Below are 72,089 nucleotides of genomic sequence, written 5' to 3' on the forward strand. Positions count from 1 at the left end.
TTTGAATGTTCCATTGAACACAACTTATCGAATATATTGATTCACAGGCTTCTGCTACGTTAATTTTATAATAAGTTATATTAAACTAATGAATGCTTGTGTATATGACATGGGAACTTCATGCATGTGTCTTCCTCAACCATTAGAAAGTTTTTTTTATGAGGGATGGAAAACACATTCCCACACCTCTAATAAATCTCTAATAATTTTTAAAAAATTTATGGAACCCTTCAAGTATCTTGTCAACACATCATCTTCCACCTCTTGGAAAACCCCATTCTCACACTCTCATTATTTTGAATAGCTTTCTGTTTAAGTAACTGAACAAGTATAAAAATGATATATTTAAAAAAAAAATCATTTAAAGGTGTTGTCTTAATACAAAAATTGATTATATTTACATGATACACTTGCAAATCATGACATTTCTCACCTAAAAGTAAACATAAATATAATGTGTACATATATTTGTTAAGGAAAATACAACAAAAAGAAGCACATACTTGTCATGCAAGATCATTTTCCTATCTAAGCACAAGATTTGAAAATTCCAAAATCATAAAAAGGGAGAGTGTCTACAACAACACTTTAGGACATTGTGAGAAACACTCAATCATACAATTCCTTAGAAATAAACTATGAAAATCACTCGATCCCCTATTTAGTTTCATGTTGTGTCTCCTCTTCTTGATGGTTATTTCATCAACCATCGAATTTTCATTTTAATTGAAAAGCTCAAACACTATTCTATTGGCCTTTGGTGAATTGTAAAAAAAAAAATCAATAAAAGATTATCCAATTACAAATCCATGGTTTTATCAAAAATCACCTCTACAATTAGCATCATTTGTGGGAACCAACAAAAATCATGACTTACACATGGAAAACACAAAGAATAATAGTCGAAGGAGTGCAGTAGAAACTGAAGTAAAGGGGGCAACAAAAGTTGCTACAGGAATTGCAGCAACAGGAGGTGCAGTAACAAGGAAATTTCAAGGTACATCTAGAAAAACGCTTCTACAAAACTGATCTATAATATGCTAAAAATGATCAAATTTAAACATTAAAAATTATCAATCAAATTGATTTTCCATGCCAGATCCACCATGAGTCGAGGGAAAAACAAGCATCTATGGGTCAAAGAGGGTAGTGTGGTGGTAGAATTTCAAAATGAGTGTAAGGCCATCAATATGATTTAATTATGATAGTAGGTGGCACATGCTAAAGCACATGAATTACAAAATGGGCATTTCTAGCCTCCATCAATGCGACTATTAATTAACACACTTTTTCCCGAGATATTTTTTTCTTGGGAACCTTTAACATCCCAATAGTCTTATTAATGGAGAGTCTCAACCCTTGGTCAAGAGCCTAGCAGTTTTCTTACAAAAATTAAGATTTATGTAAAATTAAAATCTTATAATTATTTTAGAAATTTCAAATAGATAATCTTGTTTTATATGATATTTTATTAGTTAACGCTAGAAGGTGGCATATGCAAACACATATGTATCTAAAGGGCTTATTCGTAATTTAAAAATCAATTAACAGGTGATTATTTTTAGATTATATGGATATTTTTATAATTTTGAAAACTAACCAATGTGATTTCAGGGATGTAAAATTGTAATTTTCTAGGTTTTTTTTTATATTATTAAAATGACCTTAATTATACTAAGCTTAAATGTTAAGATGGGGGCATGTTTTAAATCCAAATTTTGGTGTTGAAACACTTCTACTCCACTTTCTTTCATTATAATAGTAAAGATATTACAAATTTATTTTTGTAATTTAAAATATTAACTAAGGCTATTTTGATTATAATGAATAAAGTATATTTTTTGGGATTAAAAAAAAAACTAACATGATTATGGGAGTTGCTTTTATAATTTTATTTATTTGGTGAAAAGACCCTGACTATTGTAAGTTTAATTGTAATATGACAACATTTTTGGGATGTGGTGATCAATTTTGAAAAAAATGGTGCCAATAACTTGTAAATGATTAACACAACTCCTTGCTGACTAGTACCATCAAGCTTCACAAACTATAATATTGGGTTCAAAACACTTAGAGCACACCTTCACATTGACTACTAAGGATAAAAGAATCTGATCTGAATTTAATGGGTTGAAAATGTTAAACTTGGTCTTATTTTGCCAGGCTCAATGTCAAAGCCATAAACCTTGTTATTATTTTTTGAATAATGCTGAAGTGATCTCAAGATTGACCTCACTTCAGACTTTTATGACATAAAAGTGTGTTGGAATCATAGATGTTTTTTATTGATATATGAGGAAAAAATATCTATGGTTCTATGCACACCTCCACTTAAGAAAAGTGTGAAATGAGGTCAATCCAGCATGACTCTTATTTATTTTTGTTAAATTGAACGAGATTAACGGGCCAGCATGCCAAAATAAGAATCCTAATGATTTGTTAGAGAATATGCCAAAGCTAATACATAATCTATTATCCTAAAAAAAAATTCTCCATAAAGTTGGTCCCATTAGCTTTTATTTGGCATCATAATTGTAGACACCAAAATTTGATCGGGCCCTTTACGCAAAATGCCCCCAAAATCGCAAAAATTGGAATGGTCTCCGAGGTCCAAACCTACAAAAATCCAATGAATTTTGTCATTCATTTTTCAATAAATGGCCCAAGGCCTTTCACGTGGCCCACGGACCAAATCCCTTACCACCCATCTATACTCCTCAACTCAATCCAATATAAGCCTCAACCCATTCTTATTCTACCCATTACCCAAGCCCATTCAACCCAACCCAATGCAAGCCTAAACCCATTCTTATTCTACCCATTACCTAAGCCCATTCAACTCAACCCAACACATTACCCAAACCCAATTCTCTACCCAAGCCCAACATCACAACCAATCACCCGATATGACACATGTCATCACCCCATCTCACCTCCCTCATCCAACCACCAACTCCCATCACCTTAACTATCCCATTACTTTTCTCTAAATATCATCTACCCATACTTACAACCTACACCCCCTAACTTATCCTATCCATTCATTCATATCAAACACTTACAACCTACACCCTCTCTAACCTATCCTATCCATTCTCTCAAATCAAACACTTATAACCTATACCTCCCCCTAATCTACCCCCATCATTTCCTACAAAACCCATCTCTACAACCTAAACCTACACCTATCCTCTCAAATCAAACACTTATCCTTTCCTATCAACTCATTTCAACCCTTCATTTCCACCCACTTTGACACATGGCATCATCTCCCTCACCCTCCCAAAATATCATTAACCACCCCCTTAATTCTCCAATTCTCTTAAAACTAAATACCATTTAATCACAACCACCATCTTAAACTCACATCACCAAACACTTCACCCAAATGGGTTGGGTAAGATCCAAACCATTTGGGTCAAAATTCACCCATTTAACCCCCCTTCCCTAAATACCTTCCAATCTCCTCTAAATTACATCCACTTCTTTCTCAAACTTATAATCATTCTATCATTTTTCTTCATTTCACCCAACTTTACCCCTAAAATAACTCCCCAACTTCTATAAAACCCCCTCCATTCTCCCCTTATAACACGTAATGAAAAATCAAATATCCAACAACTAATGAAAAATTAAAAAAAACATATCCTAAAAACTCTCTCAACTCTCAACTCATCTTACAACTCTCAACTCTCAACCTTCTCTCAAACAAGTCAAGCAAAGAAAAAGAAGACTTATCAAAGAAAGTCAAAGGAAGTCAAGGAAGGAATAAGGTGGGTTTGGACAAAAAAACACCCCCCAATTCCCCTCTTCTATTCTCCCTTTCTCCACACATTTGCACATACCACCATGATTTAAATCACCAAAGGGCCCATTCTTCAATAAGGGTGCCCTCAATGATTTGAACCAATATCGAAAGTCCCTCGCACTTGAGGGCACACATCGAATTATTTTTTGATTTCATTTTTTTATTTATTTTAAAAGATCGTATCCGAGGTTACCGCATTACGTGGATGGAGTAGGGTGCCTAACACCTTCCCTACTCCATAAATGGACCCCCTTACCTTTGAATCAAAGGTTGGACCAAACGTGCTCTATCCATACGAGAGTCATCAAAACGTCAAAATGACATATTTTTCAAAAAATACAACTTCGGGTGACCATTCACTCCCATTTTTGAAAATGAATGGTGGCGACTCCAAAACACCCTAAAGTGGAGGAATGTTTCAAAAATGATGAAAATCCTATGTCCACAATAATCCTAACAAGTGTAATACAATTAGTGACTAGTGAGCGATGAGGCTTTGGCCTCAAGAGTGGAAAACCTTAGTTCATTAGTTATTGTTAGGAAAATGTAGTATAGGAAAATAAGAAAACTAGAATTTTGGGACTTTGAGATGTGAAAAGATCATTATCTCTAAGACTTTATTGGTTTCCGCTCGTAAAATAATTTATTGATGAGTCGTAGATAAACTAGCTTCCAAGATACAACAAAGTCAGTGAGAATTTGCAAGCAATAGTCTTGAGAATTCTCCGTACAAATTCTCTCATGAAACAATTGTAATTTCTAGCGTAATGGTTTGAGAAAAATAAAATACTCGATTGAGTTCTTGAAAACTCGAGTGGGTTTGGTCTACTTGCCAATCCTATTTATAAAGATTGAATCTTTTCTTAACTGTCTCTTCATAAAGACATTTGAACAAATAGATGTGTCTATTCATGAATGGTCAATAGATAAGTCCATTCATGAATAACTAAAGGGTGCATTCATTTGTGGAAACTCAAAAGATGTATTCATTAATGAAAGAAAAAGATGTATCCATTCATGGGTATAAAATAGATGCGACTCCATAAACAACAAACTATTTGCACCATTTGAAAATTTTATTTACATATTTTATAAATATAGAATGCCAACAAATACTATTTCAATCTATTCGATAACCTATTGGACTAAAATACCTCAAATAAATGAACTTCCACATCACAACTGCCCAACATTAGTTCTTATTTTTACTACTAGGACTAATGCAAGTTCAAATTCTAACAAGAGAAGTTTTGTTTCCATTGTGTCATGGCAATTCCAACATATAAGAGTTCAAAACAGCAGGGCAAACTTGTTAATCAATTGATCCTTTTAGTATTTTTTTTCTTTGTTATTTAGTCAGAGAATCTCTTTATTTAGAACATAGATTTTGGGGTTTAAAGATTGTTTTAATATAGAGAAAAGATGTTAAGATCCAATTAAAAGGAAATATAAAAATGTTTATTAAACTCTATCCCTTATTAAGAATTTGTTTTGATAGAAAGTAGAAAGTAGCATCGGAAGAAAGTAGAAAGTAATTTCCCTTTACTTTTAAAAATTAAGGATTTTTTACTTTTTAAAAGTACTTTTCTAAGATGAACCCAAACAGATTTTATAACTTTTTTAACTTTTAGAAGTCAAAAAATTACTTTTTTTGCGTGTACCCAAATGGGCTCTAAACAAGATTCAAAAAGTATGAATTTACTATCATTACTAAATTTGCGTAGGTGTGAGAGGTTTTGGATGATAGAGGAAGGAATTTTGTAAAAGTCCTTGGCTTGGTTTCAAATAATTTGATATCTCTCAACTATTAGATTTTATGTTTATATGGTCAAGATCTTGTGTTACTTCTTGAATCACATTTCTTGAGTCAACAGAACCTGATCCATAGTAGAATCGGTGTGGACCTGTGGACTTACATCAAACTTGAGGGGACCATATAAATCTCAGTGTTTGTGTGCGATTGTATCTTTGTTTATTCCTTCTTTATTGTTTTTGAATTAGTCCAGCTACACTTCCTACTCGGTCGTGGCTCAATTCCATTATGGAAACTAGTTTACTTATGTATTGAATAATAGATTGATAATGACAACATTAAGAATAACCAATCTCATAAAAGAAATGAAATTACATCAATAGAACACGATTTTCTTTTGCATGACGCACATGTAAACATGATAACCTTCGAAAAGAGTCAAGGAGAGCCTCATATCTATATGACTCTTCTAGCATCTTGAGATCCCAGTGTTCGTCAAGTAGATAATCAAAATAATAGGTTATGTTCATCTTCATGAGATTTTTAACAAAGCCAAGGCTCTTAGATATCGACTCACTCTTATTGCGCCTAATATCAATCTATTCACATTCGATAGGTTCCCATTGTGGTAGAAAATTATTTGATTCTATTAATATACCTATAAACAAAAACTCCAGTAAGTTGGGGTTTCTTATTGTTTTGGAAGGGTTTTAAGCCGGTATGACATTGCATAGAACACAAGAAGGAAAGTGCATTGGTCAATTGTATGCAGGGGCGGAGCCAGTAAGGGGTCAGGGGGCAATGTCCCCTCCCTCCCTCGACTTTTTAAATTCTTTACACATCCTTGTACATTTAGACAATTATTTTAGATGCCCCTATACTTTTAAACTGATTAGATGTTCCTTGAATTGTTTTGCTCCCCTTCCCTATGCCCCTGTTTTGACCTTATATTTTTAAACTAACGAGATGCTCCTTACTCATCTTCTTCAGTCGTTATAGTTCTCTTCACAGCTTTCAAGTTTATTTAATCATCTTCTTCTTCAACCTATTTTGCCTTTTCTTTTCTTCTTTTTTTCTATTCTTTTTCCCAACAACTATAAAGATTAGAGAACCCCTGAAATTGTAACCTAAAAAACCTTGATTTTTCTACTAAAACCAACCATTTCAAACTTTTCAACCTTTATTTCCATCCCATCATTTTCAACCTTAAACCCATTATTTTTTTCCCCTAAAAACCAGTTATTTACAAGCTCGTGATCCATTCCATTGATTTCAACTTAAATCCCTTATTTTTCTTATCAAAAGTAAGCATCTAAAAGCTTTTCAATTTGTGTCAGCCTAAAACCCTTTCTTTTTTTCCTTCCAACAACTAGTCATTTACAAATTGTCCAACATTTATTTATATAGAGTCCAATTAATCAACCAGAGCCCCATGTTTAACTATGAAACTCAATCAATCTAAAATGGGTATATGTGTTTTCTTAAATTAATTAAGCTAAACCTCAAAAAATTTGAAATAAGGATAATTGAGTTCTCCTTATGCCATAGAATTTGATATAGGTATTTGCATGAATGACACCATTTGAGATGAAGAGCTTCATGGATTTGGAGGAAAATCCTCAAAGCCAGGGAGAAAGTTACCCCTCTTATCTCTCATCTCATTGGTAATGGCAAGTTGACTAAGCTTTGGGAGGAACCTTGGTACCTTTTGGGCATTTTGAAATTTGAGTTTCTAGTTGACCTTGAATATGATTATAGAGCTAACCTAAAGCAAAGGTGTTTGCTATCATTAGAAAGGGATGTTGGAAAATTCCAATTGGCAGGGAAGCCTCATTCCATGAGATCTCTCAACATCTCGAATTTGTCCCCATACACCATTGCATCGAAAACAAAGTTATTTCTTGAATTTGTCCCCATACACCATGGAAACTATGGCATCGAAGACAGTTATTTGGAAAGGGAATTCTAATGGAAACTACTTGGTCAGCTCACTTGTTAGAGTCTTCATAAACTATTCATCGTCGCTTATCTGGGCTCATCTTGTGTGAAACAAATTCAGGATCTCAAGGCACAACTTCATAGCTTGCTTGGCTCTCAAAGGAAGACTAAAGACCATGAGAAAACTCAAAGATTGGGATTTGAGAGTGGAGACCTCTTGCAGACTATGTGAACACAAGAAGAAGATACCAACCATTTATTCAATGGCTACTCCTTTCCTAGATACCTTTGGTCGTAAATTCTTAGGAGCTGCTTGATCAACCGAACCATTAGTGATTGGGAAGAAGAGATTTTGTGGGTTAGCTCTAACTTCAAAGGCGACTCAACTGTCTAAGGTATCAAACAAACTTTGTTCTACATCTTCATTTATCACCTGTGGAGAGAGATGCAACATGATTTTTCAAAATAAGTTCAACAACCCTTCTTCTATGATCTCCATTATTCTAGATGAAATCTGAATCAAGTTTGAAGACTCTTTGAGAGGAATCAATGATTCAGACTGTAATCAAAGCTTCATTCATGCTTGGGACTTTAATGAAATCTTCTCTCATCCTTGGAGAGCGCTCTGCTCTTGGTCCAAGCCTGAGTTTGGTACTTGGGCCCTTAACACTAACGACTTTTTTTTAGAAACTTGTGCTGGATTTGGAGCCTTAATTCAAGATCATGATGGAAAGGTGCTACTTGTTATTGTAGGTCGAGCCAACCCTGTTTCAGTCATTCACCATGAGTTATAGGCTATCCTTGAAGGGCTTAAGCTGAGCATTGGCAAAGGTTGCCACTACATTCGGGTCTAATCGGACTCCCTCATGGCAGTCAATATCTTCAATGATCATTGGATTACTCCTTGGAGCATACTCCACTTAATTCCTACCATTAGAAGGCTCTTGCCTAGGTTCCATGGGTTCTCTTTTTCCCATGTTTATAGGGAAGCTAACATAGCTACTAACATTCTTGCTTCCACCTAAGATTCGATGGGGTGTTTCAAGTTAGATAGTGGGTCCTTCCCCTGTAACCTTGTTTCTGTTATTGCTCAAGATTGCAGAGGCTTTCTCTAGTTGGTGTGGTCTACTCTAACCCTGTTGACATTTCAAAAAAAAAAAAAAGTTTAATACGAAAGGTTAACAAAATTGTTAGATAAATTCTCCTTCAAATTTTAGCAAAAAGTTGTAGCCTATGGATCATTTTTATCAAAGTAGAAGGCAAAGATTAAGAATGCATTTCAATATTTTTTATACATTTTTATCCTTTTATTTTAGAAAAATATAATTTGGTAGATTTTTATATGAAATCAATTTCCAGAAACAATGTTAGCCAAACGAGATTATGATTTTCGATTGCAAAATCAGGTTGCAAAAACAATTTAGCCAAACGAGAATTTGGATATTTGAAAAACAGTTTATACAATCTGATTTTGACAATCTATAATTGAAATCAAGAATCAAGTTCTATAATCTGAACCAAACACCCCCTAGTCTTAATTTGGGTGATTTTGTTCCCAATTTATTGGATGATTGAGAGCCCTCAAGTGAATATTTGAATTGGACCTTCTTCTTCTCTCTAGACTAAAAAGAATTACCCAAGTACCTTCTATTTCAACCTATAACCAATAACCCTTATTATTTTTCTACTAAAAAATCAAACATTTTCAAGCTTTGCAAATTCTATGGTAAGTTAATTTTAATCTTTGACCTCATCTTCAACCCATAGTTTTGAACAACACTTTGATCATTTGTAGAAAATCCAAGAATTTTCTATAAAAAAGCCTCATCATCCTCTACTTCAAAAATCCTTTCTTGCTCTTTAGACTTAATTCTAAGGTTGAAGATTAGAGTAAAAATATTTTCAAGGGGTTGAAGATGATTGGTTTTGAAAAGAGAAATCAAGGATTTTGACCTACTGACATAACCTGTTTGACCCTGTCGCCCCCACTCCCTCATCTCCCTCCAATTTTTGCCCCCCTTGCCCTCCAATGAACTATAAGTTTGCCCCCACTAAATAAAAATCCTAGCTCCGCCCCCTAACAGTCATTCTACATTTGATCTATTAAAGAAGACTAAGGTTAGGTAGGCTTTGGTGAATAGTTGAGATACCTATGTTTTTAAATTGAAGGCATTGCCTTTTTCAATTTTCTGTTAGATACTAGTGAGAAATGATCTAAATACCATTTTCTTATCTCTAAACATAAACACTTGAATTTTCTCCTCCCAACCGGTCACGTTCAAGCTCCTCAACCTCTTCATTAATTATAATTTCCCCCCTAGAAGAAAATACTAGCTCCACCTTAATTGTATCTAAGATTTCTTGTATACCATTCGTATTTATGCTCTTGGGAGCTGAAGATAGTTTCAATGTCCTCCATTATCTCAACTTTTTGTTGTAACTCCTTAACAAAATATTTAAAGTAAAGTAATGATTGTTTTAGAATGATACAATTAAAAATCAATAAGAAAATCCAATTCTTTAGACGTATTCCTTTTATCCTTTGCTATTTATAAAAGGAAAAAACAATACAAATAAAATTTGTGGGTGTTTTGCTCATACCTAATGGATTCTAAATATTATAAGCGTGTGTCCTCATGTAAACATAATTTGTCACACATAATTGGTGCAATTTCTCACGTCATCCGAAGGCTTATCATCAATCTAATAAACAAACTATTGGAGAAGATTTTATCCATCCATGATAAATCAAAATCTAACATAAAGAATACCCTCTTGAAAAATTGATTAAATTGAATGAGTAAAAAAGGCAATTTGTGTGAGCGTGCAACTATGCGCATGAAAATCAATAAGATTTGGGCCCACAACTTGTAGACACCCCAAAATTGCCTGGTCAATCCTAGGAGCAACCTAGAACCTTGTAGTACGAGAGTTCAACCCAAATTCTTCAAAAACACTCGAGAACAAAGCCCATTCTAGAACCCAAAGCCAAAAACGCCCAAATTTAGTGCAGGTCCGTGCTTAGGGCATGGGTCAAGTTAGAAAAAGCCTTAACCATTCTTAGGACTAGGATCATGCATAATTTTGTTTGGTATGTCCCCTAAGCAAGGACCAATGCAATTTTGCAGAGGTCCTTTCCCAATGGAGGGTCTAGTTTGATTTTCTATTATTTCTTTGGATTCTTCCACATTTGTTATAGGTTTCTTAAGGTATTTTAATACCTTAACCTTCTCTAGTAAAAATTGCCTCCCTTGACCTACAACTAAGCTTAATAAAGTAACAAAACTAACTTTACATGTGTAACTTATAAGTGGTAGAAATGGTGAGGGTATAACGTAAAAATTAAGGAAAATATTGAAGTAACATTGAAATTGACATTGTTAACACGGATGTGTCTATAGAATCATATATGCTTTTCATCGAGATACGAGTGAAAAGCATCTATGATTTTATGCACACCAATGTCCCAAATAATGTCAATTTCAATGTTACTCCAGCACAACTCAAAAATGAATTATTAAGTAAAAAAAAAAAAAAGAGTTGCTCATAGTCATTGGTCAAGGGAGCTATCCCAAATTGCATAGGGAAAGAGGTAAGTAAATAGCAAAATCATTGAGTCAGCTCAATGTTAGTGAGTTTTTGAGTTATTCTTTCAGGTTTGAGTTAGAAAATCAGTCCTTTTTTTTTTTTTTTCTCAGAATAAATATGTATACATATACACAATATTTATTTTAAAATATTAAAAATACTTTTTAAAATATTTATACTTTCATTTGACTTGTTGAAGTCAATTTGCGAGTTCTCAACTTTATTTGAATCGAAAGACATCCGAGTCAAGTCGAGTTATAAAGTTAGAAAATGGGAAAATCTTTTGATAGAGGAAAACATTTTACCTCCAAAGATGGAAATCAATTTGGAATGTCAAAAAATTTCGAATTTGCTCATATTTGAGTTAGCAAATCTTTTCTCCACATGGATTCACCTTAGCTAAAACCCTGACGAGATAAAACCCAGAAAAACCAAGCTAAGCATATCAGCAGAGAATCAAATTCTTGAAAGAGAGATTTTTCCCTCAAACTTCTCTCTCAAATTCTCCATTTTTACACTCAAATGGACCTCACAATCCATTACAGAGCAAACCAACTTCCATTCTCTTCGAAATTCTTGAACCCAAGCCCAGCAAATCTCTTCCTTCTCAAAACATTATCACCACATTTGAAGCATAGAACAACCAAGCATTCCCGCCAAAACCTGAATTTAAGGGTTTCTGCTTCTTTGAATGAAAATGGGTCAGATAATAATTTCTCGTGGTCAAGAATTTCTCGTTCAATTCGTCATGGTTCCGCGCAGGTTTTGTCAAATTTTGGGGAATTGGTGAAGAAGGAAACTGGGTTTGATTTAGGAGGAGCTAATGTGAAGGTGGCTGGGTTTGTTGGTTCTGTTAGGGATGTGGCAAAGAAGGGCGAGGTTTCGTTTGATCGGCTCAGGTTTGAATTGATTCCTGAGTTTGTCAATTGGAACAATTGGGAGCGTTGGAAGGTATTTATTATCAAATCCTTTTCAAGCATTTTGCATTTTTTTTTTGTGTGTCGATATTTGACTTTGCCCTCAATGATTATTAGGTTGGTAAAAGTTTTAATTTTGAATTTTCTTGATTGATTACTTGTTGCTTGGTAATTTGGCAGAGGACTAACTCTGTAAATAATTGTTTTGTTAATCACGACAATTTTGATATCAATTTGAATAATTGGTTGTATTGAACAGGAAGACTACTTGTTGGCAACTATCCATTTTACATAACCCAAAGATTCCCTGAATTTAGTCCTCACCACGGATTTTTAGAAAATGTTTTAGAGCTAGGACGGGAAACTATTATTTCATGCTTCTCTTTCTCATGAGAGAAGGGAGTCATCATATAACGATGATAAAAACTTAGAGTAGTTTGGAATCCGGATTATGGTTAGCAATTTGCACTCAATAGTGTTAGCCAACCAACTACTCTAAAACACCAATCAGTTGGAGAGGGGGAGAACCATGGATATAAGAGGGTCACAGGACTTACTTGGGGTATGACACACATGAGAGTGGAGGAAAATATACACTCAACGCTCCCCTCACCCATAAGGGTGGAAAGAATTGAACCTGTGATCTATACAAACCTAGCACTTTGATACCATGTTAACCAACTAACTACTCCAAAACACCAATCTGTTGGAGAGGGGGAGAACTATGAATATAAGAGGATCACAAGGCTTAATTGAGGTATGACACACCCAGGAGTGGAGGAAAATATACACTCAAGAAATAGAAAATATTAACAGGAAAAGTTTGGTTAAAATCAATTTCAATATTTAAAAATTCAATCGAACATACTGTGGAGCGTAGAATGTCTTGCCTTGAACTCCATGGCGCTACTTCACAATTTCCAACATTTCAAAATCTTTACAGGTCAAATAAGAAGCTTTAAATAAATGATTTGACCATAACTAGGTTTGTTTTCAGCATACAAATGTAACCAATAGTAACTATGAGAATGAAATTATTAGAGTACTTTTTACAAAAATGCTTGTCTAGAAAATTGAGAGTGTTAGTTTAATGCTCATGGATAACTTGGGAAATTAAATTAAATTAAAAAAAGAGAGTTATTTTAAGCGCAATTTCTAATAGGAGGATTTGTTACCTACTCTAGAGCTGGTCGCTTTCCCACTCATCACTATTTATTAAATAGTAAGGAATTCACTCTAATACACCTCAGAACAACAAAACATTCAAAAGGGATCCCCAAGGATGACAAGTGCACTTTGGTATGTGATGGACCCACTTGGGTTCTCTGCAGAAATTACAAAACTTTAAACTGTTTGAGAGCTTCTTATACATCAAAATCACCACTCACAGTATGCCATATGTTTGACAATGCCAACAACGAGTACATACCAACAGTTTTCGATGAAATGTGTGCTTGAGAGAGAGAGATGGTTGGGACTGGCGGGGGAATTGGATTGGATAGAATAAATAGCGGAAGAGATTGAATCAAAAAAGGAATTAGTGGTATCCAACAGCCATTTTAGAAAACATGTTTTGTACCTACAATTCAAAAAGACATGAAATCTTTCTTGGCCTTTTGAAAAGTTCGGGGGTAAAATACTGTTCACTGCAAAAAAGAAAGTATACACAGATAATAAGTGTACAATTTGCAAACTTACTAATTGGGCTTAAGTTACAAAAGGGCTCAGAACAAAGCATAAGATACCTGATAGGAAGTCAATATGCAGTCATAGAAACAAATTTCCCATGAACCTTACTCTGGGATTTTGAAATAACTCCCCATTAGTGAGTGAGCTTAAACATTCCAGTGGTGTATCAATGGTTTTGTTATCAATTGATTGTGCTCTTCATATCAGCTCAAAATTGTACCCCTACAGGGACGAGGTGTCTGCAAGGAAAGGCAAGTGAACTCTAGTCCAAGAAAGTAACAGAGATGAATTAGGTTCATCTCAAAATGAAGCTGCCCGTTGCTTTTGATTCTTTTTGTTCCACATATATCATTACCCATAAGAATAATGCTATCTACATAAAATAATTAAAGAGGGAGAATGTAGCCGAATCATGTTATATTAAACAAAACCATTAGAGTACTGAACTTCTCAAACAAGCTCGTGGAGCCTATTTGGGATCATATAGGCCAATCTTAATTTTCAATTATTTAACCATTTCATTTTACCAAGCTCAATTTTGGTCATTTGAGTCAACATTTATATGTTTCAGCACAAAAACATTTCTTTATACCAATTTTTTTTTTTGCCCAAATATTTAAAAGTGCCAGTACCGTGGTACACATGCTAGCCGCAAAATCTCGTTCCATAGAAATCCTGATGTGAGGCATGTTATAGAATGGAAAGATGTTTTATTATACTCTTCTTTAGTTAGATATCTATTAAGATGGATATTCTTGTGGAAAACCTCATATTGGAGAACGATGGCAACACCAAGTGTCAAACAAAGACTCCTTACCAGGAAGGACTGAGAGCATGTTGGTTGAATTATGTGACTCCTTGCCAGGAAAGACTGATATATCAAACATATGAATTGCAACATTTTCAGCAAACAAGTGGAATCTAGAACTTGATGGTCTTTCCACAATCCTGTTCTATTGGGTGTGTGGTGGAAAGATTGATGGAGAAATATTTCACTCAGTGTCGAGTATAACCTTCTTTATTCTAAAATCTTGACATTTTTTAGCATAGATTTATTTTTACAGTTATTTTTACTACCAAGACACCAACTAACAACAATGATCTCATCATTTGTTATCTCAGGACCTCAAGAATTGGGAGCCTAAACGAATCGGTGTCCTCATTTTCTATGTTTTAGTTGTCATAATTTCTTCTCAAAGAATGTATGTGGCTTATAGAACTCGTCTAGATCACCAAAGCAAGAAGGAATTGACCGAGGCATATATGGAGGCATTGATTCCTGAGCCAACTCCAAGTAACATCAAGGAGTAGGTGCACTATTTAATGTGAAAGTTTCTGTTGTAACTTCATTCATAAAGACAAACATTCACGGATCACTTTTATTATCTGATGGAGTCATAGTTGAAATTTGAAAGTAGAGGTATCTTTTTATTGCAACATATTAATTTCAAGATCTTGTTTGGTGGGATTTTATCATCAATTAAGTAACAATGGGAACAAAATTATCCTGTTGATTGTGACTTTCATGCAACATTTTCTATTCTACTTCCTAAGTTGTGTTCTCACTTTCAAGAATGCATGCACACAAGATTTGCCTTGTCTATGTAGTGAGATAGAGTTAATACAAGGATAGTAGGATCGCTAAAGTTTTCATCACATCATCATCATCATCTACCTCTCATGCCAAATTTTGGGGTTGACGACATGAATAGTATTTTGCTATTCAACTCTATTTTGAGCCCTATCTTCAGACAAATATCAACATCATTTTCAGCCTTCCTTTCACCCTTTTGGAGCCTTTGACTTGCGCCTAAGCACTCCTTGCAGGGAATCACATTCTCGTTCATTGCCCATACTCGGCCTTACTGTGGACCCACTTTCTGTCTCTCTTTCATTTGAGTTGGGTCTTTCCTCGGGACATACTTTCTTTGTTTAGTTGGTGGACACTTAACGTTTTCTCCAACATGAAAAGCTACTTGTGGGCTATTCTCTCTTTTGTAGTTTGTTGTAGTCTTTGGAAAGAGAGGAATAGTAGGGTGTTCCATGGTGAAGAGAAGTCTACTCAAGATGTTATTCTGGATATCTTGGGTTGGCTATTCCATTGGAGCAGATTAAGCAAGGAGTTTGTTGGGTTGTTCTTCGAAGATTTTGTTTTTAAGTGGGATGCTTTGTGCCTTGTGTAGCTATAGTCAGGCTTGTTGTTTTCCTTTGTTCTTTTATTTGACGCCATCTGGGCCGCTTTTATCAAATATTTAAATATTTATATAAATATATAAGTCATGCATAGTTATATCCCTTATTTTAGGTAGAAATTATTGCACTTTTTTCTAACTTCAGCTCTGTTATTTTGTCCCCAACATTTCTGAGCATGGACAATTTCTGTCCCAAAGGAAAATCCTCAGTCAATAACTCAGATTAATTCCCTTTTCATGTTTAGCATTCCACTAGCCATATCTTATCTGTAGAGAGCTTCTATTGTTTTTCACCTCTTTAAAAAATTAGAGTTGGCTTCTAAGCAAGCACCTAAGTTAAGGGTATTTTAGTATTCATTGTGACTCCCTAATATAATTTTCAAACTCGGTTATGTTGGAGCTCACCATTCTACATCCTCCTACTTGTTCAATGGATTGGTAATGTTTGACGACAAATGATACATGTAACACTACTACTTTTCATTCTTACCGCAGATTTAAGAAGGGTATATGGAGGAAGACAATGCCCAAGGGTCTGAAAATGAAGAAGTTCATTGAAGGACCTGATGGGACACTTGTCCATGACAGTTCTTATGTCGGGGAAAATGCATGGGATGATGATCCAGGGCCTCCTCAAGAGAGTGTAAAACAAATCATTGATAGTGATTCGAGGTTAAATCCTGATCAAAAGAAGGAATTGAAGCAAGAGTTGGCCGTTTCAGGTAGGTTTCATGGTGCTGAAAATTGTAGATAGCCTTTCTTTTCTTTCTTATTTTTTTTTCTTTTTTGACAGAAAATGAAGGAGTTGGCTTAAAATTCTTTCTGCATTCATTATCACGTGTTCCTCATAGGATCATCAAGCATAATTTTAAGTCTTATTATTGATTTTGGACTTCTTTGTGGGTTCTTCATATGTTATTATAAGAGCATGTGTTTTATTATGCAATTGAAAAGCTTATTTTCACCTTTTGAGTGCTGTCAACTTCAAATCATTGCTGAAAAAATGATATCAAGCCCTAGGAGAAAATATTTATGTTATAGGTAAAGAAAAGAGAAAATGTTTCTTGCTATTTCCACATTCAAGATAAATAATCATAAATGTCCTATTACATAGTAGATCAGCATACTGCATCCTCGTAAAAAGTCCTAATGATATACAGCTAAATAAACAAATTCATTGTTCAAGACCTTCATAAGCATGAATGGATTTGGGAAAATGTGGAGTTCAATACCAGTTGTAGCAGCTTCTTGGTCATTGTCTTTGGATAAAGTGTAAGCACAATGAGGGTATGGCCTCTTCTGTGCTGTGTTTGTACCTTGGCTTGTGGGTACTCAAATCTCCATCCTTGTTGAAGGAATTTTCTACCTCCTTTATCAAGTTTTTCAGAAATTGATTTGCAAGAAAAAGAAGGTACAACCATATGAGCATGCTTTTGTTAAATTTTACGTGCTTGTCCTTAAGACTGATCAATACAAACAGATTGAAAATTGGACCCTATTGTGAGAACTTACTTTAACGAGCTTCTAGGCACTGTATTTTTTTCACGGGAAACAATTAGGAATTAGACTCCCTTGACTAGAACATGTTTCACTTTACTGTTGTCATCAAGATAGTTTGAGCGAGCTTAAGAACGAGGAACAATCCTCCCATGCTTGTATTACTTTAAACACGGGACAAAAACCCATGGAATCTTCCGAAATGTGATACACCTTTGAAGCATGAAAATTTGGTTGCATTTTCAAATGCCTCCAGGAGTATTACACTTGATCATGAGTTCGCAACTCTTCAAGTATTTCTTGGAAAACCTTCTTAAAATTGTGGAAACGTTTTAGGTGAATTTATTCAACATTATTCCTCCATGCTTGTTGTTTCAATATCTTTTACTTATTTAATTCAGTTTATTCTTATCGAAGTAAAAAGTGAATATCTGCATATATCACCGTAGACTTTCCTCTCGAGGCTTAATTAATTATTAGTTAGCTGAAGTATTGATATCATTCTATTAAATGTAGATTTGACTAACTTTTGAATCTGCACTATTTTTTCTTCTATTTATATTCATGCTCATTTCATAGGAGAAGATCAAGAAAGTAAAGATACATGGCGTGAAAGACTTCTTACATGGAAAGAAATTCTCCAAAAGGAGAAGTTGGCTGAGCAAGTAGATTCTGTAAACGCTAAGTATGTAGTTGATTTTGACATGCAAGAAGTTGAGAAGAGTCTTCGTAAAGATGTAGTAAAAAAGGTTTCAGATACCCAAGGAAGTAGGGCACTATGGATTTCTAAGAGATGGTGGCGCTACCGTCCAAAACTTCCGTACACTTATTTTCTTAATAAACTTGACTGTTCTGAGGTAAAATTCAATTACTTTGACATGTGATTGTGGGTTTTCTAACTTCATAAATATGTTTGTTTGGGTCTTCTTGCTGGGCCTGGCCATTTATTTGAATCTATCAAACTTTTCTGAGGACTTTTGTACATTTATTTGTTGACATGTTGCATCTTAGATTTCTCAGTCATGCAATGGACTTCCTATACAGATGGATATCTAAAAAAGGGAAATAATGCTTATAATACATACGCTCATACTTGCAATTTTCATTTTTATCATGAGCCAGCTAAGAATTATGTAGAAATTTTTAGTTCCATGGTTTCATTTTTATAGGTTGCCGCTGTTGTCTTCACGGAGGATCTGAAGAAATTATATGTAACAATGAAAGAAGGGTTTCCTTTAGAATATGTTGTAAGTTTAATTTCTTGTTCATCTGAATTTTCTTACATTTGCTTCCTAAAGTAAGCCAACAGCTTTATTTTTCCTCGTATGCCTAAGGCCAACTGCATTTTTGTAGGTTAATATTCCCCTTGATCCTTACTTGTTTGAGATCATCTCGAGTTCCGGTGTTGAGGTGGATCTCCTTCAGAAGAGGCAAATCCATTACTTCCTTAAAGTTTTGGTTGCATTGGTTCCTGGAATACTGATTTTGTGGTTTATTAGAGAATCTGTAATGCTCCTACACATCACGTCTAAACGTTATCTGTACAAAAAATATAACCAACTTTTTGATATGGCTTATGCAGAAAACTTTATCCTAGTAAGTCTGACTCCTTCCCTAGTGGTTTTCTTTTAGTAATCAAAATTAGGCATAAATTTCTCGACCTCATCGTTTTTAATACTTGTTCAGCCAGTCGGAGATGTTGGAGAAACAAAATCCATGTATAAAGAAGTAGTTTTAGGAGGTGACGTTTGGGATCTTCTTGACGAGTTAATGATTTATATGGGAAATCCTATGCAGTATTATGAGAGACAAGTGCAGTTTGTTCGGGTAACCTGTTCTGGTTTCTTGATTGATAGAAGCATTTCTCTTTGTTGGAGTTCCCATGTAAGTTGTTTTATAAGACATACTCTTACCTAGTTGTCTTTGGAGATGACAGGGTGTTCTTCTATCTGGGCCACCTGGAACTGGGAAGACACTTTTCGCACGGACACTTGCAAAAGAAAGTGGCATGCCTTTTGTTTTCGCCTCTGGTGCAGAGTTCACAGATAGTGAAAAAAGTGGCGCTGCAAGGATCAATGAACTTTTTTCTATTGCTAGGAGAAATGTAAGCAAATACTTAAAACTTTTATTTCTAAATTCAATTTCACATCTGTATTAAATGCTAGTTATTTTGAAGGATTTTTCAAGCTTGTATTTGTAATTGATTGCAAAAATTTAGCTCCAAGGTTTTCTGAAAAGACAAGTAGGAAAAAGTTATGTTGAGTGTCTATTTTCCTCCACTCTCGGGTGTGTCATACCCCATTTAAGCCCCATGATCCTCTTATATTCATAGTTCTCCCTCTCTCCAATAGATCTGTCTTTTAGAGTAGTTGGTTGGTTAACAAGGTATCAGAGCACTGGGTCTGTATAGGTCACAGGTTTGATTCTTTCCACCCTTTTGGGTGAGAAGGATTGTTGGTGTATATCTTCCTCCACTCTTGGGTGTGTCATTTCCCATTTAAGCCCTGTGATCCTCTTATATTCAGAGTTTTCCCCCTCTCCAATAGATAGGTCTTTTAGAGTAGTGGTTAACATGATATCAGAGCGCGAGATTCCTATAAGTCACGGGTTCGATTCTTTCCACCCTTATGAGTGAGGGAGAGTGTTGAGTGTATATTTTCCTCCACTCTCGGGTGTGTCATACCCCATTTAAGCCCCGTGACCCTCTTATATTCATAGTTCCCCCCCTTTCCAATAGATCAGTCTTTTACAGGAGTTGGTTGGTTAACAAGTTGACATACTCGCTCATATAGCGGCCATCTTGACTGCATTCATGATGGTGTCTTAGGAAAGTTCGGCATGATGGTTTGAAAACTGTCTTTAAGTTCCAAATTTCAAAACAGGTTCTCTTATTTTCTTTTTATGAATTTATAAAAATGTATGTAAGGAAATTTATGTAATTTTGAAACTTTGATTTCTTTTTCTCCTGAACTAATGTAACCACTTCAGGAAACTAGGGCAATGTTTATATTTGCGAACAACTTGCCTTTATTTAGAATTATGCGCACATTCTCTCTACAGGCACCTTCTTTTGTATTTGTGGATGAAATTGATGCTATTGCTGGTAGACACGCAAGAAAGGATCCAAGGACACAAGCAACATTTGAGGCTTTGATTGCGCAGCTTGATGGAGAGTATGTATTTTAGTTCTGCCCTCATTCTCTTTCTATTTTTCCAATGGTTTTGCTTCAAAATACTGAAGAACTAGTTATTTGAAAAGGGAAGATCAAGTATAACGCTGCATGTCAAGAAATGCTAATTTTTAGAGGAAATGGGAGACGAATCTATTACCATTCTTGGTTGATATGGAATATTGGTTTGGGAGACTGATTGGACTCACAAAATCACTTTTATGTTGGATTTTTGTTGGACTCCCTTTGGGGTAGTAAATCACAACCAAACCTGAAGTTTGGTTGGGGCTTCGGGCAACCACTCAAATCCGAACGTCACCATAGCTGTATATGTATGTGTGTTTTTGTACACACACACACACACACACACACACACACTTGCACGTACTCTCAGGTACACCATTTTGCTGAAGCTTTTTGGGAATCATTTTCTGTCTCCTGATTCCATTTATCACATAATATTGTTCAAACTCATTACTACAGTACTCTCTTATTTTGTCTAATGTGAGACATTTCAGCTTTATAGATGTTTTATTTTCAACTAAAGCTCTCCGATCCATAAACATACCAAATATTTTAGACTTACGCTTCAAGAAATGAATCCATAACTTCTTAGTTGCATCTTCATAGAAGTGACAAAGTAAAGAGAGCCACTGAGATATGATACCTTGGCTGGTCCCTACACGTCAGTGTGGACTAGTTCTAATCATTCAAGCTTTAGTGTCCTTTCGATCATTGAGAAACTGACCTTCCTTTGTTTGCCATATATCCATTCTTCGCGAAAATCTAAATTTATGGATTTCAGTCTTGGAAACTTTCCTTTCAAAAGTAGAACCTTCATCTCATTTTTGCTTATTAAGTCTGAGATGTGATGTGCTTGTGTCTACGTCGGATGATGCATCTGCAATGGAGCTATTAGAACTGAAAATTAAGCAAAAAAATGCCTTCTTTCTTACCCTGAGCTATTATCATAGTTCCTTTTCTAACTTTCCATGGACCACTTATGAAAGTTATCATGGATAAAGAGTCGACAAGTTGGCCAACCGATATCAACTTTCTTTTGAGATTGAGTGCATGCCTGACATCTTTCAGCTTCAACACTATTCCGTTTGATTGATTTTTCTAAGTATCACCTCTTTTGACTATTCTGTAGGTTTCATTATCGCCCAAATATACTCCACTGAAATCATCCAGAACATAGTTGTGAAGAGAAACCTTGTGCGAAGTAGCATGAAACTAACTATTCACCAGAATCTATAATCAATGATTCTTATCAAGTATTAAAAAAAAATGAATTAGGGTATCTGAGATATTATCATCAAAGATATTTATTGAATCTTGACCTCCTCTGATTGTTGCTTTTTGGCTATTGCTTCACAGATCTACAATCATTTTTCATCTACAGTTTTTAGTTGCATTTCCAACAACCATCTCCTTCCCTTGTGGAGGTCTGGTTTTCTATTTTTCAACTTTAATTGTCCATTGCTATCATTTTCTCTGTTCATCTTACTTTATCATTCTTTAGCATTTGGGGCATGTCCTGATGTTTCGCCCGAAGAACCCGATGATTTTCTATGAGCTTCCTTGCTTAGGATGACATCAAAGACATCATCATACTACTTTTTTGTTCCTAAAGAATTGCGTACAATATCACCAAGTTGTTTTAACTATCTATTGACCCGGATAAAATCAAAAGAGCCCTAATTTTGTCATCAAAGTTGATGCTTGCGAATTCCAACTGACTTGTAACTGTGTTCAAACAACTTGGTTCCCTCAAGATCGAAGATCAACGAATCAAGCACACAACACAAAGATTTACGTGGTTCCCTCATGATTGATATACGTCCATAGATCCACACCGATTTCACTGTGATCAAAAGGCCAAGCCAAAATTACAATGTTTTATCTCATAGAGAACTACTGTAAATATCCGTAAGCTGTGGGTTGATTAACATTATCTTCTTGTTGATCAATACCATCAAGCTCCACAAACTGTAACAATTAGGGAACTAGTTATGTGAATGGACGCATTTTTAATCATACATTCAGAAGTGTGGTTCTCCACCAATATGGTGATCAGTTGGATCTGTTGGCCCACTAATTTGGCTTGGCTGGTCGAAAAAATAGGGGCTAGGGCCTTGATCTGGAACCAACAAAACAAAGAAGAAGAAGCCTAGTTTAAAATAGAGAAACACTTCATCTACCAGGGCGTTGCACTTATTGCCACATGCAGCAGCAATCCATCTGTAGAAAAACTAGAAAAGAAACCTCATGTTTTGACATCTTTCTTGGTCATTTCTTCATGCATTTTTAAAAATGAGTATCGTGATACCCAAGCTTCCTAGAAGTTCTTGGATAGACCAGTTAAAAAAGGCTTTTGTCATAGCCTTGTCATACCAAAGCTCCCTAGAAGTTAATGGATAGACCCATAAAGAAAACACTCCTTATCAACTTAATGTTACATGATTGATTCAAAGCATAGTGTTATTTCAGAGGCTTTTTTGTGCATCAAATCGTCCTTAAGTAGTTTCACTTGAGTTTATATCGAATGTTCAAATGCAGAAAAAATGAAACAGATCACACAGGAGTAGGTTCATAACATGATTTTTCTGCAATAGAAAGAATGATTGATTTCCACCTTGGCTGATATGCATGATAATTTCCAATCCAAGATTTTTAAAATTTTTCTTTGTATCTCTGAATCAACATCATCCTGAGAATTCACAACTGATTTCTTACGTTGCTTCTGTTTCTGTTGCACCTCGTTCTTGGTTCTCCTCATGTATACATTCTAATCTACTACACTCAGAAAGATGGTTGGTCCCCATTTGCCAACTTTCATGATGAACTACTCGTAACCATTGGAAGGCTGGTTTGATTTTATAGATCTTTTTCATTAATTAGCACTTTATCAAGCCCAAAACAAAGCCCGAGCCCAGTCTTGTGTGGGATAGGCCAGGGCTTGGCCTTTTCAGGCTCAATAGGGGTTTAAGGCCAGACTAGAGCAGAGCCCATCTTTCTAGGGTTGGGTTAGGGATCAGCCAAGCCCACCCATTGACAACCCTATCCACCAAGATGCTCTAGCATCAACATGAAGTCCAGAATACATTGAATGGTATGCCCTATAGGGTTTTTGACTCTTTTCAACCATTCTTTGTGCTTCCTTTGATTTTCCAATGGAAGGTAACATTCTGGATGAGCTCAATTTCAACACAGAAGATAACCTTGGTGGGTTGTACCAATGATGGCTACCATGCCCTGCTAATGCATCGAGTGTACCTTAGATGCTTAGGTTCCTTAACCGAATCGTAGTTCCTATGTCACTTATAACGAGACTAGAGTTCGCCTGTGCCTATGGCACGGGCATCCTCTTTGGGATTAAGGGGTAAAAGTGAAAAAAATAAAGTTGAGGGGTATTATTAATATTTTTTTTAGGTTAAAGGGTAAAAGATGAAAAAACAATAAAGTGGGTTAAAGGAGTAAACGATGAAATATAGTAAAGTTAGAGGGGGTGAAGAGTAAAAACAATAAAGTGGGCCCCATAAAAATTTTAGTTGGATTGGATGTTCATCCTAGCTGAATGGATGTTTGTCCCCACAAAAGTGGGCCCTACAGTTGTGTTCTATTATATAGATTGGTCTGCAGTGCTTTTGCGGCATATTAGTTGCTATAATCTAAGTAGTAATATAAAATCCTCTCAAAGATTCTAGTGTACTATTGGACGTAAGTCTTAGTTTCTTGAAAAGAAAATCTTCACCTCTCAGCTTGCACCATTGGATGTTGATCTTTGGATGTATGTTGACCTTTCAAATGCAACAGAGGTAAACAAATTAGTTTTATTGCACTTCTGCATCCAATTTGAAAGAATCTATAAATGGTTGCTTGTCAATCATTATTTTATTTATTGTATAGATATAGGGTGTCGTTCGGCTGACAATCTTGGGATGACAAAACCCTGCCAAAGCGTTTGTCCTATGTGCCTTAGAGATTTCGGATTGAGCTGATTTTTTGTGAGGATGATCTCTATAGTGAGGAGATCATCCTCACCAAAAATCAGCCCAATTTGAAACTTCTAAGTCCAAAATTATTTTAGAATTGTGAACCATCGATTTTTTACTGAAAATTTGTAAACCACTTTTGATGGACATAGAAGTTTCAGATTGGGATGATTTTTTGGAGGATGATCTCCTCACCATAGAGACCATCCTCACAAAAAATCAGCCCAATCCGAAACTTTTAGGCCACATAGGACAAAAGTTTTGGCAGTGTTTTGTCAGCTGAACGCCCCTCATATATATATAATTACCTAAAAAAAGCCAGAACTCTTTGTCTGTGCTAACATGCAAAGAATCAAGACTTAGTATTACTAGTAGGCCAACTTATGTGCTGGTGATAAAACAACAAAGATGGACAATTTGATTGAATTAATTGTTGTCTCCTTGTTGGAAAATTTTAATGATTTGAAGTACGGTATGTTTCTCTATCTCAGACGCATTAATTTTTTATTTTTCAATCAATGCATTCTCACACTCAAGTCATGGCCCCATTTCCAGGAAAGAGAAAACTGGTGTTGATCGGTTTTCATTGAGACAAGCTGTAATATTCATCTGTGCAACTAATAGACCAGATGAACTTGACCTAGATTTTGTTCGTCCTGGACGTATTGATCGTCGTCTATACATTGGTTTACCAGATGCAAAGCAGCGAGAACAAATTTTTGTTGTGCACAGTGCAGGAATACAGCTTGCAGAAGATGTGGACTTCAAAAAGGCAAGCCATTAGTATTTTTTGATTGGTCAATCAATGTTCATTGTTTTTCATTCATCCAGAATTGTTTCAAGGAGATCGATTTTTGCTGTTAGTATCACTTAAAGGAGTTTTCCTCACCATGGTGATTGTCATTGGCAAAAATAAATCCTTTCCTACATTACAACCATATCAAGGTGTAACCTAAAGTTGCTCCTTGATTGGATAGTCCACTATTTTCAAATTCCACTTTAATTTGTATCTATCTATCTATATATCTCTCTCTATATATATGGACAGAGTGGTAGACAAAATTCTAGACAAAGTTGTCCTATATGTTTCAGAATGGGCTGATTTTTTGTGAGGATGATCTCTATGGTGAGGAGATCATCCTCACAAAAAACAACCCATTCCAAAACTTCTAACCTCATGAAAAGTGGTTACAAACTAACGGTAAAAATGGACGGTCCACAATTCTTCAACTTGTAAACTGGGGCTAGAAATTTCAGAATGGGCTGATTTTTTGTGAGGATGATCCCCTCACCATAGAGATCATTCTCACAAAAAAAATCAGCCCATTCCAAAACTTTTAGCCCATATAAGACAAAACACTTTGTCTCTTGAACTCGACCCTATATATATATATATATGGGTCTTGTTTGGCAGACAACGTTAGGGAGACAGCACGGAGCCAACATCTTTGTCATATATGGCTTAAAAGTTTCAGATTGGCTGAGTTTTTGTGAGGATGATCTCTATGGTGAGTAGATCATCCTCACAAAAAATCAGCCTAATCTGAAACTTCTAATCCCATCAAAAGGGGTTTAGTATTATGGACCGTTGGTTTTTTACCGTTAATTTGTAAACCACTTTTGATCGGGTTAGAAGTTTCAGATTGGGCTGATTTTTTGTGAGGATGATCTCCTCACCATAGAGATCATCCTCACAAAAAATCAGCCCAATCCAAAACTTTTAAGCCACATGGGACAAATTTTGTCTCCCAACATTGTCTTCCTAACGTTGTCTGCCGAATGCTATCCTATATGTATATATTTCTGGTCAAAATGAAAGTTGTGGAACTTTTTATTTTTTATAATGCATCCCTATTACTATTGCAAAATCATTTGTTACATGGATGTGTGCTATCTGACACTGGCATGAAGTATTCGACACACTAAACCCCACTTACCCAACATGTTGATACGCCCTTAAAGCTTTTTCCTTATGTTGTGAGATACATTTTTAAAGTACCTCAACTCACCTTATGTGTACTAGGCTGAAAGCTCGTACCTTGATAAGATCATAAGATGGTATACTATAAAATCGTATAAACAATTTCTTCAACTTCAAAGTAATAAACAAAATATTTAAATAAATTGAGATTTTATTTTTCAATTAGTGTAAAGATTCACAATGAAATGAGAAAAAAGTATGTGTAGCAAAAGGCTAAGAAGTAGTAGTAATCATTCCATGCCAAACAAAAACGAAAAGAAGTAGCCAATCCCCCTCTCCTTCCCCCCAAATTATAGAATGCCATATGAAAACCACATATTTGAGGAGCAAATGCTCCTCAATCCTTTAAATAAAGAGCATCATAATAAAAAAGATTTAATAGAGAGAATAATTTTTTGAAAGTTCTCATCCTTCCCTTTGAGGACCCTTCAGTTTTTTTCCTTCTATATTCCCAATCAAACTACGAAGGGAAGATCCTCCAAAGCAATCTCCTTCTCAAAGAAAAGCTTGGGATGTACCGACCCTGACACACCTCTAAAACATACCCAGGTAAAAGGCAATTAACACTCAATTGAACAAAAAAGTGCTCCAAATGGAATGGGCTACAAGCTAATGTAAAAGCAATGGCTCACAAATTCACCACTTGCTTTGCAAATTGATTTGAAGTTTATGATGATTTTTTTGTTTGATTCTCAAAATATTTGTCATAAGTATTTTACCTAGAGATCTCATCCACACACACACACACACACACAAGATGTTAGATAGGGAGGTCTTGGGTGCTTGTTTCGAGCTTTGTCAAAAGATATCATAGAGATGGCCCCCATCACAACTCCAAACCCAATCTTTTTTATCATTTGATGAATATATACTTAGGGATTTAGTGATGTTAGAAAAAGTTGAGATCTTTTTTATGAAGAAACCTGCCAACATGTGTTTGAGTAACAAGCTGAGCAACATGGAAATGTCTTAGAAGATCTAGTGTTTTTGTTAAGCCACACACACACACACACAAATATATATATATATATATATATATATATATTGGGAGCGTTCGGGGGCCTTAAAGAGAGCCAAACATTGTGCCAAACATTTTTTCAATGTATACGTTGGAAGTTTCGGAATGAGCTGATTTTTTGAGGGGATGATCTCAATAATGAGGCGATCATCCTTGCCAAAAATCAGCCCATTCCAAAACTTCTAACCCCATCAAAAGTGCTAGCCTCGAGATTGAAAGTTATTCTCCCCAAATTGATTGAAGATGAACAAGGGGCTTTCCTTAGGGGTAGACAAATCCTTGATGGAGTTTTAATGGCCAATGAATATCTTGACTCAAGAATTAAGGATAAGAAAGATGGGATGATAGGGAAAATTGACCTTCAAAAGGCTTATGATCATGTGAGTTGGGACTTCTTGGAGTATATGATGGGGAGAATGGGATTTGGGGCGAAGTGGATTAGGTGGATTATGAAATGCGTCACAACGGTTTCTTACTCGGTGCTCGTTAATGGTAGTCCGGCTGGATATTTTAGGGGGTCAAGAGGGTTGAGGCAAGGGGATCCACTATCCCCCTTCTTATTCCTTATCGTAGCCGAAGCTCTGGGTAGATTGTTTAGAAGAGCTGTCGAATTAGGGAGACTTTCGGGGTTTAGGGTGAATGACGGCCCTCTGATTTCACACTTGCAATTTGCGGATGATACTTTGGTGTTCTTGGATCACTCCAGAGACCAAGTGAGGGTGCTTCGGGTTTTATTGTGTTGTTACGAGGCAATTTCAGGTTTGCATATCAATCTGCATAAGAGTAAGCTTTTTGGGGTAGGAGATGTGAGTGACATTCATTTGATGGCAGCCTCTTTGGGTTGTGGGCATGATACTTTACCCACATCTTACTTGGGCTTACCACTGGGAGCATCATACAAGAGTATAAAAATTTGGGACGGGGTGATTGAGAAATTGGAGAAAAGATTGAGTACTTGGAAGGCTAAGTATCTGTCTAAAGGGGGGAGAGTAACTTTGATAAAAAGCACCTTAACGAGTATTCCGGTTTACTTTCTCTCTTTGTTCACGCTTCCGAGATCTGTCGAGTTTAGACTGGAAAAGATTATGAGGAATTTTTTATGGAACGATAGGAATGGGAGAAGGAAGTGTCACCTAGTCAGGTGGAAGGTTATTTGTAAGCCCAAGAAGAATGGAGGTTTGGGGATTAGGGGTCTTAGACTAGCTAATAGAGCTCTGTTAGGGAAGTGGCTTTGGAGGTTTGGGGAGGAAAAGGGTAGACTTTGGAGGAGGATCATCAAGGCCAAATATGGGGAAGAGAGACTAGGTTGGTATAGCAGTGTAGCCAAAGGCACATATGGGTGTAGTATTTGGAAGGGGATTCAAAAAGTTAGAGAAGAGTTTGTGAAAGGAATTAGGTTCAAGGCAGGAAAGGGGGACAAAATCAGATTCTGGGAGGATATTTGGGGTGGCACATCGCCTCTAGCGACTCAATTTCCGTCTTTGTACGCTTGTTCTCGGAAAAAAAATGAAACTATACAACAGTGTTTGACTAGCAATGATTCCAGCTCTACTTGGGATTTGGGGTTTAGGAGAAATTTTAATGATTGGGAGCTAACTGAGGTGACATCTTTCCTTGAGCTCTTGAATTCGCGACTTCTCGTTGTGAGTAATCAGGACAGGTGGGAATGGACGAGAACGAAGGACTTGAGATTCTCTGTTAGATCTTTCCATAATTGGCTCAATACTCACACAGAACAATCATTCAGGGGAACCAGTATTTGGTCCAACTCTATTCCTTCTAAAGTTTCCTTTTTTGTATGGTTGGCTTATCTTGGTAAAATTCTAACTTTAGATAACTTGATTACTCGGGGTTGGATTACACCTAATTGTTGTCCGCTTTGCTTGAAAGATGGAGAGTCTGTTGACCATATTTTAATCCATTGCTCATTTTCTCATAAAATTTGGTCTTATTTTCTTGGGTTATTTCGTATTCAGTGGGTCTTTCCTTGTAAGTTCTCCTCGTTGGTAGAAGGGTGGGCCAATAATGATTTCTCTCCCAGAAAAAGATTTCTTTGGACTATTCTTCCCTCGGCTATTGCTTGGGGGGTGTGGACCGAGAGAAATAATAGGATTTTCAATGACAAAATGAAGAGTGATCACAACAGCTTCTTAGAGATCTTGGGTTTATTGTTCTTATGGTCCAATCAGAATATTCAATTCAAGGGGACTTCTTTTGATGATTTTGTCTTTAGATGGAATTCTTTATGTAATTGTTGATGTTCTTGCTTTCTTTTTGTAGCTATTTGTGAGACTTTCTCGGCCTCCTTGTATATTGTTTTTCCTTCCTTTTCAATATATTATACTTTTTCAAAAAAAAAAAAAAAAAAAAGTCGTTTACAAAAATTGGACGGTCCATGATTCTTCAACTTGTAAACTAGGGTTTTGGAATGAGCTGATTTTTGGTGAGGATGGTTTCTTCATCATAGATATTGTCCTCACAAAAAATTAGCGAATTCCGAAACTTCTAACCCCTATTTTGAAAAATGTTTGGCTCTCTTTAGGGCCTTCGAACGCTTCCCTATATATATATATATCTATGAAAAGTGAGGTGGCTGGTCGTCATTATTATTCCTACCAAGGAATTGTAGAAATTGATCTAGGGTTTTTGAGGAGATAAAGAGCAAGAGGAGAAGAAAATTTGGAAAAAATCAGATTGATTATCTTGTGTATTGTTTATATACTTACACAAATAAGTAGGAAAAGATAGAAAATGACATAAACGTAAAAAGACTAAAATAAACATAGATTAAAATATCTAAACTAAACTAAACTAACTACTATGAACACTCCCCTTCAAGCTGGAGCAAAGATATCACACATGCTCAACTTGCCCATAAGACTATCAAAATTTTTGTGACTCAAGGCTTTAGTGAGGATGTTGACTAACTGTTGTTTGGTAGGAACGAAGATGGTGCAGATGTCATCAGAAGTGAGTTTCTCCCAGATGAAATGATGGTCGACCTTAATGTGCTTGGTGCAATCATGTTGAACTGGATTATAAGCGATGCTAATGGCCGCCTTGTTATCACAGTACAACTGAAAGGGCATAGGAGGTAAACAACCAAGTTCACGTAGTAATAATCGCAACCAAAGTAACTCACATATGCCAAGAGCCATGATTCTTAACTCAGGTTCAACACTGGAACGGGTGACTACCGATTGTTTCTTACTGCGCCAAGTTACCAAATTTCCACCCACTATAGTACAATACCCATAAGTCGAATGACGATTAGTAATAAAGCATGCCCAATCATCATCGGTCATGCTTCAACACGTATGTGACCATGGGAACGAAATAGTAAGCCTTTCTCCAGACACCCTTTCAGGTATCAAAAGATGCGTAGGGCAGCATCAAGATGTGTCGTACGAGGGGTATGGATGAATTGGCTAACAACACTGACATCATAGGCAATGTTGGGTCGTGTAAGAAATAGTTAGATGAGTTGACCCACCAACCGTTGATAACGACTGATATCTTCAAGGGCTTTACTATCACTGTCACTCAATCGGTGATTAAGCTCGATTGGAGTATCTATTGGTTTAGCCCCAAGTTTACCCGCTTCATGGAGCATATCTAACACATACTTCTAATGTGAGATAAAAATGCCTGTCTTGGACCGAGCCATCTCAATACCTAAAAAATATCTAAGAAGTCTAAGGTCTTTTACTTCAAAACGATTTCCAAGAAAATGCTTTAAAGTTTGGATCTTAGTAGGACAGTTGTCTATAATGACAATGTCATTGACATACACAATAAGAACTGTACTCTGAGGTCTACTCTGCTTGACAAACAATGTGTGATCAGCTTGACATTGCTTGTAACTCACATCTTGCATAAAAGAGTGAAACTGTTCAAACCACGGGTGCAGAGATTGTTTGAGACCATATAATGATTTCTTGAGACGGCAAACTTTCCCATCAGTATTAGGAAAAATAATTCTTGGAGGAGTATCCATGTATAATTCTTCCTGCAAATCACCATGCAAGAAGGCTGATCCATCAGACCTGTACTGCACTGTAAACACCCACTTGCACCCAACTGACTTCTTCCCTTGTGGTAAGGACACCAACTCCCAAGTATCATTCTTTTCTAAAGCTCGCATTTCCCCATCCATAGCCTATTTCCACTTGGGATTAGAGAGAGCTTCTTTCATACTGAATGGGATGGAAACAGAAGACAAAATAACAATAAATGAGCGATAGGATGGAGACACATCATGATAAGAAACAAATTAAGAAATAGTGTGCGAAGTACAAGTATGTTTACCTTTCCGAAGTGTAATGGGAACATTGGAATTTGACGAAACTGGATTTAGCTCCTTAGTAGTATGGCATGGTGGATCCGCAATGGCTTGTTTTCCTTTTCTAGTGTAAACACATCTAAACAGATTAGGGTTAAGCACTGACATAGGTGGTTCAGCTTCTTTAGTAGAGTTGGGAATAATTGACTAAGGCAGTGAAACTGGGAAAGAGGACTTCGGAAGTGACTCATCATTAGTGGATTGAAGAAACCACTCCCCTTGAAGGGATTATCGATCAAGACGAGGAAAGTAACACTGATCTTCAAAGAATGTGATGTATATTGTAATAAAACGACGACCAGTAGGTGGATGATAACATTTATAACCCTTCTGAGAATTAGATCAACCACGAAACACACACTTCAATGCCTTAGGGTCAAGTTTAGTGCGAGTAAGACTAAAAACATGGGCAAAGCATACACACCCAAAGACTCGTGGAACCACAGGGAACAATGAACGATCAGGAGAAAGGGACAACAGAGGAGGTTGGAAGTTCAATACGTTGGAGGGAGTACGATTGATAATGTAACATGTAGTAAGAGCTGTTTCAGACCAGAAATGCTTAGCAACATTCATCCCAATCAACAAAACTCTTCCTAACTCCAACAAATGACGATTTTTCCTTTTTGCAGTACCAATTTGTTGGGGTGTAGAAGTACAAGAAGATTGATGTTCTATGCTTTGAGTAGCACATAATTTTTTTAACCCCTCATAGGTATACTCTCCTCCCTTATTTGAATGAAGGATTTTAATCTTTACTTCAAATTGCATTAGAACCATTGCATGAAAATCTTGGAATATGGAATAAGCATCTTTTGTTTTCATTGAGTATACCCAGGTACATCTATTATAGTCATCGACAAATGTAACAAAATAACAAAAACCTAATAAACAAGTAATGGGGGATGGACCCCAAACATCAGAATGCACTAGAGAAAATAAAGAAGAATTCTTTTTATTTAAACTTGTTGGATAAGAACGACAATGTTTTGACAATTGACAAACTTCACATTGTAATTTTGACAACGACATAGACTAAAACAAAGAAGGAAATAGACGTTGTAAATACGGAAAAAAAAACATGACCTAAACGAATATGCCATCGCATTATTCGAATTTTATTGACTACCCTATTACTACTACTCTGAGAAGCATGAGCATGTGGAATGTGTTGAGACGTTGGGACGTTGAGAAGGTACAAGCCATCTGTTTCATGGTCACTACCAATCAACCTCTTCATTGCCAAATCCTGAAAGATACAATGGGAAGCAAAAAGTTAACATTGCAATTCAGATTTTTTGTAATACTACTAACAGACACAAGATTAGTAGTGAGATTAGGAACATGTAAAATATTGGGCAAAGGAAAGCTATGAGGGACTGCGATTGTTCCTTTACCGGTTATGGAATGTAACGAACCATCAGTTAGGTGAACCTTATTCTTGCCTGAACATGGACTATAGGACTGAAACAAAGACGACATACCTGTCATGTTATCTAAAGCCCTTGAATTAAGAATCTAGGAGTTGGAGTGAGATGAGGAAACATGATGAGCAGTGGCAGGGGTACTTGTGTGTGCGAAGGAAGATGTGGTACTGGAATCATCCAATAAAGTCCTCAAGCGAGTAATATCCTCTGTAGAGAATGATGCATGTACTGTTCGAGAAGGTGTCTCAGAACTTCGAATATCATCTGGCATGTTGGCATTAGAAGCGCGATCAGCGAAAGAAGATTGGCTCTTAGGCTGAAATGACTCAAGGCGACCTATCAAGTTCCAACACTTCACTCAAATATGTTCAAATTCGCTATGGTTGTTACATTTAGGCCTTTCTATGCTATTAGGTGCCCAGGTGGGTTTGTCAAACTTCTTCACTCTTGAAGCTTGTCTGTTTCCCTGTCTACTAGCTGCCATCACTCATAGAAATATCCAGATGTCCCATAGCCAGACGTTGACTCTCCTTACTTTGAACATAAGCTTACACGATATTCAAAGGAGGTAGGGGATCTCTGTTCAAAATCTGAATTCTAACCATCTCAAACTCGGGATTCAGACTGACGAGAAACTGGAAGGTGTGATGGATCTCAACATGTTTGTTGAACTGAGTATAATCTTTAGAGTTTTCCCAATTGAAGTGTAAGTAGTGATCAAACTCTTCTCACATGCTGCGCAATTCAAAAAAGTAGCCTAACAATCTCTTCTCCCCTGTTTGAGATGCAATATATTTTGTTCCAATTGATATATTCTCACACTATTTTGAGCCTGAGTGTAAGTTTGAGTGATCGAATCTTGAATCTGTTGGTGGTCTTTAAGAAGAGATATCTTCGACTAATAGGGGGTTGCATTGAGTGTAGCAACCATGAAATAACCAATGCATTCTCAACATCTCATTGGTCGTACTTAGGATCTGAGATATTAGGTTGTTTTTCCTTCTCATTCAAATAGCCTGCCTTCCGCCTTCCATGGATGGCTAGCTTCGCAGATTGAGCCCACTCCGGGTAATTCGTGCCATTGAGTTTGATTGTGGTGATATGGAGGTTTGGATTTTCATCTTTGACTTACGAGGATCTAAACCCGTTATTGGTAGGTTGTTCTGAAGTTACTTCTGACATGACTTAGGAGAGTTCATATCACACTAAAAAATTACTCGGAAATACTACAAACTATTTAGAACCTGAGAGGGGCCCTTTTGTTGCATTCCGGATGAAAGAAGGGGCCTAGGGAGTGTTCGGGGCCCTTTTGTCGCATTGCGGCAGCCCTTAGGGTGGCTGTGGGGACCTGCGGCTGCACCTGTGGTGTCTGTTGTGGGTTGTGGCAGCATCTAGGGAGTGTTCGGGGCTCACTTCGATCTTGTCGGTCGTTACCAATGCTTTGATATCATATAGAAACTGGTCTAAGGTTTTAGAGAAGATAGAGGGAAAGAGAAGAAAAGAAATTCTGAAAAAAATCAGATTGATTATTTCTCCTTGTGTATTGTTTATATACTTACACAAATAAATAGGAAAAGATAGAAAATGACATAAACATGAAAAGACTAAAATAGACATAGACTAAAATAACTAAACTAAACTAAACAACTACTGTTAACAACAAGGTGTTGCAAGATTCAGTAAAGTTAGATGGGGCTTCTTAACTTTTCCAAGCTGTAGTAGTCTCATTTGATTTGTAATATTTAAATTTCAGGTATGCTATTGTTCGTCATGTTTGAGAACAAATGCTATGTCCTTATGTTCACTTAAATTTTTTGAAATATGTGTAAAAACTTACTTGTAGTGCTAACCAAAAACCTAAAAAAAAAAGGCTTTTCTCACTGTTACCTTCTCTACCTTGCTTTTACAGCTTGTTTTCCGTACTGTTGGTTACTCGGGGGCAGATATTCGAAATCTTGTCAATGAAGCGGGCATCATGTCTGTAAGTTGATCTTTTGCATTTTTCTTTGTTTTCAAATGGTTAGATATAGTTTCAATCAGGGATATCATTGTAAAATATTCATATATTGTTTTTAAGAAATTGCAATCATATCTTATTTGAAGTTTGTCTTTTGAAGCAAATGAGGGACTTTTACCAACTTACGCAAACCAATAAAATAACTTCTGTTGCTCTCAGTGATCATATCTGAAGATGCCTTAAGGGAAGACATAGCCTTAAATAGCATTGATTGGAATAAAATGGTTTGTGCCGCTTATGTTCCATTATAGTTGTGATAGGTCTTATTATGGTGATGGAAAATTCCCCCATTCAATTTACACATGGTGTCCTGTATTTGATCAAATGGTATTTGGGATCCCTCTATTGAAAGGAGCTAAACATTTGCCTTTTAAGGTTTGGGGTTCTATTTTCTTCTTTGTTTTTGTTTGTTTGTTTTTTTTATTATTAATTGAGCTCAACACTGATATTGAATTGAAAAGGTAGAAAGAAGGTCAAAGGAAAACAAAGTAGAAAACAACAGTATGGAAAGGAGCTGACTCTACTATTAAAAATTTGAAGTACAACTCAGGATCCCTCTATATTCCCTTTTTGAGGGTGTTTGAAGGCTTTAAAAAGGAGTTGTAAGTCACATGTTCCCGTTATTAATAATCATAATTATCAATACATATTATAAAACCTAAAAGCTCCCTTGATCGTATAAACCAAGGTTGACCATTATTCATGTTCCAATGGACTATACTTATAATACCACATTCTTAGAGACTCAATTACAAAGATATACACTTACAAACTTAACCGTGTTCTTCAATTCATGCGTGTTCCTCTGTATCAAATTTCATTATCAATGCATTGTTCTTTAAAAACATATGATTTTCAGGAAAATTATGGAAATAGTGAAAATGATGAAACATTGAGGAAATTTTCCCTAAAACAGCAGGAAATGATAATAAAGTACAGGAAAAACTATAATAGACAGCTGTACGCAGTGGAAATGGAGATCAATAGCATTTCTGTACATGTTGGCATTTGTATTGACAGCCCACGAGCCAAAAAGCCTATATTATACATGGAAATGAGAATAATGTGTACTATATTGAATCGATAAATGGAAATGAGAAAACTCAAGCATAAATGAACAGACAGAAGTACTATATTCACACATTATTATATTGTATTTCAAAATGTCCAAATAATTGGAGAATGATTGTATGTGTGTGCTATATTTACGTGCTAATATAAACTCTCATGCATTTAAATAACCATCTTGAATCGATTATGTTGCTACGTCTTGATAAAATGTGATTCTTATTTGCAGGTCAGGAAAGGACACTCTAAAATCTTCCAACAAGACATCGTTGATGTGTTAGATAAACAGTTGCTTGAGGGTATGGGTGTATTACTTACAGAGGAGGAACAACAGAAATGTGAAGAGAGTGTATGTGTCTATGTTCATTTACATTTTGATTAGATGGCATTTATCAGAGTAACAGCTTTTCTGCAGTGGGCTTTGATATTTGTTTTTCTGCATTTATATAACAGGTGTCTTTGGAGAAGAAGAGACTGCTGGCTGTACATGAGGCTGGTCACATATTATTAGCTCACTTGTTTCCTCGGTTTGATTGGCATGCATTTTCTCAGCTGCTGCCTGGTGGCAAGGCATGATTTCTGACCATGTAGATGTATGTTGTATCATGCATGGTTCAAAATATCGTTTTTTTTCATAATGTTTTGTAAGAAACATTTCGGTTTTTCAAAATCCCAAAACGAAACTTGATTGAAACCAAGAATATTTGAAGTTTCGGTGTTTTTTCTGAAAAATCAGAGGAGAGCGAGATAGAGAGCATCCTCTTCTTCTTCAATTTTTTTTTCTTAAACAAATCTGATGGTGCGGCTGTTTTCATGATGAGATGCCTTTGACGTTAATCTTCTCTGGAAGACTGAGGTTCTTTAGATAAAATACCCCACATTTTCATAAATATTTGAGAAATCCTACATTTTTAAACTGATAATATGTCCCTTTACTACAGTCTTCTATGAAAGACTTTCTTTAAAAGGTAAATTTAATGCTTCGGTATTGTTTTGGTTTTTTCAAAAATTGAAACATCAAGTTGAAACGAGATTTTAGACCATGTTATTATGCATTGACTATGTTGTAGGAGTTAACTTCTAACTGGATCACTTTTCAATTTGAGCAGGAAACTGCAGTATCTGTTTTTTATCCGAGAGAAGATATGGTAGATCAAGGGTATACGACGTTTGGTTACATGAAAATGCAAATGGTAGTAGCACATGGGGGGCATTGTGCTGAACGTGTTGTGTTTGGGGATGACATCACTGATGGAGGAAGAGATGATCTAGAAAAGATTACCAAAGTAAGTGAATTACCTCAAATGAAGAGAAGTTTAAAATATTTTTCTCCTTGAAAGATGCAATGAAGCACGAAAAAATTTATTCTGGAAGTTGATAAGTGTTTCTGGTGGTGTATTGTTTTCTCTTGCTTCCCTAATTGTTCCTTTTATAACATTGCTTTTAATTGCTTTTACACATAATGCCATTGCTTTTAATTGCTTTTAAAAGTAAATGTATAATGGATGGTAAATGACATTTTGTGTGAAATAACAATCCAACCTCCTTTTTATGAAAAGATGCATTTTCAGAAATGTATTGTAGTAAGTATTTATTATAATTAGATGCTTATGAAAAGATGGTGATCTATACCTTCCTTAATTTCCTTATTCTTTTTCTTTTAGGGGTTTGACGCGATACAAATTCAGGGAAGCATACAGCAGTGTTTATTTTTATTTTTATTTTGTTTATTTATTTATGTAGAATAAAATATATGAAAACCAATTTTCTTTTTTATAATTACTCCTCTTGACTCCGAATGCTTGAGGCAACACACTTCTGAAATATTTTTGCTCATATGTTCAACAGATTCCTAAGTGCAGCTAACTTTCAATGAGTGCATTTTTTTCTTCTTTTGGTAAGTATACTTTATTATTGGAGAGAAGGAGGTCAAGAAGACTTTCCTTATTACTAGTAGAGAAGTTCATGCTAGCCTTGATCCAAATACATAAGATCTCATCGAAACAGAAAATGCTCAAAAAGTACCCCCTTAAACTTGTCGAAGACTTTACTCCCAAAAAATAGAAGCCTTTATCATAATGATTACTTCTTGAAGATACTCTTCCTCCCCTTCGAATATTCTTTTGTTCATTGCCCACAAAATTCTCTCTATTCAAAATCTTTTCCAGCCATCTTTGAAATGGAGCCAGAGGAAACTTATGGAAGACCCAAAATATGTGGAACAACAAAATGGTTGCAGTCTTGCAACAGATACAATTTTTGCACTTATTATCCTGGGGTGTTTTAAACCTCTTGTTAAAGAATTCAATATAGCATAATCTCTGATGCACCTTATGATCTTCATGTTGTCATTTTGTTTTTAAATTTACTATGAAACTAACCGTTTCTCTTATTAGGGTTTTTTTTTTTTTTGTATATTTTTCCAGTCCTCTCATTATAATCTTCCCTACAGATTGCTAGAGAGATGGTAATTAGCCCTAGAAATTCTAGATTAGGACTTTCCACCCTGGTGAAAAGAGTTGGACTGATGGATCGACCGGATAGTCCAGATGGAGAGTTAATAAAGTACAAGGTACCATTCACCTTATCTTTTTAAGATCATTTGTTCCTAATTTTAGTCAGACTTTTTGGCGCACATTAATAAATATCTATTTATCCATAATCTAGTTTCACTAATTCTTCTTATTCTTCATTATGTTAGTGGGACGACCCTCATGTGACTCCTGCTGATATGACACTTGAAGTATCTGAGCTATTTACTCGGGAACTAACTAGGGTAATTGTACTCTAATCCCTTTTGTAACTTTTAGTTAATAGTATGAAGAAATAGATGATGTTTGTTATTGCATTCCAGTTTCAGTTGTGATTTAAAAAAAAATGGTTGTTTACATTATGAAGATGCTTGGTGAACTGTACTAATTAAACCTATCTCACTGGTAACCCTTGATTCTGACTTCAAATGAAGTGTTCAGGAAATTGAAGATGTGTCTTCTTTGTTCTTCCTCACCTCTTACAACTTAGTTTGGTTGGTCACGAAATTGATTGTAATGATGTCCTTGACAAGGTCAATGTGAGATTTTGTCATCAATGCTTATTTAAAATTTTGTAATTTCTCTTTTCTATTTTAATAATATATCTTGTTTCCTCGATTTTGCTCCTTTTCTATTTTCCCCTTTTCTGCATGATTCAAATGATGTCCTTCTATATCTTGTTTTCTCATATTTAATTTGTTGATAGTGTATCAATTATGTACTGTTTGCAGTTATGTTGCATTTGAAGGATGTTGGATCAGTGATGTATTTTCTGTCGTCCTTAATTTTCTGTGGAAATTGTAAATAATGCTCAAAGATTTGGTTCATATGACAGTACATTGGTGAGACAGAAGAACTCGCAATGAACGGTCTGAAGCAGAACAGGCATATCCTGGATATGATTGCGAGGGAACTACTGGAAAAATCAAGGATAACTGGATTGGTATACATACGAGCTCTTTTCCTTTCTTTCGTTTGAGCTGTTGTAGGATTTATGTTGTGAGCCAGGCATGAACTGAAGAATAAACCTTGACTAGCAAAGATTTTCTTAGATTAAAGGACAGAGTAATCATAGAAAATGATCCCTAATTTTCTCTTGCAATTAATCATCATTATGCCTTATCCCAAATATTGCAGCCGGAAACATGAATCTTATTTTTTTCATTGGAGTCTGTACTGAGCTACATCATCAATCAAGGCATGTCTTCACATTTTTTTTATTTAGTCCATCAACATCATTTTCAGCCTTCCTCTCACTCATTTATAGGTTTCTGACTTGCACCAAAGCACTTATTTTCATTGGCACCATTATTGCTCTTTTTTTACATGCCCAAGCATGTTATATTCAAGTTGAAGGTCCTAAACAAAGCGAGAGGAAGGCTGGAAGGTTCTGACGAAACATTCAATGTTTCATTCTGATTTCAACCAAAATGTCCCCGGAAACATTCCATAACAGCACAAAATTTTGAACCATGGATAGGATACTTGTATCCATTTTTTTTCTTTTGAAAAGTGAAAATTAATTGGTAAGAGGACAAGGAGTCCTCAAAGAGAGAAACATACGATCACTCACTAATTACATCTTCCCATCTAAACAAAAAATCTTCAAAAAGTAGGGCCCCGTGTGGATACACCTCTCCACGCAAGAGCAGGTTTTTGGAGCTTCTCAACAAAGAGCAAAATACCTTTCCATGCAAGAGCAAAAATCTATCCAAACGTTTGCTAGCTTCCTACAGGAGCAGAAGTCGTCAAGAAGCTCTATTCAAACACAGTGTAGGTCCCTAACATCTTAAACTGCTTACACCAAAAGAACAGCAAACCAAAGATACTGAAAATTACCTCTTGTACATGCTTTCCTTCCCATTGAACGTGCGGCTATTCATCTCTTTCCACAAACCCCAACAAATTGCAAAGGGGGTTAACTTTCTTAGAATCTTCAACCTATCAGAAAAGGAAGGGGACTTCCTATTGAATAGACCCATAAACAACCCAAAAGTTTGTAAAAATCAACCATGATGATACATAAAATGGAATGCATTTATAAATAATTTGGCGTGACACCAAAACCAACATTGGGGTGTCAGAAAAACATCTTACCTCGAACAATTGGACAACATGGTGTGCGTTATGGCCGAAGATTTCTAATATGAATTCAATGTTCTGAATTCCTTCTCAACTCGATCATTATTTATATTTGTCTTAATTGGTTGCTTATCGACATGTGGAGATTTTTTAATAATGGATGGAGTATGCCGTGTACCCTTCTTACCATTTTATGTTGCCTCTTTTTCTAGGAGGTGGAGGAAAAACTAAAAGAACTATCTCCAGTAATGTTTGAAGACTTTGCTCAACCATTCCAAATAAATTTGGAAGAGGTATTCTACTTTCCCTTGACTTCTTGCATCAACATATCTATAATAGATATTGTGGTGTTTTCGCTTGCCTATGTCACAAGTAGTCGTAACTTGATTACCAGCAATTCTTGGATCATATTTGTTATATTCTTTTTTTAACTCTCTTGTGTTATTACTTGTCGGGTATCACCATTCAATTAAATTTTCTCATAAGCACAACATATTCTTAAACCTACAAGTTCATGGATTATTCAACATGAACAAACTTTTTGGATGACCTACAATGTAGACATTTTCAATAATCTATCTTAAATAAATAAATAAATAATAAATAATAAAATAATAATTGAGTATGAGTATTTCAAAATTATCATTTTCATGAATAATTGGAGTTATTTTTTTGGCTGTTTGGATATTAGATACCTGATCTAGAAGAAAATTTCATAAAATTGAGTATGAGTTATTTTTTTGAGTGAGTGCTATGTTGGTTTTTTATCATTTCCTAAAGTTTTCAATGAGTTCTCCAATATTTTTATCGTTTTCCTGAAGAAAAAAAAATTATTTTCTCACTGCATTCAAAACTTGCCCGAAAATTTTTCCGTTGAAATATATTTTGATGTATAATAGTGATGTCCTTAGAATGAGGTACCCATTAGTTTGGTGAGTTTTTTGTACAAGATCTTAGCTAAGGTCCTTGCTTTGAGGTTGATGGTGGTGATTCCTAAGATTATTAGCAAGGAGCAAGGGGCTTTCATTAGAGGGAGGCAAATTCTTGATGGTGTTTTGGTGGCTAATGAGTGCATATATTCTAGAAAGAAGTCAAGGAAAACGGGTCTAGTTTGCAAAGTTGATATCGAGAAGGCTTATGATCATGTCAACCGGAACTTTCTTTGGTATCTTCTGCACAGGATGGGCTTTGGGGGGAAGTGGATTTATTGGATGAGCAAATATGTGTCTTCGGCTTCTTTATTTATTTTGGTCAATTGTAGCCCTGTTAGTTCTTTTAGAAGTTCGAGAGTTTTAAGATAGGATGATCCTCTTTACCCCTTCCTATTCAATATTGTGGTGGAAGCCTTGGGGAGGATGTTCCTGCGGGTTACCTCTATTGGCGCTCTGTTCGGTTTCAAAGTGTTCAGGTGGGGCCAAGAGTTTCGCATTTTTAGTTGGCGGACGGCACTTTATTCTTTTTGGATGCCACTCCTATTGAGGTGTGTCTTCTTAGAGGCCTTCTTTGCTGGTTTGAGGCTGTGTATGGGCTTCCTATCAATTTGAGGAAGAACAAGATTTTTACATTGATGAAGTTCCTAATATGGAGGCTTGGGCTGATTTTTTGGGGTGTGAAGTTGGTCCCTTGCCTAGTTCTTATCTAGGGCTTCCCTTGGGAGCGGCTTACAAGTCTCCTTCGGTGTGAGAGATGGTTGTGGAGAGTCAGAAAAAAGGCTTAGTTCTTGGAAAGCCAAGTATCTTTCTAAGGGAGGGAAGTTGACTTTGATCAGGAGTAACTTGTCTAGCATTCTAGTGCATTTTTAATCTTTGTTCTCACTTCCTAGAATGATTGAATCTCAATTGGAGAAACTGGTGACGGACTTTTTATGGAATGATAGAAACTAGAATCATAAGTTTCATTTGGTGAATTGGAAGCTAGTGTGTTGTCTCAGGAAACTAGGTGGTCTTGGTATTTGGAGGTTTAGGTCCATCAACAAGGCGTTGGTGGGGAAGTGGTTGTGGAGGTTTGGTAATGAAGGAATTTTGTAGGAAAATTCTGGCCGCAAAGTTTGGGGAAGGTCCACTTGGGTGGGAGTGTTGACCTAGTAGATTACCTTTTGCCTGTGAAGTGTGGAGATGCATTTCTAGTTTAGGAGCGGCCTTGGGGGATCATATTAGATTTGAAGTGGTAAGGGGGATTGCATTTGTTTTTGGAAGGATAAGTGGTGTATTGATATCCCTTTACAGTTTCTGTTTCCTGAGTTGTATTATCTTTCTTTGAGAAAAAGAATGTCTGTCTCTACCTTTTTGATTCCTAATGAGAGGGGAGTGTCTTGGGAGCTCGGTCTTAGAAGAAGATTGAACGATTGGGAGATTGAGGATGCTATCTCTATCTTAGATTTACTAGCCTATTTGGGTCCTTCAATGGATAGAACAGATCATCGAATTTGGAAAGGCAATGGTGATGGTCACGTCTCAGTTAGTTATTTTTACTCGCTTCTTGAAGGCTATATTGAAGTTTGCTTTCCATCTTCTTTGATCTGGACTTCTAAGGTTCCTTCTAAAGTGTCTTTTTATATGGTTGACGACTTTGAATAAGTTACCGACAATCAACTCTCTTAGATGGAAAGGTATTGTTCTGATTGATTTTTGTTGCTTGTGTAAGTCTAGTGGTGAGTTGGTGGATCATATTCATATTCATTGAGAGGTGGCTTTTGACATTTGGTATTTTTTTCTTTCCATGTTAGAGGTTTCGTGGTGTTTTCCGAATTTGGTTGTTCCTCTTCTTTTTTGTTGGAAGGTCCATTCCTTTTTTGGCAGGTGAAAGATTCTATGGAAGTTCACCCCCTTTGCGATTTGTTGGGGTTTGTGGAAAGAAAGGAACTTAAGCATGTTTGAAGGGAGGGAAAGTACCATGCATCGTGATTTTTTTTATAAGCAAAATTTATTAACTAGAAGAGGACAAGAAATCCTCAGAGAAACAAAGAAAGGGAGGAAGATGAGTTAACAACAAAACGATCACTCCCTGATTACATTAGCCCATCTAAACATAAAATCTTCATAAAAGAAATCCCTAAACTCCTTAAATTGCTTACACCAAATGAACAACAAACCGAGAATACTAAAGATAAGCTCTTGCATGGTACTTTCCTTCCCCCAAACATGCTGATATTCATATTCATTGAGAGGTGACTTTTGACATTTGGTCTTTTTTTCTCTCCATGTTTGAAGTTTCGTCGTGTTTTCCGAATTCGGTTGTTCCTCTTCTTTTTTGGTTGGAAGGTCCATTCCTTTTTTGGCAGGTGGAAGATTCTATGGAAGTTCATCCCCTTTGCGATTTGTTGGGGCTTGTGGAAAGAGAGGAACTTACGCATGTTTGAGGAGAAGGAAAGTATCATGCAAGAGCTTATTTTTAGTATTCTCGGTTTGTTGTTCCTTTAGTGTAAGCAATTTAAGGAGTTTAGGGGTTTCTTTTATGAAGATTTTCTGTTTAGATGGGCTAATGTAATCAGGGAGTGATCGCTTTGTTGTTAACTTGCTATCTTCCTCCCTTTCTTTGTTTCTTTGAGGATTTCTTGTCCTCTATATATATATATATTTTACTTTTGCTCGTACGTAATATAACTGGAACACTTAGAAATGAATTTGAATACAAAATAATACTATATACAAAGAAAATCACTGAGTTAAGCTGATTTATAAATAGCTTTTGTCATATTTAGTATTATATCGATAAAGTTTGTGAAAAAATAATATTTAATTGTATTTTTGTAAAGAAAATAAATAATTAGTTATTATAGAGACTTTGAACTATTCTAGTACAAAGTATTTCTATTTAGCTAAAAAATAAAGTAATAATATTTTATATTATTATTTATTGTTATGGATTAAAACTTGAAGTTCGATTGTGTGGATTTGAAATTTATAAATGTCCAATGACTATCCAAAGTTTGAGTTTTAATTTCATATTATTCATTTAAAAATATCATGCATGTGAGGTTTACACTTTACGCTTTGAATCTTACACCTCAAGGCGCTGGCCAACTGAGTGTCTTGCTTCATGCCTTAGCGTCTAATAACATTGTTTTGAATAACAATTGAACTATCTACAACTATCTTGGATTCTTCTAGGTCTACACATTTTTGAAAAACAATTGAACCATCTTGTACTCTTAGATGGTTGTTTGAATTTTTGTTATCGACATGTATTTTTCTGAATTATTTGTTGTCTAAGTTTAGCATTTTATGTGAATAGGAATTTAATTGACTAATTAATTAATTTTTTAATTTATTGTGATTTCTGTTCAGGATGGACCATTGCCTCATAATGACCGACTGCGTTATCAACCATTGGATGTATACCCTGCACCCCTGCACAGGTGTTGAGAATTTCCCTAATGTTCACTCAGATTTTTGGCTCTCTCGGTGGGTGCAGAGATGGAAAATATTGTTCATTGTTGGTTTTTGAACCATTTGAAGAAAAATTTTAAACTTCTTTCCGACTGAGCAATCGACAGGCAGTATTAAAGTGTCACCAGCTGAAGCAAAAAAACCAAAGTCTGTCACCACAGTGGCCTCAAAAACTCCAAAAATATAATGGTTATTTTTATGGTGGCTTCTGCCTGAATTTTCAATCAGACTTGCTGAGAAATAAGCTTCGGAAATTGGTTTTATTTAACTCAACCAGTTCATCGATAATTGAGGAGAAGTTTGAGATTTGTAAGTTAAATGTATAATTGGTTTAATTTAGTTAGGGTTTGTATGATTTCAGGGAATTTTTTTTCACGAGAATATGAATTCCATGGAAAAATGTATTATGCTGTTTGATTGCACTGAGGAAAATGTCAGAAGAGTTTGGTTTTCAGTTTTAGGTTGGGTTGGGAAAACATTCTTTATCTGGATGGAAAGTTGGTTTGGGCTGAAATTCTGGGAAAATGAGTTCCTGGTAAAATGTTCAATCAGTCATGCCAAAAATTGCATCTTCCAAGAAAAATTATTTTACCCTTCGTTTTCCTTTCACAAGACCCATAAAGGATTAATTACTTGCAGATCACGAGTACCTAATTATATCTTCGCCTAATCATGTTTTTATTTATTTATTTATTTTTTAATTTCATTTAAATAGCATCTTAATTCTCTTGTTAGCATGGTTTTTAAATTCGGTTTCACGTCTTGTCTCGTTCAGTTTTGATACCGAGTTGACTCGAATGATACATCTCGTCTTGTTCAACATTGAGACAATGGTTTTTAACCATTTAAAAATTCGGCTAAAATTCATAAATGATTCTTATTAAAAATGAAGTAAAAAAAAAAATTCATAATATACCTTTTAAAATAAATATGAAATTTTTCTCTAAAATTTTATTTTTTTCTGTTCACTTAGTTGAGAAGATGAAGAAAAATCGATTTGGGTGAAAGAATGTGGTTGAGGACTTTAACTCATTTGTCTTGTTTAACTTGGATAAGATTTTCAAAATCTCATCCGATATGTACTGGTTAATTTGCAATTTATACATTTTCTGTGAGGTCTTGGATGAGATATTGGAAAATCTTGTCCGAAACGTGTTGTTTATCTCACGATATGTGGTTGTCTCAAATTACTTTGTGAGTTAGTTTCATTCAGCTCCAATACCAAGTTAACTCGGACGATATATCTCGGTCTCAGATGAGTTTAAAAACTATGCTTGTTAATTGCATATCTCAAAAGGATATTTTTTTTTTTATCTATTTTTTTTATCAACATTACTATCAATTGCATTTGTCAGCATCTTTTGACACCAGTTTGAGGAGTCTAATTAGAATTTATTTTTTTTTCTTTCTGAGAATGAGAAAGAAAAAGTTGAAAACAAATAGTGCAAATCAATCAAGAAAAATATGATAATAAAGGGATGTAATTTATTTTTTTAAGTATAATCATACATGTAGAGTAAGGATATTTTCTAAGATGGAGTGCAATTAGTACCGGAAAATATGCAATTAGTTGGTCTCTATGGATACAAATTAGACGTAAACTTTCAATAATATTTCTTAATCATAATCGACTTTTTTGATTTGTATTTAAAAGTGCTCAAAGACAATCATTCACACGTAGACAAAAAGAAATGTTCTTTTGTTAAGGAACAAATTATGTTTAATGACATGGATTTTAACCAAATTTAGATTTTCTTCCATCACTACATATCAAAATAATTCACTTGTGATGAGAGGACCAGTCTTTCACACAACCCATGAAAATAATATGTAAAAGAGAGGTTGGACCCGTATTCATAAAATTTTCCTAACCCCAAATCTGAAGCCCTTAGTCTCTACCTAACATCTAAACCCCATTTTTTACTCAAAAAACACTCAGAAATCCTAAAAAAAACACTAAAAAACCTTCAAAACACCCACAACATCCAAAAAATACATTTTCAAAAATTTGTAAAATTCTTTATAGAATGGGTTAGCAAATTAAATTAATGACATCTTGATTAATCATTGAAAATCATGACACTTTTACCCTTCACCTTCAAAATTTTATTTTTTTTTAAATTCAAATGTTTATAACAAGATAAAATACTTAAGGAGGCTAAAGATGATGGGTTTTAGTATACCAAAAAACATCATTTGTGTATAATCCTGAAATTTCTCTGACTTCTGCATAAAATTTAACCAAAATTATTCGAATTAATCTAATTAAACCCCACCCAATACTTATCGAATCCAAACGTTGTTACTATGTCGCTAATAACGACTATTCTAGATTTTACAAAGAGAGAATTGACACAATGGAGAAGTACTAATGCTCAAAAAACCATTGCATTGGTGCTCACACATTGCATGGTCATAAATATTGTTCCTGGTTGGACCTAAACTATAAGTACCATAACGAGTTACCTTAAACAAAAAGAAAAAAAAAATGATGTTCACCTGAAGTGAGTGTTTCTTCCCTTTGAAAATCTAATCATTCTTTTATCTTCAAAATCCCAATAAACAGAAAAAATTGGATAAAAAACAAAAGTAAAATCCTTTCTTTGTTCTAATGGCCATTATCTTCTACAAACTTTTAAGAAGTGATAATAATGAACTAGAAAAGTACCAACAAATGTTAAATAAATACATGAAATTAGTCCAAACCTTGTGAGTAAATTTACAATGTATGAGCAAGAACTTAACAAATCACGACTCGTCTTAAAAAGAAGGCAAAACAAATCGACATAAGTGATGCCCGGAGAGATGATATTGTTCAAAGTTCAGATTTTTCTTAAAACAATGGGCAGAATAAATAAATAAAAAAACTTGCACGCAATTCTTCTGAGACATCTAATAAAATTGGAACAATGCAAAGAATTATGCACTAAGGAATAATAAAAGAGAGATTTACCTGACTGCCCTAACTGTTGCATTTTTATTACAAAATGTAATTTGTGATTAATTGGAGTGGGTATCCACGTCATGAAATTCAAATAGATGTGATTAATTTGTTACTTAACATATCTTGGAATTGATTCTAACCGCATCAATCTATAGCATCCAAAAACATGATATGATGTCACATTGTTATCAAGGACAAAATTATGATAACTTTGAAAAAAAGTTCCCGTTGGGTTGTAGTTTTAAATGTGGGAGTTTGGTGTCCATCCATTTTCAACACGTTCTATCAAGTTTGAGAAGGTTTTTTTATTTTTATTTCTTTTGAATCTGAATATTTCCATGAAATCTAGAAGGCCCCATTTGTTAATTTCCAATTTGATAATCCTTATTTTTATAAATTAAGGTTTGTTAGGTATCAAAGGGAATTTTTGCAATAAAATTACAACAGAGAGGTCTGCCGAGTAAAATCTCTCATAATAAAAAGATTTAAACAGAAAAAGTACTCCTTTCCAATTTTTAATCTGCCGCAGAGAGTCCTCAACTTTTTTACTCATTAATGCTTCTTTTGAATTGTCTCTTTCTCAGTCTAGATCATGAAATTCAGAATTGAGAAACATGTTTTTCATAAATTCGGGCAGGCGAGTCATCTCTGATGAAATTTAAAACCATGTTTTTATTACCATACTTGGCCCCAATAACTCTGATCATTTTCAACATCAAACCTCAACATTCTCTACCCAATTCTCACATTTTGAAAATCAAGGTGAAACTTTGGACTTCTTCGTTCCACAAAATTGCAGAAGAGTCTGTCTTGATGTAATTCCAAACATGGGCATTGAAAATAAAGATACAAAGTTAGTGTGAATGCTTATTATTTTGAAAGATACTACACTTCGTCTTCCAACAACTCAAATGACGACCGACTCTATCAATTTATGGGTCCAAATAGTTTTATTCTCCGGTAGATTGACTCTATTTGAGATTGAACTGATCCCCGAATAACTTGCACAAAGACAAGTTACTACTAATGAACCTTTTTTGATCTATGGATGTATTTTGTTAAGAAGACTAAATTATCATCTGCAAACGAAAAATGAGAGATCATCAGCCCATAACGGCCAATTACAAAAGCTTGACAAATCTCAATTAACAGTCACCCTTGCCATCAACTTATTGCGAAACTTCAGCAATAATGTTAAAAATGAAAGGGTATCACTTTGCCTATGTCCTTCCAAACTCTTGAAATTATCCAATTGGATTCCTGTTAACTAAAATAGTGAAAAGATATGTCGATGACACATTTCATAATCCAGGTATTCATTTCCGGCCGAAACCTATCCAACCCCAAAAAAAAAACTTGATAAAAAAAGAAACCCAGTACTTTGGGTCCTTTATTTCCAAAGAAATTGAGATCAGCTATAAATTAACTGAATTCCTCAATTCAATTCTTTCTAGAGTCATGTCTTCACTTAATGCAATTAAGGAATAAAGATGATGGTTCATATTAGGGAGATAGCCATTTATCAACCTTACTTTTGGGAGCTGAAGTGTAAAGAAAAAGAAACACTACATAACCAAGCTTGAAATCCAGGGGATGAACTAATTTATATTGATGAACAGTTGAAGCATGCATTGTTTTTTACTAGTTAGCATTTTGGGATTCAAATCTGATGGCATACCTCGGTACAAGAGGGTGTTCAAAGAAAACTTGGACACATTTTGATGGTTAAGCACCCCTAAATAGCCCAATTCTTCAATGTAATGTTGTTGAGCAAAGATTAACCGAGACTTGTGTGCAGTAAATTAAACAAGAATCCATCATTTGAGAAGAAAAGGCTGAAAAACCATTCTTGTCTTCAGAGTCAGTTTCTGATTGCAATATTATGACTTGAAGGCGTCTGTGGATCCTTGAATAGCCATCACCACCACATCCCAACATCTCCAAAAATTTGATAGACGATGATGATGCAACATCCGTGGGAATAAGTCCTCAAGATCAGAAAATATCTCTTGTAAGAAGTCCCAAACTACTTTGACCCAGTTGGAGGACCCCACTCGGAACCTCCTGGGATGAACACAGGAATCTGGTTCGACCGAGGCCAGTTAGTGGTCCCCCTCTCATTATCTGGTCTTGAACTCGTGTTGACCTCGTTTCTTGGACCATCCTTGACTGGGACACTTAATAGTGGGCCACCAAAGAAAATATTCTCTCCGGTATACATCAGCTTCCCAGATTCCTGCACTGGAGCCTTGCCCGAAGACGAAGATTCTTGTGGTGGAACAGTAGGCTTTCTATTAAAGGTGCTTATATCCACACGAGGGTTTGTTACTCCAACTTGCAATGAAGATCTGATCCGAGCCTCCGAAGTAGTTTCATTGGTCCTAGCAGATATAGGGACTGACACATACCTGCCCGCTTCTTGGTCCCAAACGACAGATGTTCGTTTAACATCTCGAAGAAGAGAAGTAGATGGTGCTTGTAATAGTGGATCGGCACTGCTAACCTTTGATGTGATCTTGTCATCGAATCCCGTGGTAGAAGAATGGACTGTTGGGTTATTGTTGATAATGGTATTTGGAAAGGATGCTCTAGTGGTAAAAGGTTGGTCAGGAATAAAGTGGGAACCCGAATGGTGCTCTAATGGAAGAGGACTCAAGGTGACTGACTCGCGGATATGGCTAGGACTGCTGAAGCTACTTGCACTTTGAGTTCCAGTTTCATAGTCATCCCGGCTACCGAGACTTGGTGCATATGAGTTTCTAAGAGGGGATAGCCTAAGATCGTTCTTGATATCCTTATTTCCTCCCGTATCTGCGCTCATACTGCTTCTACCACTCATGTTTCCACTCGAGCTTAAATCATGGTCGGGCAAGTGGCGGCTTTCAACTGGCCGAAGAACCGAGGAGGATGCCCTAGCTTTGGCTACTGCTCTCATTGCCTCATTAGAATCTAGCTTTGCAAGCTTCCAAGCACTTAAACGAACGGGTCGTTTAGGTATCTTGTTTCCTCTTTCGGCAAATCCAGCTGCATCCGGATCAACTGTCGATGGTACCATACCAGGCTCCAAATGGGGAATAACTTCATCCTGACATAACCATTTTCATCAGCATTGCCCATGTAAGATAGCAGAATGTAAACATAAAACTAGGTTCGAGAAGACGAATGAAAAGGTTCTACCACCTAGACCTGTCAATGGATAGAGTTCGGATCGGATTGGGTTGATTTGGTACCAATCCTCCAATAAGGATCAGATCCGATCTGGAACTGATCCAATAAGTATCGGATCGGTTCTTAACAGGTCGAGTTTTTGTTGGATCTCAAAATTAAGATCCAAACCCATTCAACAATCGGATTGGGTCCAGATCAGACCAAACCCAATTGGATGCACAAAATCTAACAATTTATCAAATATAAAAAACTACATATATTTAAATAAATATATAATATAATTTATATAACTTCTAAAATTTTATTGTATTGGGATATGTTAATCCAGATCCAATCCAATATGATATCAGATCAGAACCTTATTGAATAGGATACTTATTGGAATCTAAATCATCGATCCAGACCTGAAGTTATTGGATTGGATTTTGGGTATGATCTGATCCATTGACAGCACTAATACCATGAGATAGTGGTTTAGGTACCCACGGCACACATGTCTTTAGACATGATTCTGGAATCTGAACCTTTTTTTTTCAGCCACTCCAGAAAAACATGATAGATCAGATGCTAGTTTTAATTTCCTACCAAAAATGCCCTCAATTTTTTTTATACCAAAATTATCCTCAAATGTTTATTTCCAAGGTGTATTTAATGCACCTTAACATGTGCCCTTAGGGCACATGTTAACAAACCCTTTTACCAAAATAGTGTGATCGAAAGGATTCTACCTGGTAATCCACGAATACCCTCGGAGGGGTACACCATGCACCCTTATATGACAGACCAAGAGAACTACCACCACTAAAGCCAGTTGTAGCAGACCCTGATGGAGAATATATAATATTTGGCATATCCTCATCAACAGAGGCTCCGGCAGGTGCTTCACTCATGGCTCTCATAGCCACAACATACTCGTATGTTGTAATACCCTGCGGGGAGAAGAAAAGGAGGGAAAGAAGAAAGAAAAAAAATCAAAATTGGCATTTAAAAAACAACTAAAAAGCAATTAGTAGATATGTTTTGTGGGTCCCTGACCTTTCTTATTAGAATCATGTGGAAAAAGAAAAGTTCACCCAAAGGCAAACAAGCCAGTAATGAAACAGCAGTACATATGGCCTGCACACGAAGGAAGTTAACATTAGATGGTTGGACTGCCAATAAAGTTTCGATCCAGTCTTGGAGCAAGGATGAGGTTTTACGTTTGACATACTTTGGACCAGTATGAAAGATTGGAAAATCTTCCTCAAAAGTAAATTTCTACTGTTTGAAAACTCCAAAAGGTAGGAATTTCTTTTCAAGGAAGAAAGTTTTTCAGAGCTTCCATGCAGGGCAATTGTATCAAGCCAAGCAGACAGAATATAGACATAAGTCACCAATTTCTAGCTTCAATACAGATATACATAGCACAAAAATGAAAAGGAAACAAATGTGACCTATTGACGGTCTTCCTGTAAAATTTGAAAACGGTCAGAACTGATTTCAAAATTTTCAAGCTTTAGCCATATTACAACAACTACAAACTCTCCGTAGATATATCCAAGGGAAAGTCAAAGCCTTTGCACAAACTTGCTTCTGTTCTGGATGCACCGGCAAAGAAAAGGATTTCCAAACCTTCTCTAGTGATTATTTATTTATTTCTACCTTCGGGTAATTTATATTATTTACTCTCCTTACCAAGATTGTCCTAACACCTTTTAAGAGGAATGTCAGTGAAACTTAATGGTCTGGAAACACCTGAAGCAACCACTATTGTTATCTTGAATGTTGGGCAGTCAAGAAGTAACATGTTAATAGATTGAACATAGTAAAGATGAGGGTATTGAGATGGATGAGTGCATAGAATTACAAAGATAAAATTAGAAAATGTAGGAGTACCTCAAATGAGCAATAGATTAAAAGTGAGGGGAAGACCCAAAAGAATATGGTTTGAGGTAATGAAAGCGGATATGAACACACTATCAATAAGGCAGCATGTGGCTCTGGACAGAATTGATAATCTTTGGGATAAGACTTCAATGGTGGTGACTCTCCAACTTAAGTAGAAGTAAGCGATTAAACAATAGAAAGAATTGTCTTTCTAGGATCATTAATTTTGATATAGGAAAAAAGTTTAAAGGTTTCTCATAACGGACACGTACAAAAAAGACATCAACACATAATAGGAAAATTTTAATTTTTTTTTTGCTTTTTGTGTGTGTGCGCGCGTACAGTTATGTACTCATGCCCCATTTGATGTAGACATGTGGATATATGTGCAAATGTCTGGTAACAAGTGACAACTTGTCCTTCAACCTTGAGATCAAATGAACTTTAAAAATAAATGATTTCCTGAAGTGATCAAGGTCCTGTCAGGCAGGACCATAAGGAACGCAGACACAAATGGTCAAGCACTACATGTGCACATTTTGGGCGAGTCCCAGTCCCGCTAATTGAGGAGTAATCCTACATGGAGATCTCCAATGTTAAAATCAAACTTCTTGGCAGATTCTAAAAATTTATTTATTTTTCTTATTAACATTGCATATGCTGCAATAGGTCTGCCAGCTTTTAGCATTGGAGATCTCCCCCGCAACAAAAAATAAATAATCAACAACTACAACGATAATAATAATAAAATTGAGTGCCCATCTTGCATCTGGATCATACATACTACCATGCCATGTATAGACTGCTGCTTTCAACTATTTGACGAATAACTTAAATTTGAGATGTTTGATGTAAAAGATATACCACAACAGTTGCAAATGGAGCACGAGAGAAACCATTTCCAAGTGTCTCAATAATTTGGTTCTCCATGTCCTTTTTATCCACAAAGCATCGCACAAGAACAGCAATTCCAACTCCAGCTTCAATTACAAGCTGACATCCGGAAATAAAACAGGGTTATTATCGAAAAGATCAAACAGGAGCTCAAAATTAACCATGGTACATTATGATATGGGCTTTAATGCATACCCAAACAAGACCTGTAGCCATCAGAGCTATGAAGGTTATGTAGTTTTTTCTTCCCACACAATTATTAAGCCACTGTGTAAAAGAAAATATAAAGTTAATTTTGTAAAAGAATATTCATTTTGTCAACCGAGTCCAAAGATAATTGGTCTTTTAGCTTGTATAGAGCAGTGATTACATACCCGGCAATGGTGATCAAATTCATCCACACATTTATCACAACATCTACAGTGTTTACTGAATTTTCGTACCTGCAGATAAACAAAAGGAATTAGGTAGAAATGGCTTTCCATAATATCATATGTATAGCACAAGAAACAGTACAAGATTTCTATTTGTAAATGAGCACAAGAATCACAGTTAGTGCATGAACTTAAATAATGGGTTTGTCACTCCATCCAGAGTCCAGAGTCCATGAGAATGTTGAAGGAAAAAAAAAAACCCTTTCAAGACTTCAAGCTAGTGTAACTACTGTATAATCCTCCTGATTTCAGCCAAGTGACCACATTCATTGCGGCCCCCTTCAATCGATAATAGATCAGATCAAACAAAGCATAGCCACTCATGAATGAGCTGTTCATTGTTCTATAGAAAAAATAAAACTGTTTTTTAATAGTCAGAAGTGAGTGGTTAAATAATTAGTGATCCAGATGAGGGAGTCATCTTATCGGAGGTGTAATAAAAAGGATCTAAATCAAGGATGTGCACAATATCGTCAAAGATAAGTGGAACCTTTTTTTAGAAATCCACTTCTTGGACAAGTTAGAATACATCCTCAAGATGAATCAATAGAATAAGTATCATTAGGTGTATGGGCCATTGGCCTTTTAATGATCAGCCCTCCACTCCAAGCCTAAAATAAAGACCTTGCTCGGATAGTTACGTGCTGATGAACCACTGAATACTTCTCATTATTGGCAGAGTCAAAAAATGTTACCTTTTTGTAAATTGAAATTGAGAACAGTACCATACACAATACTGTGAACAATAATGGGAAATAATTTTTTTCTTTTCTTTTTTCATGTGTGAGCAGTCATTATTATTTGAAGGTGCCACTTAGCTAAGTCGGTAAATGCTTGAGGAGAGCCGATCCACGACCAAGGTTCAAATCCCATTGAACCCACCTTCACCTTCACCTCCGTTAACCACTAACTCCTTGCTTGCCTAGAAAGGAAGAAAGAAAATAAAAGAAAAGGACAAAAAAGGAGCAGCAGCCCATATTAGGTTAGTTGATGGCATGCCTTTCGAGGGTTAGTTGAGGCTGATTTGTGTAAATCAGTAGTACTAGTGTGCATTTAGTTGTGTTTGACATTGTTCCTCGACTTCAACAGCACGCGAGTCTTTTTTTCTCCTTGTGATAGTGATTTGTCAATTGTAGTAAGATAGAAGTTAATAGTTGGTTGGGAAATATCTCACTTGATATCTATCATATATATATAGGGTCCTGTTCAGCACCAAACATTTTGGCCAACATTTTAGCCAACCATTTTTGTCCTACATGGGTTAGAAGTTTTGGAATGGGCTGATTTTTGGTGAGGATGATCTCTAGGGTGAGGAGATCATCCTCACCAAAAATCAGCCCATTCCAAAACTTCTAGCCCCATGTTTACAAGTTGAAAAATCGTGGACCGTCCATTTTTTGTAAACCATTTTTGATGGGGTTAGAAGTTTTGGAATGGGCTGATTTTTGGTGATGATGATCTCCTCACCGTAGAGATCGTCCTCACCAAAAATTAGCCCATTCCAAAACTTCTAACCCATGTTTTGAAAAATGTTTTGCCAAAATGTATGGTGCTGAACATTTCCCATATACAATAATAAAGTTGAAAGGATCAAATTATTTGGAATATTTTCAGTCAGTAAGGATGTATATTAGTTGACAAGGTATTCTTTGCTACATAAATGGAAGGCTTGTGGATCCTGCTGAGTCGGATCCAACCCATGTTCAATGGGAACAAGAAAACCTGACTGTTATGTAATTGGTATTATAATCTATGAAACCTGAGATTATTAGGGAATTCTTTTTCCTGAACATAGCTAAGGAGATACAGGATATTCCACTGTACATATTTTTAGGTTAAGAACATTGCCTTGGATTTACCAATTGAGCCAAGACATCTCCCACCATCTCCAGGGAAAGAAAACCCTGGCTGGTTAGTTTCCTTCACTTTGGAGTATGTGCAAAGAAATGGATCACCATGATTCTTACATACCAGCCTATAGTGTAGATGCCATTGCTTACAATAAGAAAGTTGAGAGGACTCAGGGTTTTTGAGTTCCTTATTGGGCTTAATCCAGAAATTGAATTGGTAAGAATTCAAATTTTGGGTAGGGAGTTGCCATCACTGAATCAGTTTATGCCTATTTTTTTTTTTTTTTTTTGATAAGAAGTTTATGCCTATTTACAATCCAAAGATCTTGAAGTTAGTGGTTTACATATGATCGAGTCATCAGAAACGTGACATTTTTGGATGATTGTAGTCATACTACTAGGGTATATCTCATGAAATCGAAGGATGAATTCCAAGTTGTGAGAAGTCCGCATACTGTGTGCAACAAATCCTTAGTATCGCGCCTACCTGCTCAATTCCACCAGCAAGACCCTTCTTTTGTAATATTTAGTAAGAACTCTCATGGCCCAATTATTATTACAGCGTTCTCTACCATAGAATTCGGCCTTCGGGGTCAACCCGGTGGCTTCTATGAGGAAGGCGGCGCAAAGGAGGCTCGAGGGCTTGTTAAGGAAGGCGGCAAGGGGTGACAAATGGGGAAAAATGAAAGGAGAGGAGGGGAGCATAACGAAACACGGGAATGAAAGGAAAAATTCAAATATATTTTCCTACGATAAATCAAGTGATCAAAGGTCAAGATTGTATCCAAAGAAAGCAGTTTCTAGGAGATTTGGCGCCTAAAATAGAAAGCAAACAAAGGGGAAGAATACAAAGCTTGGTAAAAAGACTAAATCCAAACTGAACCATTTCTGGTTCCCTGACCATAATCACCTATGTCCTCTGAGGGAGATATCTAAAAACTTCATTTGCCTTAAATGGCCTATAAGGGGTTTCTATGGCACGAATGTTTGTTGTATATGTATGTCATACAAAGAAATGACTAATCACTTGCTTGTGCATTGCACGGTGGCAAGGGGATTGTAAAACCATTTTTTATCGTTGTTTGGGGTCGGTAAGAGAAGTCTTTCGTGAGTGGCTTCAATTGGGGATGAGCTTTCGTATTACAAAAAGGTTAATTTGGAGTTTAATCCCTTTTGCGGTTTCGTGGAGTATTTGGAAAGAAAGAAATGCCAGAGTATTTGAAGGGAGGACTCAAACAAACCAAGAGTTAGTTTTATTGGCTCTAGGGTTATTCTTTTTTTGGTGTAAGATCTACAAAGAGTTCTAAGGTGTTCTTTGAAGACTTTGTAGCCCATTGGGATAGTATTTGTAATATTTCAGAGTTGTAGCTCTTTGTTTTTTCATTTCTTGGGTGGGTCATCTCGACCTTCTCTTTCTATTGTTCTTTTCCATATTCTCTTTATCTATCAAAAAAAAAAAAAAAAAGATTTGGATGGTTAACCATTGAGTTGTGGCTCAATGTATACAGGGAAAATCAACAACTATGGACCCACCTATAGTCCTTTCAAATTTGAATCATGCCACTTGAGGCTGTGAAAATGGAGAATTTTAACTCACAGTATATGAACCCATTATAACTTACAAGTTGTAGGGCAAAATCTAAAAATGAGAAGTTATGCCGAAAACTGAAGTTGAATATGGATATTGAAGATACCATACAGTTATTACCATTCAAAACTATTGAACTCAATTTAGTAAAGAATTTATCGTCAGCAAATTTACCTCAGCATTGCACAATGTACAGAACAAGGTATCCTCTCCAGCAGTTTGTTGCTCTGTGGGTCCACCAGGTCTGCAGCAATCTTCATACACAAACAAAGCACAGAAGATTCCTCCAATTGTAATGGCAGAGGATGATTTATGACTTGCAGGGCCGGCTGGAATGTCTATGGTCACAACTTCTCCAACTGAACCCTTCCTGACGGAATTTGCTGCCATGGAGCTTCTAGAAGCCGATGATGGCGAAGAATGTGCCCCTGTGCTACTTTCACCAAAATTACCAGGAAGGTTCACATCAGACAATGGTTTTGTATTGGGTTTAATCATCTCACCATTTAATTTCGACAAAATCCCAGGATCGGCCGGATTAATTGCTGTACACCGGACATAAAGAAAAAAAACAAGTAGTGCCTGTAAAATCAAAAAAATAAATAAGGGAGACTTTCCATTTATTATTATTATTATTGTTGTATATATTTTGAGGGGGGGAGGGGGTATGAAGAAATGGAACTTTAGATGTATTTAGTTCAGACGAGCTCACGTACCACAGGAGTGTAAATGGCAATCGAAGCATATTCCAAGATACGGCCTCCAAGGAAAGGAGCAAAGAATGCATAGAATGCAACAACCAACAAGAAGAATACAGTAATTGCGACAACCTATCCAAGGGAAGAACAAACATAAAGATAATGAGTCTCCAACAAGCCAACACTACGAATCAAATGAACTTCGGGTAAAATAGATAAATTAATAAGAACTTACAAAAGTAACTAAAATCTGAATAAAAAATTGATACAATGGCACCTTGACTAACATACACTAAATAAACAAATTATACAATGTAACTCAACTATAGAACATTCCAATGGTGAATTTGAAATATGCGCAAGATTAATCAACACATAATGATGAAGATGATCTTCATGAAAACCTTCAACTTCAAGGTACTCCATCAAAATATTTCCTTTCTATGTTAAAGATAATATGAACATCACATCATCAACTCTTCAAGGTATTTTTATAAAAAAAAAAGTGGGCACATAAAACATTTATGGGGAGCCAAGTGTCTTTACAAATCTGAAAACCTTTTTAAGATATTACTTAAAATTAGAAAGGCCTCGGAAATTTTACATAAGAGACAGATATATCAAAGTGACCTGGGGAGCTAAAATGTAAATCCACAAGATGCAGATCAGACAGGACAAAAGTTTGAAAAGATGTCCAAAACAAGGAAATTCAATTGAACCAAGTTGATCTATGGTCCACAAGACCTGGGACGACCTGACTGCGGACCCCAGGTGATGCAGGACGGTATCTGATAACAAGAACCTTGTTTTTGCCAAATTGATGAACTAGAGGTGCTACTCCAAGATCTGAAGTTACATAATATTGACATTGATGATGATAAAAGTGAAGTACCAATAAAATAGTGAAGCTATATGGAAGGAATTTGCATGTATAATCACAGAAGTAAAACAAGAATGCAACGGTTTATCTCTTGCAGGTATGGCAGAGAGTTTCCAAAGGCACGGATGGAGCTTGGAGCTTTACGGATGACCTGATCAATTGATAACACCAAAATCAGGTACCTTGGTAGAGGGGTGACTTTCAAGATCCTCTTTTAAAGAGATGCAATCCAGCCCAAAACTACTCCCTCCTTCGTACCAGGTGCTTGTATAAAAAGACCATTTTCTTCAATGTGTCACTAAAATGAAAAACCATCCACTTTCTACAAATTAAAAATCAACGACTATAATGAAAATCTAAAAAATATACATCCCTTGAGTAAATGCTACGCTTCCTTTTCAAAGTTTGTATCTACATTGTTTGTGGCTTAGTTTGGAGAGACAAGTTCATAACGGTCAAAACACTTCAATGAAGTTTTTTTGTTGTTCCTTTTGTGGGAGTGGGGAGAGAGAAGAGCATTTGATTGCATCAACCTTGAGTCCCTGACCACACCAAAACCAAGTTTTGGATGGCCAAACTCTTGAATTTATCCTTATCTTGCACCTAGAATCCTATTTAATGGGTTTGAGACTCTTTGGCAAGATTCCTCTAAAAATAGGGTGTCTAGATGGGTTCTGAGCATCTCAGAAGCAGTCTTGGATGTCAGAGTGAATGTGAAAGCAGGACAACCAGTTTAGGAGCACATGTGGTTACTGATGAGATTAGAAGCAGAAGCAATGCAAGATGGCAGGCTAACAATTTGATCTACTTCCCAATCATTAAAGCATCTTCGAAACCCAAACTCCCATCACATCTCCACATCCCATTTGACGAGGCTAGATATGGATTGGCCCTTCTTGCAAGATAACTCAAGCAGGATAAAAAACTAATCCTTCAATGGTGCATGCCTACACCACTGATCCTCCCAAAACTTCACCATGTTATCATTTCCAACCTTGAACCAGATTCTCAAATGAAACAAAGGAAATACCTTTAAGGTCCCTTTCCAAATCCCACACCTATTAGAATTTCGAGCTTTTACACTTTCCTACCCAAACTCATCCATCACAAATTTAGCTTTAATGATTCTTCTCCAAAAACTATCCATCTCCACACTGAATTGCTAAAGCCACTTACCAAGAAAGACTGAATTCATTAATCCCAGTCATAGTCACCAAGTCGGGGCTTGGGAATAAGTCGGCAAGGGAAAAAGTCGGAAAAATGAAAAAATGAGGAAAAAATCAAGAGAAAATCAGACAAAAATCGAAATAGTGTTAAGACAATGAATTTTTTCTATTAGGTGTTGTTATCATTTATATCATCAAATCCTATTTTAAATTGTAAGAATAAATGGTCTTTGAAAAAATCCTTTTAAATAGCTTGCTCAGCAAAAAAAATAAAAAATAACATTTTTTGTGTGTTTAAATCGGGACTTTTTCAAATAGTCGTGATTTAATTGCCAGTCTTTAAAATCACAATTTAAACACAATTTTTTGAAATAGTAGGTGACTTTGGTGACTATGATCCCAGTTTTCTGACAACAAATCCCCCTCCCTTGATTCTTGGCCAAGCGGATACATTTTTAACTAACAAGATGGCGTCCTCCTCACCATTTCATAACCCCCCCTCCCCCTGCCAACAAAAAAAATTCTTCGAAAAGTTTATTGAGCTTCAATTCCATGCTTCTTAGGATAGAGAACAAAGAGACAGAAAACTATAGAGAACGGTCTTAATCAAGTTTAACTTACCCCCTTTGGATATATATATATATATATATATATATATATATATATATATATATAGGGAAATGTTCAGCAACAAACATTTTGGCAAAACATGGGTTAGAGGTTTTGGAATGGGCTGATTTTTGGTGAGGATGATCTCTACGGTGAGGAGATCATCATCACCAAAAATCAGCTCATTCTAAAACTTCTAACCCCATCAAAAATGGTTTACAAAAAATGGACGGTTCACGATTTTTCAACTTGTAAACTGGAGCTAGAAGTTTTGGAATGGGCTGATTTTTGGTGAGGATGATCTCCTCACTGTAGAGATCATCCTCACCAAAAATCAGCCCATTCCAAAACCTCTAACCCATGTATATATACATATATATACGCTCAGCAACAAACATTTTGGCAAAACATGGGTTAGAGGTTTTGGAATGGGCTGATTATATATATAGGGTCCCGTTCAGCAACAAACATTTTGGCAAAACATTTTTCAAAACATGGGTTAGAGGTTTTGGAATGGGCTGATTTTGGTGAGGATGATCTCCTCACCGGTAGAGATCATCCTCACCAAAAATCAGCCCATTCCAAAACCTCTAACCCATGTTTTGAAAAATGTTTTGCCAAAATGTTTGTTGCTGAACATTTCCCATATATATATATATATATATTCCGAAAATTGAAATTTTATTGATAAAAAAATAGGGTTGAGGTGACTTGTGAGTACAAAAAACTTGTCAAAAAAGAGAAAAAAGATGAAAGAAAGAAAAAAAAAAAAACCTTAGTCCACCTCCAAATTACACATAAGCTCCTACCTTACAACAAAATCCTCAAAGAAGATCCCCTTGAATTCCTTAAAAGCCTTCCCCAAGAAAAACAACAAACCCAAGATTAGACAAAATGACATCCTGAATTAAATCTTCTATCTACTTTCCAACATTGGATCCCACATTGCCTTGTTATTTTAAGTTGCGCCCAATGGTAGACCCAAGAAATGAAGTTGGAAGAAGAGCCACTCGACAACTCAACAAATCAGGGAGGATTTCAATTTTTAAGACAATACTGACCATTCTATTTCCAAGATGCTGACAACCCAACTAGCCGGCACTTTCTATTTGAGAACCCAGTTTTAGGAGATCTAGGGCATGTCTAAACCACTGCCTACACAACATTACCATAATACTAACATGGCAAAGAAGTAGAACAGTCTAAATATATTATACCCAACAGCAAAATAATCACCAAACCGATGAACAAATGGACATCTTAAACTGACACAAACAACATTTTATCAAAGAAACATAAAAAAGCTAAAAAAAACAAAACCATAGGCACAATGATCTAGATTTTAACAAGGTGGGAGAAACATAAGGATAACTACTGAGACAAAACCTCAAAATGAGGAGAAAAAATACATAATACCTTAAGTTTAGAGAAGAAACCCCCATAAACAAAAAACAAAATGGTGTTAAGTATTTTAACAGATTTTCAAACAATGAAACGGAGGATCAACTCAAGAGATATAACTATCAACAATGGAGGGAAAAAAAAGGCTACCCACTAGAATTCAACACTACTAGAAAAAAACCCAGAGAGGACATCAAGGGTTAAACACTGTTGGAAGCAATTTAACAGTTACCCACATCATGAAATTACAACTTAAGCAAACCCTAATCAACATTTTAACCAAAACAGAAAGATATGAACTCATTAAAATTAGGAAAAAAAAAAACAAACAAACCTGAAAGGTGTGGGCAGGTAATTGCCATCCATGGCGCCTCACCATAACTGGTGAAATGAGTTTTGCAACAAAAAATGAGAGGACTTTGATGAACCAAACAAACTCCAAAAAAAGAAAGAATCTATCTTTGTCTGTGAAATCGAAAAGAAAAGAAAAAAAAAAAAAGAAAATTTGAAGTTTGGGTAGTCTACATAGTCAGCTATGGAAATGGAATTTCAAAGAAAAACACAAAAAACACGAAAGCGTTGACGTTTAAGGGACTGGTATGGTCTCGTCTACAACACATGTGGAGGAAAAACAAAGGTGGAAACTTAATGGGTGAGCGTTTCGATGTGTCCTCACCAAAATATTCCCAGTTCGCCCACTCTCTCTTTCTCTCCTCCTTCATGATACTTTACTCTGTGGACCCTTCATGTTTTGGATAATGTTTAAATACCCCTTGTGCTTTTAAATTGATGACTTACGCCCTCTTGACTCTGATCTTCTCTTATTCACTAATTAAAATGACTTAAATGCCCTTATCTTCAACCTCTAGGCCAAAAATTCTTAATTTTTTTTTTCTTCCTCCTGTTCAACCACAGTTACCAAGTTCGGTATTTAGAATCAGTCAAAATTTTTTTGAGAATTTTAAAATTATGTTTTTATATTTTTTTCAATACCCATTGTCTTTATTATTTTTATTTGAGGTTTTGAAGATAAAACGTTAAGGTCAAATGGTAAAATGTTACCGTATTAGAACTTATGTGTCGATTCATCAATTTAATTGATTGGTCCCTTATTTGAAGACATTCGAAGAACTTTTGTGAAAATGTTTTAACCTCCTCATTTTCAACTTTAAGATTCAATTTATTTAGCATACTAATTTTGAGGGAATATGAAATTTTTTGGGGAAGTAGAAGATGGTGATATTTTAGATTGAAAAATAAAGGTTAAATAAATTAAAAATGATTTACCATAAAAGTTGAAGAATGTGAATGTGATGGATTTTCGAAAGAAAAATCAAGTGCTATTATTTTATTATATTTAGTTAGATATTGAAGATGAGGGCATTAGTGTTATTTTTATTGATCTATTAGAGAAGACCAAGGTCAAGGGGGACATGTTGTCTGTTTGAAACAAATATTCACCAAAATGTGGAGGGTTCTGTCTAAACCACGTAACATTTGAAAATAATTTCAATATGTAAAATGAGATGCACCCCTAAAATTTTTGAATTTGCAAAGCAGGGGTAGGGATCACCATATCATTCGAATGGCCCACTTATTCCTTTGATCTTGATCGCTCAATACTTGATCACAATCTGATAGGGCTATATCAAACACTTGGGCCCACTGGATACATGTGATTGTTATGTGTGGAGTTTTCTTCAACAACATGGTAATTTGGTTTAGATCAGAACTTATGATCACAAAGTGGCCCCTACCCTTTGTATTACAAAGGAAGCAAATTCATATAGTTGTTGATGCCACTTATTGATCATGATTAATTTTTTGTTCTGTTTTGTAATGGGTTGAGTTGACTCAATACTGAAACTCATTTAGATCAACTTCATTGAGTCAACTTAGAAAATTGGTCAAGTTGACTTGACACATATGAAACAACTCGAAAACGTGCCAAGTCGGATTAGAAACCCTGTGTGTTATATGTTATATTTAATTTTCCTTTTTTTTTTTTTGTTGGTAAAAAGAATAACATTAATATAGTTCTAAATTTTGATTAAAATAATTTTGGAATAGTTAATAAATTTAATACATATTTAATTGAGTTACCAAGTCAACTCATTAGTCACTGAGGTGAGTCGAATAAATTGATATCCGAGTCGTCAAGTCAAGTATTAGACCATAGGCTTGAGATTGCTGATTTTGTACCTCTAACCTAACAGCGAAACTCAAAAACTCATCCACACAAACAAGTTTTTGAGTTTTGTTGTTAGGTTGAGTTAAGAAATCAGCACTCTTGGCTTTATGTTAACTAATGTTAAGTAACATAATCAAAGCACATTATGCTCATACTTCTGAAACTCAACTCGACTCAAATTTCCATCGAACCTCGCAAGTTGACTCAAACAAGTCAAATAAAAATATATTAAATTTATAAATATTTTAAAATAAATAAAATATATTCAGTTTTTGTTCTCGAAAATATTATTCGAAGTTGAATAACTTGGTCAAGTTTTTTATCAAGCTCGGTGTATTTTAAAGTTGTCTTGATGATTTGCTGAGTTGAATAGGTGAACTGATTCCATCAAGTTTTAAGGTTGATTCACCTCTAAATCCAATAAAGTCAAGTCGACTTGGCCAAGTTGTAAGCTGACTTAATGATTGATTTTTAAAACTATGATTATATATTACTTCCCATTTTATTAAAAATGAAGTAAGGCTACCTACCAATAAAAGGGGGAAGGGTATGTATTTTTAATGTTGGATGCAAGTACCCATTCCTTATAATATTAGTAGAATGAGGTTTTCCATTATATTATGTACAAAATTACAAACTAGTTGGTAATGAGTTATCATAGGATAAGAAAGCAGCTAATCGTAGGAAGCTTTGGGAATGTTGTAGTCGTCTTATCTTTCCCAAGTAGGGCATTTGACTAAGACCCCTTGTGAATTTTAATGGTAGACAATGATACTATCTTGCTCTTGTGGATATTGTTGTAACATTATTGTCACAAAGTTCATACAGTTGGATGGTCCTCGAGCTTCGCATTTAGACTATTGGATGATTTCTTTTGGAATTACTTGATGAAAAAATATTGGCTACTTCTCGTGCAAGTTGATTAGGGTTTAGAGCAAATCCAAACTTTGCGCCCAAAACATTTGACCCAACTGTTGAGCTTAACTTTATCTCAAGCTAACTATGTTTAAACCCCAAGCAATGAAATCCTGAGGGGCACCCTCCAAGGTCCAATAGTAGATCCTCGACTCAAGCAGTTGCACATAAGACTTTATAAGGGGGCAGTGCATGTGATCATAGGATTAGTCTCACCCGAGTGGGGATATCCACGACAAGGGAAAAAAAAGTTAGTTATGTTCAATCTTTATATATATATATATAGGGGAGCGTTCGGAGGCCCTAAAGAGAGCCAAGCATTGTGCCAAACATTTTTCAAAACATGGGTTAGAAGATTTAGAATGGGCTGATTTTTTGTGAGGATGTCCTCACCAAAAATCAGCTCATTTCAAAAATTTTAACCCCTAGTTTACAAGTTGAAGAATCGTGGACCGTCCAATTTTTGTAAATCACTTTTAATGGAGTTAGAGATCATCAATTTTTGTAAATCGTAGAGATTATCCTCAAAAAAAAAAAAAATAATAATATCAGCCCATTCCAAAACTTTTAACCCATGTTTTGAAAATGTTTGGCTCACTTTAGGGTCTCCGAACGCCACACACACACATATATATACGGTTGCATGTCCCAACCCAATAAAAGCTTGATGCTCACGATAAGAAAAAAGAAGAAGGTAGTTTTGTGTTCTTTTTTTCTTCCTTCAAATGTTTTTTGATATTGTAGGGTTTCTCCACACCCTTTTGAGTAGGGTTGGCAATGATTTGAAGTATACCCGATGTCCAAACTAATCCGAGAAAACATGAAAAATTGGATTTTCAGATCACATTTAAATCGTATATCAGAAATAATTTCAGATTGGATTGGGTTGTACCCCAATCTGTTAAAAAAAATCTGAACCAAAAATATTTTTAATAAAAAAATTTATTCTTAATTTCAAATAAATACATATAGATAAAACATTTTAGTCTTTTTGTTTTCCCTCTATATTTGTAGTTGGAAAGAAGATCTTTTAAAATTTTATATGATTTATATTTTTAAAATTTTTAAACATTGATAATTTGAAAATAGGTTATGTGTTCGGATCGGGTCAATTTTCGGATTAAGGATGAAATTAAATGGATCGGATTCGATTCACATATTCATTAATCTGATCGGATTGGATTGGGTAAATGTTTAAAAAATTTTGGATTGATATTAGAGTGGTACTGATTATCTTTGATTTACTTTAAAGTTCAATCCAAAAACTTTCATGTTCATTATTCATCAGTAATGTACTTAAATAACATAATTTAAAAAAAAAGAGAAAAAAAGAAGAAGAAGTTCTTATTGATGGCTTTATCACCACCATCACTATGATCATCATAGCCACACCACATCCTCATCGTTAATTTTCTAGTTAGTGATGACTGGCTTAGAACTCTCTCAGCTACTCCCTCTGCCCTCATATTTGCAGTTACCTACCGTCAAAAAAATGTGTAAATAAGATTATAAGATAGAAAATTTCACAGAAAAACAATTCAAAATGGGCAACTAAGATGCCCATGCATTGTGAATTGATCAACAACCCTCAAATGTGTCTCTAGTGTTTTAAGAATTTCGTGTGCATGTGGTATCTAGGTAATCTTCATGTTGAATCATAGATTTTTTTGCTTGCAACAAGGACAACTTGCAAAACATTTCAACAAATTCATACAATTTTTTAGAGTAGCCAAGATGTCTTCAAGATAAAAATATAAAACCATTTGCTTCACCGCCAAGTTCAAAATCCTCTAATAAATAGTAACTATTTGGTTGAATGGTTGAAATGATGAAGTAAGAATCATGTAACTATGTCTTCCTGCCTCACGACAGATCCCAGTAATCGACCCCTTCCACTACGTGAAAATCCCAAATTTTTCTAAAAAAATTTGTTGAGCCTGGCCCGTCGAATTTTAAACCCGAAACTCCGTGGCTCGTGGACCACGTTTTCGGTCGATCACACTCATTCTCTACCTCTCTCTCTCACTATTTCTCTTTCTTTCTGCTCTCTCTTACTGTTTCTCTCTCACAGTCGATCGATCGACCTCTCACTCTCTGCCTCTCTCTCTCACTGTTTATCTCTCTCTCTCTCTCTCTCTCTCTCCATTGCTTTCTCACAGTAGATCGATTTCTCTCCCTGTCTCTCTCTCACAGTCGATCGATCGTTCTCTCACTCTTACTGTTTATCTCTCTCTATCTCTCTCACTCAATCGATCGACCTCTCCATTGCTTTCTCATAGTAGATCGATTTCTCTCTCTGTCTCCCTTGATCTCATCTCTAGATCGATCTCATCTCTGGATCTATGTCATCGCTCTCTATTTGATCTCTGATCTCTCAATCTCTCAACATTAGAAACGATGGAGTGATCTCTCGATCTCGAAGTGATCTATTGACTGTTGTTTTTTAAGGTGACTCTCTCTCTCTCTAGGTTGATGGATCCATAGCATTGTTTAGATTAATGAGGATGAGATCTAGGATTTTGGATTCCACAAAATATATTAATTTTGATTTTTTGTTTCCCAAATGTGTTAATTTTACATGAAACAAAACCTAAAAACAAATAAAAATTTGATTAAAGATCCAAATGATGATTTCATAGATCTGAGTGTTTTGATATGATTAGATCTGAATTTTTTCACCAGTTTTTTTCTTTCTCCTTGGATTCAAGTAGATATTCTACGGTGAGATTTTGAGAAGTTATGATTTGTTTAATCTGATTATAAAACGGAGGGAAAATTTTCTTTGTTTAGCGGCTTTAGAGCTCTTCAATCTCAGAATTTTCTTTACTTTTTAATGTTGCAGGAAGCATGTGAGACAGAGAACAGCTTGGGGAAGATCTTTTTTGAACGATCCGAAATGGTACAGATTTTGGATTTTAACTTTTTTCGAATTTTAATGTTTTTTGTTAATTTTGAATTTAGAATTTAGAATTGATAAATTTTATGAGAGTAAACAAACTTTATTTAATAAAATTTATAGGGTTTAACTTAAGTTTTGAAATGCTATAATGTAAGCTGGTATGTAATTTACAGGAGAAGAGGCTTGATGGATGTCAAGAATTGGTCTCTTGAGGTTTATATTAAATCCTTAACATTTGTTAATTAGGGGAGGGGGAATTAGGAAGAAAACACAAATGTGTTTGTTGAAAATTTCTAGGGTTTAACTTAAGTTTTGAAATGCTATAATGTAAGCTGGTAAGTAAATTCATGGGAGAAGAGGCTTGATGGATGTCAATTTGAATGGGTGTTTGAGAGGTGGAACTTAGTGGTGTGTAAATTCAAGGGTTAATTAGGGAAAAAAGAGAGTAGAAATTGAGGAGAAGATACATAGGTGTATGTTGAAATTTATAGGATTTAATTTAAATTATGAAATCCAGTAAATTAGGATAGAATGTAAATTCAAATGGAGAAGAGCCATGATGGATGTCAATTTGAATGTGTATTTGAGAGAGAGTAGTAGGGGTAAAGTCCAAATGCCATAATTTAAATTTTTTGATATTTTAGCTTTTGTGTTTTGGGCTTTTGATGGTTGGAAAGAAGCCTCCTTTAGGCATATGTAGCATATCTAAGGTTTTTAATTTTTAATTTTTTTTTCCCTTTTTATTCTATTTCTGATTTAAGCTGAGACCAAATGTGAGCTCATCACTAGACCAATTATTTACCATTAGACGCGAACACAATTCTCTAAAATAAATATTTTACTGATGTTGTGTTATGCTCTTATGGGACATTGTTTTCAAAAGGGTGAGTCATAGGCCTTGGGGCAATAAATCATTATCTGAAAGATTTGGGGTTGACTAAGCAAATCTTGTTCCTTCATTCAATTTTATTTGGAGACATGTCTTATGCTATCCCCAAAATGCTCTAAGTTCATTTAGTATAGGCCTCATCTATTGAGATTTTAAAATAATCTCTTAACTCTCTAACCTTTTCACTTATTTTTTGATGTTTTTCATCGAAAGTATGTGTCTCACGTGCATATGCTAATTATGGAAATTTTAGGTTGTTGCACCTTCTGAAATTTTATTTATTTATTTTTTCCCCTAAAAATTAGTTAATATCATTATACATTAAATAGCATCGACAGAAACATCTTTTTCCCTTAAAATTTTGATTAATGTTTTCCCTCAATTTTCCTAAAGAAATTGAATTTATCATTTTTTTTAAAAAATTTATGAAATCATTCGATGAGGATTTTTCTTGAGGATTATGCCTCACAAGTTCATTGAAGTGTTTTGCCATGTGTCTCCACGTTTAGAAACAGTGATATGGAAACTTTGACCAATTGGGAGATGGAGTATCTTTGTTCTTTTGCTCTATGTGATGGATGGATACCTCACATTCATTAAGAGTTTATTTTCTTTTATTTCTTAAATTTCCTTCGTGGAGAACACATGTTCTATTCATTGAGAGGTAGAAAATGCCTGGAATATGAATCAACACTGTTGACATAGGTCCTTCATGTAAGAAGATAAAAAGCTATCATGAACTAACAAAGTGGAAAACAGTCCAGGTACCAGATTGAATTTGGCATGATTAAATATGAACAAAAAAATAAACTTAAAATATGTATGTGATAAAAATTAATCTGAATTAAGATCACTACCTGCTGCTTAATGGGACTTAAAAGTAGGGAGCAAGAGTTGGGACTTACTTTCATTTAAGCATATTTATAAGATTCTCAATCTCCCACCATCTAAATGAGTCTCCAACTATAGGCCTTTCGTTTGAGGTGTAAAATTGGGATAGACTTGGATTCTAGCAAATCCTATATCTTTCCATATGGAAGGTAGGAGGAAAATGCTAGGATGGTAACCCCACCAGCTTTTATGGTCACCAGATAACTACTAATTTGGCACCTTATACAACAACCGCATCGTGATTCGTGACAATGGCTTTCTTACAGACCTTGAGATAAGATTTGTAGTCATTTATAAACTGCTGCCAATTCTTGTTGTCTCAAATGATCAAACTCTTAATCTGGATAGCTTTCCGTATCTCGAACGAGAAATTGCAGCCAAGAAAGAGATGATCAACTGTAGAGGCTCAACAGAAAATGTACATGGAGGAAGCAAGGCACCCCCTCATGACATTTGCTTATCCCAAAGATTGGAGTCAGTTATACGAATCTCGCTCTACTATTCCACTCTGTTTAGAGTCATGTTTTCTTTTATTGAAAGTGAGTTTATATTCTTAGTTTAGAACAGAATTACATAATATAAAGGGCAAGATTGTTCAAAAGGATTGAGACCAAAAAAAAAAAAAAAATAGAAAACAGATAAATTTTCCCTGATTGAAAATCAATTAAAAATATCCTAACATTCCTTTTGTTTTTTTTCCTTACCCTCTTAATGATACATGTTGATACTGGGAATTGTGTCCCAATTGCCAACGCATATTCTTGGATTTTTAAACTGCAATTTGCCTTATTATCACAAATGCATGGGACATGGTGCCATATTGTTTACTACCCCATCGTATCTGATTTCCCTTCTTTTATTGAAGTACATTGTCACATGGTGGTGGTGGCAGTGTCCGTGGGTATCTCATTTTTATTTACATATTTATATAGGGATTAGTTCCCATCAAACCTGGCCAACCATCATCCTAGGGTCTAGATCAGTGGACGATCCTTGAGATTCACCACAAGTGAACTTTGAGGCTCATCTAGTGGTCCGAACAGATGAAGATCATTTTTTCAAATAGGACTCCACTGGTATCATTTCTCAATGAGATGGGATGGTGTCAAAATTTTATATGGGGTGGATTTCCTGGACCCGAGAAAGAGGTTATCTGATGTTCTATTAAATCTACAATATATGATTTGTTATTTAATTATTTTTTTTGAGAACTTTTAAGTGCTTATTCATCACCCCTGCTGCTTATTGATGAAATCATGATGGTTTCTATCGTATTTTAATATGTCAATGGTTATTTCTGCTCACCCACGTGACTTATGCTTCCACGTATTTTACAAGTCGTCCATCTAGTTAACAATCTAATAATTTGCTTACAATTTGAAATGGCCAAAGATTACCTTAA

The 72,089-nt window shown here is 35.5% G+C and overlaps 3 protein-coding genes across 12 annotated transcripts in view; 2 read left to right on the forward strand and 1 right to left on the reverse strand.

The window, feature by feature from the left end:
- The first annotated feature begins 11,458 nt into the window (after positions 1-11,458).
- On the forward strand, positions 11,459-45,864 carry FTSH12 (FTSH protease 12). Its single transcript, XM_086420057.1, has 19 exons — positions 11,459-12,038; positions 14,816-15,000; positions 16,381-16,607; positions 17,962-18,239; positions 18,552-18,629; positions 18,736-18,978; positions 19,069-19,209; positions 19,319-19,486; positions 20,443-20,555; positions 25,106-25,322; positions 35,228-35,299; positions 36,633-36,752; positions 36,857-36,973; positions 37,513-37,689; positions 38,856-38,975; positions 39,105-39,179; positions 39,770-39,877; positions 41,229-41,309; positions 45,303-45,864. Exons 1-19 carry the CDS (start codon positions 11,610-11,612, stop codon positions 45,378-45,380), a joined length of 3,027 nt encoding a protein of 1,008 aa, XP_086276183.1. The 5' UTR covers positions 11,459-11,609; the 3' UTR covers positions 45,381-45,864.
- A 4,054-nt stretch (positions 45,865-49,918) lies between these two features.
- Positions 49,919-63,591, reverse strand: LOC147388216 (putative protein S-acyltransferase 19). 2 transcript variants are annotated; one of them, XM_086420364.1, is made up of 10 exons: positions 63,237-63,591; positions 58,865-58,978; positions 58,652-58,730; positions 58,323-58,576; positions 54,651-54,719; positions 54,472-54,543; positions 54,247-54,375; positions 52,552-52,632; positions 52,245-52,445; positions 49,919-51,433 (listed from the first exon to the last, which is right to left on the reverse strand). In XM_086420364.1, exons 1-10 carry the CDS (start codon positions 63,279-63,281, stop codon positions 50,375-50,377), a joined length of 2,103 nt encoding a protein of 700 aa, XP_086276490.1. In that variant the 5' UTR covers positions 63,282-63,591; the 3' UTR covers positions 49,919-50,374. The 2 variants fall into 2 exon arrangements, with proteins under 2 accessions (XP_086276490.1, XP_086276489.1); XM_086420363.1 differs by having other exon boundaries at positions 58,323-58,730.
- A 4,264-nt stretch (positions 63,592-67,855) lies between these two features.
- LOC147388217 (uncharacterized) overlaps positions 67,856-72,089 on the forward strand; it is an 8,082-nt gene continuing 3,848 nt past the window's right edge. For 3 of the 9 annotated variants that reach the window (XM_086421384.1, XM_086421387.1, XM_086421388.1), the window contains exons 1-2: positions 67,871-68,456; positions 68,851-68,907. The gene's annotated coding sequence lies outside the window, so the exon portion shown is untranslated. Of the gene's footprint in view, positions 68,457-68,850; positions 68,908-68,985 lie in introns of those variants that run through there. The other 6 variants (XR_015171397.1, XR_015171396.1, XR_015171395.1 and 3 more) reach the window with 6 other exon arrangements.

This window comes from Akebia trifoliata, chromosome 13 (assembly GCF_017979445.1).
Source record: "Akebia trifoliata isolate Shusen 1 chromosome 13, ASM1797944v1, whole genome shotgun sequence".
NCBI lineage: Eukaryota > Viridiplantae > Streptophyta > Magnoliopsida > Ranunculales > Lardizabalaceae > Akebia > Akebia trifoliata.

Coding starts and splice junctions, on each gene's coding strand:
- FTSH12 (XM_086420057.1), top strand. CDS start 11,610: ATGGACCTCACAATCCATTACAGAGCAAACCAACTTCCATTCTCTTCG. Junction 18,979..19,068: donor ATGCAGAAAACTTTATCCTA/GTAAGTCTGACT, acceptor ATACTTGTTCAG/CCAGTCGGAGATGTTGGAGA. Junction 39,180..39,769: donor TTACTCGGGAACTAACTAGG/GTAATTGTACTC, acceptor TTCATATGACAG/TACATTGGTGAGACAGAAGA.
- LOC147388216 (XM_086420363.1), bottom strand. CDS start 63,281: ATGGTGAGGCGCCATGGATGGCAATTACCTGCCCACACCTTTCAG. Junction 58,979..63,236: donor TACCTGCCCACACCTTTCAG/GTTTGTTTGTTT, acceptor TCCCTTGGATAG/GTTGTCGCAATTACTGTATT. Junction 51,434..52,244: donor GGGTATTCGTGGATTACCAG/GTAGAATCCTTT, acceptor TGGTTATGTCAG/GATGAAGTTATTCCCCATTT.